Source organism: Phocoena sinus, chromosome 1, assembly GCF_008692025.1.
Source record: "Phocoena sinus isolate mPhoSin1 chromosome 1, mPhoSin1.pri, whole genome shotgun sequence".
Taxonomy (NCBI): Eukaryota; Metazoa; Chordata; class Mammalia; order Artiodactyla; family Phocoenidae; genus Phocoena; species Phocoena sinus.
The window spans coordinates 39,899,035-39,971,123 of NC_045763.1; the positions used below are offsets into that span (position 1 = coordinate 39,899,035).

General features: G+C 38.2%; 2 protein-coding genes across 2 annotated transcripts; both read right to left on the reverse strand.

Moving 5' to 3' along the window:
* Positions 1-18,463: 18,463 nt before the first annotated feature.
* Positions 18,464-20,658, reverse strand: LOC116745007 (cullin-4B-like). Its single transcript, XM_032615227.1, is given in 5 exon segments — positions 18,464-18,666; positions 18,669-19,358; positions 19,361-19,432; positions 19,622-20,434; positions 20,565-20,658. Coding segments are annotated over 5 exon segments (1,857 nt in total). The 5' UTR covers positions 20,644-20,658.
* Positions 20,659-25,326: 4,668 nt separating this feature from the next.
* LOC116756694 (putative selection and upkeep of intraepithelial T-cells protein 1 homolog) lies at positions 25,327-52,019 on the reverse strand (the record flags this gene model as incomplete). The annotated part of the gene is given in 7 exon segments (XM_032637588.1): positions 25,327-25,484; positions 41,774-41,896; positions 45,698-45,805; positions 47,442-47,543; positions 49,807-49,863; positions 49,866-50,096; positions 51,659-52,019. Coding segments are annotated over 7 exon segments (1,140 nt in total), but the record flags the coding sequence as incomplete, so codon positions are not given.
* Positions 52,020-72,089: the final 20,070 nt, after the last annotated feature.

Below are 72,089 nucleotides of genomic sequence, written 5' to 3' on the forward strand. Positions count from 1 at the left end.
AGGTTCATAGTTCCCATTGTTTTTGTTGTCAGCCCCAGTGGCTAAGGTTGGTTCTGTGGGTCGTGTAGGCTTACCTTTGGAGGGGACTAGTGCCTGTATTCTGGTGGACGAGGCTGGATGTTGTCTTTCTGGTGAGCAGGTCCACGTCTGGTGGTGTGTTTTGGGGTGTCTGTGACCGTATTATGGTTTTAGGCAGCCTCTCTGCTAATGGGTGGGGTTGTGTTCCTGTCTTGCTAGTTGTTTGGCTTAGGGTGTCCAGCACTGTAGCTTGCTGGTCGTTGAGTGGAGCTGGGTCTTGGCATTGAGATGAAGAACTCTGGAGATTTTTGCCATTTGGGTTATGTGGAACTGCGAGGTCTCTGGTGGACCAATGTCCTGAACTTGGCTCTCCACCTCAGAGGCACAGCCTGACACCTGGCTGGAGCACCAAGAACGTGTCATCCACATTGCTCAGAATAAAAGGGAGAAAAAAAAAAAAAAAAGAAAAAAGAAAGAAAAAAGAAGAAAGAAAAAGAAAGAAAAAAGAAAAAGAAAAGAAAGAAAGAAAGAAAGAAAGAAAGAAAGAAAGAAAGGAGATAAAATAAAATGAAATAAAATAAAGTTATTAAAAAAAATAATTATTAAAAAATATTTTTAAATATTAAAAAGAAAGAAGAGAGCAGCCATACCAAAAAACAACTCTACAAATGATAACAAGTGCTAACAACTATACTAAAAAAAAAAAAAAAATCTGACAGAAACTTAGGACAAATGGTAAAAGCAAAGCTATACAGACAAAATGACACACAGAAGCATACACATACACACTCACAAAAGGAGAAAAAGGGGAAAAAATATATATAGCTTTGTTCCCAAAGTCCACCTCCTCAATTTTGGATTATTCATTGTCTATTCAGGTATTCCACAGATGCAGGGTACATTAAGTTGATTGTGGAGATTTAATTCGCTGCTCCTGAGGCTGCTGGGAGAAATTTCCCTTTCTCTTCTTTGTTCGCACAGCTTCTGGGGTTCAGCTTTGGATTTTGCCCCGCCTCTGCGTGTAGGTCGCCGGAGGGCGTCTGTTCTTCGCTCAGACAGGACGGGGTTAAAGGAACAGCTGATTTGGGGGCTCTGTCTCACTCAGGGTGCGGGGAAGGAGGGGCACAATGCGGGGTGAGCCTGCAGCGGCAGAGGCCATCGTGACATTGCAACAGCCTGAGGTGCGCCATGTGTTCTTCCAGGGAAGTTGTCCCTGGATCACGGGACCCTGGCAGTGGTGGGCTGCACAGGATCCTGGGAGGGGAGGTGTGGATAGTGACCTGTGCTCGCACACAGGCTTCTTGGTGGCGTCAGCAGCAGCCTTAGCATCTCATGCCCATCTCTGGGGTCCGCACTGCTAGCTGCAGCTCGCTCCAGTCTCTGGAGCTCCTTTAAGCAGCGCTCTTAATCCCCTCTCCCCGCGCACCGGAAACAAAGAGGAAAGAAAAAGTCTCTTGCCTCGTTGGCAGCTCCAGACTTTATCCTGGACTCCCTCCTGGCTAGCTGTGGTGCACTAGCCCCTTCAGGCTGTGTTCATGCAGCCAACCCCAGTCTTCTCCCTGGGATCCGACCAAAGCCCGAGCCTCTGCTCCCAGAACCCGCCCGTCCCGGCGAGTGAGCAGACAAGCCTCTCGGGCTGGTGAGTGCCGGTTGGCCCTGATCCTTTGTGCGGGAATCTGTCCGCTTTGCCCTCCACACCCCTGTGGCTGCGCTCTCCTACGCAGCTCCGAAGATTCCCCTCTCCGCCACCTACCATCTCTGCCTGCGAAGGGGCTTCCTAGTGTGTGGAAACCTTTCCTCCTTCACAGCTCCCTCCCACTGGTTCAGGTCCCATCCCTTTTCTTTTGTCTCTGATTTTTCTTTTGCCCTACCCAGGTACGTGGGGAGTTTCTTGCCTTTTGGGAGGTCTGATGTCTTCTGCCAGCGTTCAGTAGGTGTTCTGTAGGAGTAGTTCCACGTGTAGATGTATTTCTGTTGTATTTGTGGGGAGGAGGGTGATCTCCATGTCTTACTCTTTGGCCATCTTGATGTCTGCCCCAATATATATTTTTGTTTTTCACTAATTAGTCAATGGCATTTTAAGAAAGAAAATTAAGAGAGAAGAAAATGTCTTTAAATTTATCCACATATTTACTATTTCTAGAACTTTTCTCCTCTGGTAGTTTGGAATTTACATCTGGTATAATATTCCTTCATCCTGAAAACTTCATGTTACATTTATGGTAGTGCAGAAATGCAGGCAAAAAGTTCTCTCTGCTTTTATTTTTCTGAATATTTTTGACTTACATTTTAACTTGATACAGAATATAAGGCTGACTTTTTTTCTCTTGAAGCCTGTTTCTCATTCCATATTGTTGGACCTTATTTTACTTCTACTGAGAAGTGAGTAGTGATTCTTATCATTTGTCTCCTGTATCTAACATGTCTCATTTCTCTGGCTACATTTAGTTTTAAAAAATTTAATCATGAATGCCTTGGAGTGTTTTCCTTCATATCAATATTTCTCCTGCTTCCAGAGATGTCAAGTACCTTATTTTTTCATTGTTGAAATGATTCTTACCTAGACTGCTCCCAGCCTTCTTCTTACAAATGAACTGTCAGAAACATTCTCTTTCATGTCTCCATGGGCACTTGCAAAAGAGTTTCTTTGAGGTATATAGCCAAATATGTCCTCAGTATGTCATAAATACGTAAATCCTTAATTTAATGCCAAATTAAGAGATCCCAGAAAAGATGGGTTATTTTCACTCCCACACGCCATGGATGTTAGCTCCCACTGCCCCAATCCTCATCAGTACACAGTGTTAGCCACCTTCTTAATTTTGCTCATCTGATCGGTAAGAAGTTTTATCTCTTTTTTCTTATATTTGTATCAATCTGATTACTAGCAAGATTATGAATTTCTTCATACAGGTTTAGATTTTCAGATCTACCCTTTGTAGATTCCTTACTTACACAATTTAACAAATTATTTATCACATTTTCTGTCTTTTTCTTCTGTGATTTACAGGTATCCCTGTGTAGGTATTAATCCCTTGATATCATTAGGCTTTGAAAATATTTTCCCATCATGTCAGACATCTGCTGTCTTTGTCTATAGTGCCCTTAATTTAGCATAGATACTTAAGGTTGTCAAATTAATTTTCCCCATACAGTTTATACTTTGGGGTCTTATTAAGAAATCCTTTGCACTTCAATGTCACAAAGACATTATCCTGAGTTTTTATTTGTATGTTTTTACCCATAGAGTGAGCCAGTTTTCCTCAAGAAACCCTCCTTTTCAACTAATATGTGATTCCACCCGTTTTTAGTCAGGACTTCAGCAAGGAACACAAGGCAGATTCAGATGACATTCTGAAGAAAATCAAATGAAGAAAATGTTTATTTAAGAATGATTGGTGGCTGCAGGAGAATGCGCTCCCAAGTATGGCTGCCCTGGGGCCCGGCAGCCGCCCCTCTGATTCTCTGGGAGACTATCCAACACCAGCAGGTATCCCCAGTATACCTAGAAGAATGCTCAATAAACACCTGATGATTGAATAAATGAGCACAGACCGCCAGTTTATAAAGAAGTGAATACTTTTCATACTAAAGTGATTGGAGGAGGGAGAGGGGGAAGATGATGGAAGAGTAAGACACGGAGATCACCTTCCTCCCCACAGATACATCAGAAATACATCTAAATGTGGAACAACTCCTACAGAACACCCACTGAACACTGGCAGAAGACATCAGACCTCCCCAAAGGCAAGAAACTCCCCACGTACCTGGGTAGGGCAAAAGAAAAAAGAAAAAACAGAGACAAAAGAATACGGATGGGACCTGCACCAGTGGGAGGGAGCTGTGAAGGAGAAAAGGTTTCCACACACTAGGAAGCACCTTCCTGGGCGGAGATTGTGGGTGGTGGAGGGGGGAAGCTTTGGAGCCACAGAAGAGAGCACAGCCACAGGGGTGCGGAGGGCAAAGCAGAGAGATTCCCACACAGAGGATCAGTGCCGACCAGCACTCACGAACCCGAGAGGCTTGTCTGCTCACCCGCCAGGGTGGGTGGGGCTGGGAGCTGAGGCTTGGGCTTCACTCGGACTGCAGGGAGAGGACTGGGGTTGGCAGCGTGAACACAGCCTGAAGGGGCTAGTGCACCACGGCTAGCCGGGATGGAATCCAGGGAAAACTCTTGACTTGCTGAAGAGGCAAGAGACTTTTTCTTCCCTCTTTGTTTCCTGGTGTGTGAGGAGAGGGAATTAAGAACGCTGCTTTAAGGAGCTCCAGAGACGGGTGTGAGCCGCAGCTAACAGCACGGACCACAGAGACGGGCATGAGATGCTAAGGCTGCTGCTGCCGCCACCAAGAAGCCTGTGTGTGAGCACAGGTCACTCTCCACACCTCCCTTCCAAGGACCCTGTGTAGCCCGCCACTGCCAGGGTCCTGGGATCCAGGGACAACTTACCCGGGAGAATGCACAGCGTGCCTCAGGCTGGTGCTACGTCCCGCTGGCCTCTGCCACTGCAGGCTCGCCCCACATCCGCATCCCTCCCTCCCCCTGGCCTGAGTGAGCCAGAGTTCCCGAAGCAGCTGCTCCTTTAACCCCGTCCTGTCTGAGCGAAGAACAGACGCCCTCAGGCGACCTACACGCAGAGGCGGGGCCAAATCCAAAGCTGAACCCTGGGAGCTGTGCAAACAAAGAAGAGAAAGGGAAATTTCTCCCAGCAGCCTCAGGAGCAGCGGATTAAATCTCCACAATCAACTTAATGTACCCTGCATCTGTGGAATACCTGAATAGACAACGAATCATCCCAAATTGAGGATGTGGACTTTGAGAGCAAGATTTATTATTTTTTCCTTTTTCCTCTTTTTGTGAGTGAGTATGTGTATGCTTCTGTATGGGATTTTGTCTGTATACATTTGCTTTCACCATTTGTCCTAGGGTTCTGTCCTTCCATCTTTTTTAACTTAAAAAAATTTTTTTTCTTAATAATTTTTTTTATTTTAATAACTTTGTTTTATTTTATCTTATTTATTCTATCCTTTCTTTCATGCTTGCTACTTTTTCTCCCTCTTCTTCTGAGCCGTGTGGATGAAAGGCTGTTGGTGCTATAGCCAGAGTCAGTGCTGTGCCTCTGAGGTGGGAGAGCCAACTTCAGGACACTGGTCCACAAAAGACCTCCCATCTCCATGTAATATCAAATGGCGAAAATCCCCCAGAGATCTCCATCTCAACACCAACACCCAGCTTCATTCAACAAACAGCAAGCTACAGTGCTGGACACCCTATGCCAAACAACTAGCAAGACAGGAACACAACCCCACCCATTAGTAGAGAGGCTGCCTAAAATCATAATAAGGCCATAGACACCCCAAAACACACCACCAGACGTGGACCTGACCACAAGAAAGACAAGATCCAGCCTCATCCACAAGAACACAGGCACTAGTCCCCTCCACCAGGAAGCCTACACAACCCACTGAACCAAATTTAGCCACTGGGGACAGACACCAAAAACAAGTGGAAATACGAACCTGCAGCCTGCAAAAAGGAGACCCCAAACACAGTCAGATAAGCAAAATGAGAAGACAGAAAAACACACAGCAGATGAAGGAGCAAGGTAAAAACCCACCAGACCTACCAAATGAAGAGGAAATGGGCAGTCTACATGAAAAAGAATTCAGAATAATGATAGTAAAGAGAATCCAAAATCTTGGAAATAGAATAGAGAAAATGCAAGAAACACTTAACAAGGACCTGGAAGAACTAAAGATGAAACAAGCAACAATGAACAACACAATAAATGAAATTAAAAATACTCTAGAAGGTATCAATAGCAGAATAACTGAGACAGAAGAACGGAAAAGTGACGTGGAAGATAAAATAGTAGAAATAACTACTGCAGAGCAGAATAAAGAAAAAAGAATGAAAAGAACCGAGGACAGTCTCAGAGACCACTGGGACAACATTAAACACAGCAACATTCAAATTATAGGGGTCCCAGAAGAAGAAGAGAAAAAGAAAGGGACTGAGAAAATATTTGAAGAGATTATAGTTGAAAACTTCCCTAATATGGGAAAGGAAATAGTTAATCAATTCCAGGAAACACAGAGAGTCCCATACAGGATAACTCCAAGGAGAAACACGCCAAGACACATATTAATCAAGCTGTCAAAAATTAAATACAAAGAAAACATATTAAAACCAGCAAGGGAAAACAACAAATAACACACAAGGGAATCCCCATAAGGTTAACAGCTGATCTCTCAACAGAAACTCTGCAAGCCAGAAGGGATTGGCAAGACATATTTAAAGTGATGAAGGAGAAAAACCTACAACCAAGGTTACTCTACCCAGCAAGGATCTCATTCAGATTTGATGGAGAAATTAAAACCTTTACAGACAAGCAAAAGTTGAGAGAGTTCAGCAGCACCAAACCAGCTTTACAACAAATGCTAAAGGAATTCTCTAGGCAAGAAACACAAGAGAAGGAAAAGACCTATAATAACAAACCCCCCAAAATTAAGATAATGGGAATAGGAACATACATATTGATAATTACCTTAAATGTAAATGGATTAAATGCTCCCACCAAAAGACACAGACTGGCTGAATGGATACAAAAAAAGACCCATATATATGCTTCTACAAGAGACCCACTTCAGACCTAGGGACACATGAAGACTGAAAGTGAGGGGATGGAAAAAGATATTCCATGCAAATGGAAATCAGAAGAAAGCTGGAGTAGCAATTCTCATTTCAGACAAAATAGACTTTGAAATAAAGCCTATTACGGGAGACAAAGAAGGACACTACATAATGATCAAGGGATCGATCAAAGAAGAAGATATAACAATTGTAAATATTTATAAACCCAACATAGTAGCACCTCAATACATAAGGCAAATACTAACAGCCATAAAAGGGGAAATTGACAGTAACACATTCATAGTATGGGACTTAACACCCCACTTTCACCAATGGACAGGTCATCAAAAATGAAAATAAATAAGGAAACAAGCTTTTAAATGATACATTAAACAAGATGGACTTAATTGATATTTATAGGACCATTCCATCCAAAAACAACAGAATACACATTTTTCTCAAGTGCTCTTGGAACATTCTCCAGGATAGATCATATCTTGGGACACAAATCAAGCCTTGGTAAATTTTAAGAAAATTGAAATTGTATCAACTATCTTTTCTGACCACAACGCTATGAGAGTAGATATCAATTACAGGAAAAGATCTGTAAAAATACAAAGACATGGACGCTAAACAATACACTACTTAATAATGAAGTGATCACTGAAGAAACCAAAGAGGAAATCAAAAAATACCTAGAAAACAAATCACAATGGAGGACACGACGACCCAAACCTATGAGATGCAGCAAAAGCAGTTCTAAAAGGGAGGTTTATAGCCAATAAAATCCTACCTTAAGAAACAGGAAACATCTTGTATAAACAACCTAACCTTGCACCGTAAAGCAATTAGAGAAAGAAGAACAAATAAGCCCAATGTTATCAGAAAGAAAGAAATCATAAAGATTCATATCAGAAATAAATGAAAAGAAATGAAGGAAACGATAGCAAAGATCAATAAAACTAAAAGCTGGTTCTTTAAGAAGATAAACAAAATTGACAAACCATTAGCCAGACTCATCAAGAAAAAAGGGAGAAGACTCAAATCAATTAGAATTAGAAATGAAAAAGAAGTAACAACTGACACTGCAGAAATACAAAGATCATGAGACATTACTACAAGAAACTCTATGCAATAAAATGGACAACATGGAAGAAATGTACAAATTCTTAGAAATGCACAACCTGCCAAGACTGAATCAGGAAGAAAAAGAAATATGAACAGACCAATCACAAGCAATGAAATTGAAACTGTGACTGAAAATCTTCCAACAAACAAAAGCTCAGAACCAGATTGCTTCACAGGCGGGATTCTATCAAACATTTAGAGAAGAGCTAAACACCTATCCTTCTCCAACTCTTCCAAAATATAGCAGAGGGAGGAACACTCCCAAATTCATTCTACGAGGCCACTATCACCCTGATACCAAAACCAGACAAGGATGTCACACAGAAAGAAAACTACAGACCAATATCACTGATGAACATAGATGCAAAAATCCTCAACAATATACTAGCAAACAGAATGCAACAGCACATTAAAAGGATCATACACCATGATCAAATGGGGTTTATTCCAGGAATGAAAGGATTCTTCAATATACGCAAGTCAATCAATGTGATAAGCCATAGTAACAAACTGAAGGAGCAAAAAAACCTATGATCATCTCAATAGATGCAGAGAAAGCTTTCGACAAAATTTCAACACCCATTTATGATAAAAAACCTGCAGAAAGTAGGCATAGATGGAACTTTCCTCAACATAATAAAGGCCATATATGAGAAACCCACAGCCAACATCATCACAATGGTGAAAAACTGAAAGCATTTTCCACTAAGATCAGGAACAAGACAAGGTTGCCCACTCTCACCACTCTTATTCAACATAGTTTTGGAAGTGTAGCTACAGCAATCAGAGAAGCAAAGGAAATAAAAGGAATCCAAGTCAGAAAAGAAGAAGTAAAGCTGTCACTGTTTGCAGATGACATGATACTATACATAGAGAATCCTAAAGATGCTACCAGAAATATACTAGAGCTAATCAATGAATTTGGTAAAGTAGCAGGATACAAAATTAATGCACAGAAATCTCTGGCATTTCCTATACACTAATGATGAAAAATTTGAAAGTGAATTTAAGAAAACACTCCCATTTACCATTGCAACAAAAAGAATAAAATATCTAGGAATAAACCTACCTAAGGAGACAAAAGACCTGATGCAGAAAATTATGACACTGATGAAAGAAATGATACAAATAGATGGAGAGATATAACATGTTCTGGATTGGAAGAATCAACATTGTGAAAATGACTCTACTACCCAAAGCAATCTACAGATTCAATGCAATCCCTATCAAACTACCACTGGCATTTTTCACAGAACTAGAACAAAAAATTTCACAATTTGTATGGAAGCACAAAGACCCTGAATAGCCAAAGCAACTTTGAGAATGAAAAACGGAGCTGGAGGACTCAGGCTCCCTGACTTCAGACTATACTACAAACCTACAGTAATCAAGACAGTATTGGTTACTGGCACCAAAAACAGAAAGATAGATCAATGGAATGGGATAGAAAGCCCAGAGATAAACCCATGCACATATGGTCACCTTATCTTTGATAAAGGAGGGAGGAATGTAGTGGAGAAAGGACAGCTTCTTCAATAAGTGGTGCTGGGAAAACTGGACAGGTACATGTAAAAGTATGAGATTAGATCACTCCCTAACACCATACATAAAAATAAGCTCAAAATGGATTAAAGACCTAAATGTAAGGCCAGAAACTATCAAACTCTTAGAGGAAAACATAGGCAGAACACTCTATGACATAAATCACAGCAAGATCCTTTTTGACCCACCTCCTAGAGAAATGGAAATAAAAACAAAAATAAACAAATGGGACCTAATGAAACTTCAAAGCTTTTGCACAGCAAAAGGAAACCATAAACAAGACCAAAAGACAATCCTCAGCATGGGAGAAAATATTTTGCCAATGAAGCAACTGACAAAGGATTATTCTCCAAAATTTACAAGCAGCTCATGCAGCTCAATATCAAAAAAACAACCCAATCCAAAAATAGGCAGAAGACCTAAATAGACATTTTTTCCAAAGAAGATATACAGTTTGCCAACAAACACATGAAAGAATGCTCAACATCATTAATCATTAGAGAAATGCAAATCAAAACTCCAATGAGATATCATCTCACACCGGTCAGAATGGCCATCTCTTCAAAAATCTAGAAACAATAAATGCTGGAGAGGGTGTGGAGAAAATGGAACGCTCTTGCACTGCTGGTGGGAATGTGAATTGGTACAGCCACTATGGAGAACAATGGAGGTTCCTTAAAAAACTAAAAATAGAACTACCATATGACCCAGCAATCCCACTACTGGGCATATACCCTGAGGAAAAACCATAATTCAAAAGAGTCATGTACCAAAATGTTCATTGCAACTCTATTTACAGTGGCCTGGATATGGAAACAACCTAAGTGTCCATCATCAGATGAATGATTAAAGAAGATGTGGCACGTATATACAATGGAATGTTACTCGGCCATAAAAAGAAACGAAATTGAGGTATTTTTAGCGAGGTGGATGGACCTAGAGTCTGTCATGCAGAGTGAAGTGAGTCGGAAGGAGAAGGACAGGTGCCGTCTGCTAACACATATATATGGAATGTAAGAAAAACAAATGTCATGGGGAGCCTGGGGTAAGACAGGAATGAAGACACAGACCTACTAGAGAATGGATTTGAGGATACGAGGAGGGGGAAGTGTAAGCTGTGACAAAGCGGGAGAGAGGCACGGACATATACACACTACCAAACGTGAGGTAGATAGCTAGTGGGAAGCAGCTGCATAGCACAGGGAGATCAGCTCGGTGCTTTGTGACCAGCTAGTAGGGTGGGGATAGGGAGGGTGGGAGGGAGACGCAAGAGGGAGGGGATATGGGGATGTATGTATATGTATAACCGATTCACTTGTATAAAGCAGAAGCTAACCACACCATTGTCAAGCAATTATACTCCAATAAAGATGTAAAAAACAAACAAACAAACAATAACAAGTGAGACCTAATGAAACTTCAAAACTTTGCACAGCAAAGGAAACCATAAACAAGACCAAAAGACAACCCTCAGAATGGTAGAAAATATTTGCAAATGCAGCAACTGAGAAAGGATTTAATCTCCAAATTTACAAGCAGCTCATGCAGCTCAATAACAGAAAAACAAACAACCCAATCCCAAAAAATGGGCAGAAGACCTAAATAGACATTTTTCCAAAGAAGATATAGTTTGCCAACAAAACACATGAAAGAATGCTCAACATCATTAATCATTAGAGAAATGCAAATCAAAACTCCAATGAGATATCATCTCACACGGGTCAGAATGGCCATCTTCAAAAATCTAGAAACAATAAATGATGGAAAGGGTGTGGAGAAAGTGGAATGCTCTTGCACTGCTGGTTGGGAATGTGAATTGGTACAGCCACTATGGAGAACAGTATGGAGGTTCCTTAAAAACTAAAAATAGAACTACCATATGACCCAGCAATCCCACTACTGGGCATATACCCTGAGAAAAACCATAATTCAAGAAGGGTCATGTACCAAAATGTTCATTGCAGCACTATTTGGAATAGGCAGGACATGGAAGCAACCTAAGTGTCCATCATTGGATTAATGGATAAAGAAGATGTGGCACATATATACAATGGAATATTACTCAGCCATAAAAAGAAATGAAACTGAGTTATTTGTAGTGAGATGGATGGACCTAGAGTGTGTCATACAGAGTGAAGTAAGTCAGAAAGAGAAAAACAATACTGTATGCTAATACATATATATGAAACCTAAAAAAATGTTTCTGATGAACCTAGGGGTGGGACTGGAATAAAGATGCAGATGTAGAGAATGGACTTGAGAACACGGGGAGGGGGAAGTGTAAGCTGAAGTGAGAGAGTAGCATTGACATACATACACTACCAAATGTAAAACCGATAGCTAGTGGGAATCTGCTGCATAGCACAGGGAGATCAGCTCGGTGCTTTGCGGCAACCTAGAGGGGTGGGATAAGGCGTGTAGGAGGGAGGTGCAAGAGGGAGTGTATATGGGGATATATGTAAACATATAGCTGATTCACTTTGTTATACAGCAGAAACTAACACAACAATATAGAGAAATTATATTCCAATAAAGATGTTAAAAAGAAAAAAAGAGTGATTGGAATTATGTGAGCCAACAAGATTCTCAAGGTCTGTCTACAGTGAGAACTTATCCTCAGCATTAGTGACAAAGGTTGAAAAAGAGTGTTGCCAGAGCCTTGGCAATCTAGAGCCCTGGGTGATGAGGCATGCACAAGAGCTATAATTGTAGGGAGATGAGCCCGTTGGCGAAGTGTGGCAACAAAACAGGAAGGGAGCAAGGAAAGAGATGCTTTGGCCTCTTTTTCTTCCCATCCTTCAGTCTTCCACTGATGACTCTCATAGGCCAGAAGAGAAGGGGCCCCAGGTGACAGACTTGGTAGAGGTCAGCCCTGCAAGCTGCTGAGTAAAGAAAAGGAGGAGAGAATGCATCTGAGGGGACAAATGAAGAAAGACCTACATACGCCACTTATATCAAATACCACATTTTTCTCAACTCTCTAATCTGTTCCATTTGGATTTGTCTTTTTTTGCACCAATACCACTCTGTGTTTTTGTTTTTTGTTTTTTTTTTCAGTACGCAGGCCTTTCACTGTTGTGGCCTCTCCCGTTGTGGAGCACAGGCTCCGGATGCGCAGGCTCAGCGGCCATGGCTCAGGGGCCTAGCCACTCCGTGGCATGTGGGATCTTCCCGGACTGGGGCACGAACCCGTGTCCCCTGCATCAGCAGGCAGACTCTCAACCACCGCACCACCAGGGAAGCCCCTCTGTTTTTTTTTGTTTTTTTTTTTTTAACTGGCTTTATTATATATGTTAATATCTGGCACAGTGAATTTAAAACCTTTCTCTTTATTGTTTTATAATTATCTTAGTTATTAGTAAATGTTAATTCTTCCACACAAATTTGAGATTAAACTACCCTATTGCTCCTAATATTCTGCTAGCATTGTATTAGAATTTTATGGTCTATAGAGTAATATGAAGGCAAATTTTATCTTTAAAATGTTAATATTTTTCTCCTCCATGAACATGATATTGTTATCCAGTTGCTTAAGTTTAGAAAAATCTTCTTAAAATTCCAAATAGATCTCACACTTTTTTTTTTTTTTTGTGGTACATGGGCCTCTCACTGCTGTGGCCTCTCCCGTTGTGGAGCACAGGCTCCGGATGCGCAGGCTCAGCGGCCATTGCTCACGGGTCCAGCCGCTCTGCGACATGTGGGATCCTCCCGGACCAGGGCACGAACCCGCGTCCCCTGCATCGGCAGGCAGACTCTCAACCACTGAGCCACCAGGGAAGCCCCCTCACACATTTTTTAAATTAACTTAATCTGGAGAAAAGGAGTACTATTTTTTCAAATTTATTTGTATTTTTCTATTTTCTTATTACTTTCCATGTAAATTATGTCATCCACGTTTGTTCATTTTTCTCCTTCCTTTCTCATACTTGTGCTACACTGACAGCTTTATTTTCTTATTGTGTTAGATAAAAAACCTTTAATTATTTAGATTTAAAGAGAAAAATTACAAAGATTTTTTTCTCATTAAAATGTTTATGGAGATTTTTATTGATAGCCTTTATCAAGATAAGGAAGATCCTTCCTATTTCCATTTTCAAAGACTATAATCACAATATTCCTTGATATAATATTCTTAAAGCATTACAATGTAATTTCTCCTTCATAGATAGTTTAAATTGATCCAGATTATATGATACATAACAAATACTGTTTCATGCTTTACTTTCAAGGAGAGGCAAGTCAAGTTGAAACCTATTCTTGCTTGGAAATTGTTGATTCCTGATGGTAAAAATGAGTTTGAACAAGCAGTCCTACATTACTGGGTGAAGTTGCCCCTTCACATTCCTCTTGTGAGGGGAAATCATATTAGGCTTGAAAAATAAGCAGTTGCACGCAGGCATCCACTGGGGTTCTTACAGAAGGTCCTGCTGGTTGCTATGTGATGATAGCACATCTGCTAATGGTTTCTGTGGCAGCAGGAACCCAGCTGATCCGTGCATAGATCTACAAGGCATTTGGATGAGGTTCTTTCTGAAGGGCCTGGAGTCCCTCTTAGACCCGTGCTCTGTTCTCTGGGAACAAGTAAATGGGAAAATTTGAGATGCATTTATTCGTTCCATCTCTTTCATTACTCCTTTTCTTTGAGCTGCATAGAATGCTATCCAATGCTCTTGCCCTTAGGTTCTTTTTATTCTGTCTGTGTTTTGTTTTGTTTTGTCTTTTTTGGGGGAGGAAGGGTGGGTTTTGCTCCTTTTTCACTTCTTTCCTTACAGAGCAGTTAGCTTTAGAAGTTAAGAAAAGTAATATGTAATATGTATGGTAGGTCTCTATTACTTTAAAGAGTAGACTTCCTTCAACTTTCATTAGAAAGGAGGTAATAAACAGATATACGTGTGCTAAGTAGCAACAGGTATATGCTACTCATTCCTTTTGATTGATGATAATAGTAAAAAATATTGCCTATGTTCAAGATATCCCTAAAATAGAGTAAACTAATTGTTCCATTTCTAGATAGAGTAGAAGCCAAGATTATGCCCTAAGTAACTAAAATAACTCTGAGAATTTAAACAAAAATTTAATGAGTTGATTCATTTTATATATACATATGTGTATATATGTTTGTGTATACATATTAATATAAGTTTCATTACTTTATAAACCATGAATATAAATCTCCCACACATATAAGATATAATTTCAGTGATTTTTAGCCCATATGTGTATGTTTAAAGGTGGGTGAGATACATTCAAATTACTGTATCTGGAAGGAACCTAGGTCTTTAAACAATTTTGGGAAGCTGGCTTACCATTCTTGAGATGCTTGCCTTTGGCCTTTCATCTTGTTTAAGAAAACTTTAAAGATAAATATTGAATTAGTATAAATATTATGTATAATATATTTGTATTATAAAGAATAACAAAAAACTGAACAACCATGTAACTGCAACCCAGTTAAGAAAAAAAGACATGTAAATTAAACGAGGTCAAAGAAGACCAAAGTTGGTTTCCAAGGCTGGTGGGACAGCTTCATAAAGTTAAGGAACCAAGCTTCTTCTACTTTACTTGCTGCTCCATCTTCAGCCTCTTCCACTTCAAGGTCCGAGTTCTATCTGAGGTATAGCCATAGGATGGCCTTCAGTCTGGCTCTAAGGAGGAAGGGAAGGTGTGCCTCCTGAATTAAGGGATTGAAGAAAATTCTTTACAGTTCTGTTTATATCGCATTTACCAGAAATCAGTCCTATAGTCTCACCTGACCGCAAGGAATCTGAAAATTGTCATCTTTGAGTTGTCCAAGTTACTCCATAAACACTGGATGTTCTTTCTGAAGTAAGGAAGAGAGACAGAATTGTCTCTGTTAAGAGACAACTAGCAATTTGTATGGCAAGGAGTAATTAATATATTTTAGATATTGAGCCTTTTGAGCTCTAGTTGTTGTAAATGTCTTCTTCTTTATCAGGGCTTATCATTTTACTTTCTTTATAATGTCTTTAGATATAAACACTATTTAATGGAATTGAATTTAACATTTGCCACTGACATTTTATTCATAGGAATAAAAGGAATTTGTTCATATTTCAATTTCATGAAAAGTTTGCTGTTATAAAATGGTCTAACATTTGCATAGCTTTGGCTTTCAAAAAGGATTAATCTTTGTTAATTTGATCCATTCGGGACACATTTGTGTGTGGTGTGAAGTGGAGATTCTAAGGCTCTGCTTTTCCTGTGAAGTCGTTTCAGCACCATTCACAGAACAGTAATTCTTTCTTCATTAATTTGCAATCCTAATCCTGTCATGGATCAGGTTTCCATGTGTTTGGGTATGATATTGGGATCTCCATTTTGTTGATTTATCTATTTGTCTATATCAACACTAACTTCACGATTCTTTCAATTAGAGTAGCTTTATAATTAAGTCTTGATATCCTTTAATTTAGGTTTTCTCACATTATTTTTCTTCTTCAGAAGAATCTTTGCTCTTTTTGGCCCATTACTGTTCTATGTATGTTTTAGGGTCATCCTTTTAAGATTCATAATATAAAACAAAACAAAACAACAAAAAAATAAAGTCAACATTATGATTGAAAGAGCATTGACTCTACAGAATATTTTGAATAGACTTGACTTTTTAATTTAAAAAATTAAGTATTATTCAGAAAATATGATTTTTGTATTAAAAACTCAAAAGAACATATGGCTAAATTATTATGAATTATAAGCAATTTAAACAAATTGATTAATAAAAAAATCAGTTATTATGTTTGTGAAATTGTTTGCTGGATGTTGATATTATTTGGGCTTGTATGTTTTGTTTGTTTGTTTTTAATAAAAGTTTTATTGGAGAAAAATATAATCACCACATACACAGGGAAAAGAGCACAAAAATTCAACTGATACAGAACTGAAAGTCACAATTATCCAATGTTGTTTGTGATTATTTTTCAATTTCTTAAACAGCTCCCCTCAACTTGTTTAATAGTCTCACCAATTTTTTCAGCTGAAATAGCATCAAGTTTTCAAAAAATTAAGAGCCTCAGGGAAGGGACCGGCTTTCAAGGTAACAAAGGTGACACCAAGAGTCTCCTAATAGTACCAGTTCTACCTAAAAATTCCTTAAGAGTAATTATCGAGTCTGGTGGAATAGTCTACGTATCTCACAGACCATCAGGGATGAGTTAGAACATTGACTTAGATGGTCCAGTACGGAGAGAGGGCAAACAAAATGGCTGCATTTCCTTGTCAGATAAGTTCATGTAAGGAAACCAGGGAGGCGCTAAGAAAATACGGGCAATGGCTGCTCAAAAATAGGAAGGCATTCTAAATACCACATATTGTTGGACAACAGTGTGTAAGTTGATGCAATTATAAAGAAAACAGGCAACTTCTTAAAAAAAATAGCTGGTTACAGTTCTTTGAGAACTCAAGAAAACAATCAATAGCAAACACAAGAGCCAAAAGTCTCAGTTGAGGGTTAGGACCGAGGTATTCTTCCTAATGGTTCCAAATAGTCAAGGAATTACACTGTTGCAAAAAGCATTAAAGCAGTTCTGATTTTTAAAAAAATTAACACAGGGCTTCCCTGGTGTCGCAGTGGTTGGGAGTCCGCCTGCCGATGCAGGGGATACGGGTTCGTGCCCCAGTCTGTGCATGCGCGGAGCAGCTGGGCCCGTGACCCATGGCCGTTGGGCCTACGCGTCCGGAGCCTGTGCTCCACAACGGGAGAGGCGACAGCAGTGAGAGGCCCGCGTACCGCAAAAAATAAAAAATTAAAACAAAATTTCTGCTTCTCCTCCAAGATCAATTCCCTTCAAAGCTTCATGGAAAAACAAACAAGGAAGCAAAACAAAAGACCACTGATGGTGAAAGAGAAGTCTTCTACTCACATTATCAATTTGAAAAACAATACTTTTGCTATTTTCTATGTATGAACAATCCTAGGACATTCCCCTGAAAGGTAGGTGTCCAGTGGCTATGAGAACTCTTTATCTTCAAGCAAGTTTGAAAGGAATAATGTCAGCATAATACAGAATTTGAAATTCGCAACTAGGGGGTGTGTGGGGGAAATGAGGAAGGATCTAGTTCTATCTAGGGCTTTAGGAAGTTAAAATAAGGATGATAGGAAATGCTTATATGTCAACAAAAAGGAGAGTTGAGGTGCTTCCAAAAAAAACTTTGGTAGAGAAAATAGGAATGCTAAATCCCAGGAAGCCTGTAAGAATCTGCAACTGGTCCAAGTTAAAGACAAAACTGTCCAAACAACATTAACGTCTAAAGGAAGTTGAAAACTAGTTTATGAATTTTTGCTCTTGTAAAAAGTTACAAAACACGTGGGTTTTGTTCTCTTTTGTGATGTTCATATTATATTCATTTTTAATATGAAGAAAGAGTTGGATTTTTCTCTCCTACCATGTTCTTCTAGTACAACTGACCAGCACTTTTCTATTTCAGCTATTTTTATAAGTACCTGTTAATCAGCACAGTAAACTCAGGGCTGAACCATATACACACATCCCATGGGAACATTTTAGGTTGTGTGTATACAAGACCACGTAAGCAACTGTCCCTCTGCTTGAAAACTTGTTTCCAAATAAAGTTTTTAAAAACATCCCTTTCAGTGTTACAGAACATTACTTAGTAAAATATCAATAGCTATGACAACTTATTTTTCTCTTCAAGGGAAATCACAAAACAGGTGAACAACCAAGTCCAGGGTGGTTTTTCTATTTGATAAATACATCCAGTACTCTGTACAGTAAATAAAGTTTGCATGCAGTTTAAGTATCTTTAAATGACATTTTAAGCAAATAAACCTTTTGCTTCATAATTAATGGTACATAAGAACATTCCTCCTCTTTTTTTAAAATAGCCATAGGGACCTCTTCCCCAGTTCCAAATAGTAATCATGAAGACCAGGTACTTTTAGTTTTCTGCACATCATACTAAATAACATGCAAAGTGTTCAACAACATTCTTCTTAAAGGTAAGTATTACTCTTTAAATGGGCATGTTAACCGCTGAAAAGCCACTCAACTATTTCCATTACACTGCTTCATCTGGTCATTGGTAGTATAAAAGAAGTCAAGTAATGACAGGTTAGTTTATCCACTGGCTACTGCTTATGACACCAAATGCTCCAAGGCCAACATTTTATGCAATATAGTTGTACTGGTTTGGATTTTCTTTATCTCTTTCCATGTAGTCCAGGTCAGTTAAGGATTCTCTTCTCTTCTTAAGATCAGCAGGCTTTACGGGAAATTTCAACTGGTTGTACACTTCCGAAACAAGAAGATTGTGGCTAAGTGTCTTTCTTATCTTCATAATTTGAACAATTGCAGCATCCATTTCATACTGTCCCGATATACTCTTTCTGTAGTGCTTGCTAGTTCCTCAACCATTTCTTTCATCTGAATTTGATTGACCTTTATCCTGAAAAGTCTGTGCTTGAAATCGTCATTACAAATGAACTTGTCACCATCTTCTATAGCTTTACCCTTTGGATTTGTCATCAGAACTCTAGCTTTGCCACAGGCCAATGACTGCAGGGTTCTCCCTAACTCTCCAGCCTCTATTCCCGTAGCCTGCCTGATCTCTTCCAAACTTAACTCCTCTCCCTCATTGAACATCAGCAGCACCGGTGTTTGAAAAAGAGAGAACTGGAGTTCCATTTTACCCTCTTTAAATTCTGCCTTTAGCACACAGCGTCCTAGGGTTGACTGCCACTGAGGTTTCCTGCCACTATGTTTGCCTAGGTAAAAGGTCTTGAAAATCTCTGGAAATTTTACCATCTCTGGTGGTAAATGAACTTCCATAGGCACATATGTTGGCCAATGACCCACCGTCAGGATATTCACAGTTAATTCAATATTCCCAGGTACATTCTGGTTCTGCATATACTGTTTGAATTGAATCATGATGTCTTTAGAAAGTTCCACGTCTTTAAACGTTCCTTCAAGTTTGCTGGTGAAAGCAGCTCCACATTCATGTTTAAGTTTGGACAGCATTGATTTTTCAGCATCCACAGATGCACTCTTCCCAACAGGCACTTGGCTAAATCTTTCTTATAGAAGGCCTCAAAAACATCCTTGCCATAGATGAATCTAAATATAATCATAGGGGCTTCCCTGGTGGCGCAGTGGTTGAGAGTCCACCTGCCGATGCAGGGGACACAGGTTCGTGCCCCGGTCCGGGAAGATCCCACATGCCGCGGAGCGGCTAGGCCCGTGAGCCATGGCCGCTGAGCCTGAGCGTCCGGAGCCTGTGCTCCGCAACGGGAGAGGCCACAACAGTGAGAGGCCCGCATACCACAAAAATAAATAAATATAATAATCTTATCCAACATTTTCTCAAGTTCTTCATCTGTAGCTTCTTTGTTGCCTGCGAGAAGCTTTGAATCTGCATACTTAGCTATAAGTTCAGCAGGTTTGTTTGGTCTTTTGTTAATGAATGTTTCAAATGCTTCTTTCATGGCATTGATATGTTTTTCATTCTTCAGGAAACAGATATCAATTATATGGTCAACCTTATCTTTAAAAGCCAGCAATTCTTGAACCATGGTTTTATCCTTTTCAGGATTAACTACAATAGTGCTACCAAATGCCTTAATGTATTCAATCCATTGCTGCAAGAGAACCTGAATGCCACCTCGAACTTTACTGAAGAGCTGATACAGGTGAGATAAATCTTGAATTCGGTTTTTATCAAGGAGTTTATTTAAATCTTTCTGAAGAATCTCTGTTAAGTGTTCACCTAGAAGTTGTTTTTCCACAGTAGCAATTAATGACTTTTGGGTGGTCTGATCTAAGTAAGTAATAAGTCTATCTGCTTCTTCTTCTAGACGTTTGTTAACATGATGAAGATATTCAGGAACCTCTCTTTCCTGCATTAATTTTTGGCCTTCAGCTGCGTAGAATCGGTTAGTTCCTTCCAAAAATCGTTGTTCAAAATAATCCTGATAAATTTGCAAATCAGAGAGCATGCTTAAAAGGCTTCGGAGTAAACTTCTATCAATTGCTTCACTATTCCTTTTCCAAATGGAAGGTAGCATTGAATTTTTTTTTTTTTTTTTTTGCAGTACGCGGGCCTCCCACTGCTGTGGCCTCTCCCGTTGCGGAGCACAGGCTCCAGACACGCAGGCTCAGCGGCCGTGGCTCACGGGCCCAGCCGCTCCGTGGCATGTGGGATCCTCCCGGACCGGGGCACGAACCCGTGTCCCCTGCATCGGCAGGCGGACCCCCAACCACTGCGCCACCAGGGAAGCCCGGCAGCATTGAATTTTGAAGAACGTAAGTCCTATCCAGAAACAAAAAACTGCTACTGATCATGATCATTTGTCTGCAATGGTTTTGCTAACATCTATCGATCTTCTTTAGAAAAAAGAACTCTATCCAATGAATCCTCTCTGAACTGATGAATTTGTGCTTTCATGTGATCTTCACAAATCTGTCTCAGCTGTTTGCACAAGTTTGCAGAAATCTTGTAAGAACAGAGGTTTTCCATAGACTGATAGAGTTCTTCTAAATTGTTCTTAATTGAAGTACTATCCTGGATAGGCTTCCACTGCTTTTTTCAGTTTCTGCCATGTTTCATCTGTGTAGCTTTCTGGTAATTTAGGCTTATCTTTAAAGTTCTTGATCACTAACTTCTTAGCAGAGCCAGGCTTGCTGTTAGCAAAACTAGAGACGGTGGTAGAAGATTTGGCTAGGCCGTTTGTGTGATGCACCGAAGCCACAGAAGAGATTAATATACTCTTATTTTTAAGTTGCTGCTGCTGAGATGTTGCAGCAGTTGGTGAAGGTGAAGAGGAGGAGGAGGATTCCTCAGCCATCTTCGCATCAAACCCTACACACCCCAGGGTGTCTTCAAAATGCAGCTTCTTCTGTATCCATACGTGGCTGGGAGCAGCCACTGAAACCCCCAGGCAGGAGAAGGACGAGGTTGAAGGGGATGCCGAATCCCTGGGTTGTAAAGGAGTGGAAGAGGAGGGAGAGGTGGAATCAAAGTCTTCTCTGTCGTTACTACTGTTACTGCCGCTACTGCTGCTGTTTAACTTTCTCTTCTTGGCAGAGGTGAGTGGTGGTGCTGGTATTACACCAGGGCGGGGTGGTGCTGGTACTACCATCAGTGGCAGATCTGACCTCCTGAGCAGCAGGGGCAGCAGCGGAGGGATTGGGGGAAGAAAAACCTGTTGGAAACATGAAAATAGCGGGGTCAACAGGCAGACAGCTTCAAAAACCTACGTTTATATGCCTGCGTGCCTGTAGGAGAGAAGGTGGCAATGCTAGAGGGGGAAGGGAAGAAAGAGAGGAGAAACACAGAGGACGAGAAGGAAAGTGAAGGGGGCGCTCCAGCGGGGGAATGGGAGGGTTTGGGAAGGAGGATAGGCTGACACCAGGAGTGAGCAGAACAAGGGGGGAGAGCGAATGAGGAGACAGACAGATAAACGGCCGTGCCATCCCCGTCCCCTGCTTTTCCCTCTCTCTCCCCACTTTCTGCAGGAGCAACTCAGTAAGTCTGTGAGGCTGCAGCTCCTCCTCCTTTTCTCCCTCTTGGCTTGTATGTTTAGTTATTACCTCTTGGCTTGTTCCAGTTTAGTTATTACCATTAATGTTATCTGGAAATGTATTGCATATGTCTTTTGTGCATTTGTGCATACATTTCTATTGATTATGTTCCTGAAGTAGAATTGCTGGATCATAGGCTATGTTTATTTTCAACTCTAGTAGAAGATGCTAAAGTGCTTTCAAATATCATCCTACCACTGTACTCTCACCAGCCATGAACATGAGAAATGCCCTGTGCACTGCATCACACCGCAGCCTCATCAAAACTTGGTATTGTCAGCCTTTTTTATGGTACCCATTCTAGTGAGTGTGACATTGCATTGTGGTTTTAATATGCATTTTCCTGATTCTTAACGAGTGTCTCTACCTTTTCTTATCTTTACTGCTATTTGGGTATTTTCTATGCTGAGATTGTTCAGGTCCTTTAACTATTTTTCTTTCAGCGTATCTACCTTAAAAATAATTTTTAAAATTAAAATTTTGATATGAGCCCTTAATCAGTTGATGTTTTGCAAATATCTACCCCTACTCTTTGACACTGCTTTCATCTATCACACTCTTTCCAATTCCACTTATTTTTTAAATGGATATATTAAATCACTGCAAGAGACACCTTACCTGTAACTTTTCTCTCCTTTAATACATTATTTTATATTCTTGTATTGTAACACACGCATCTCAAAACAGATTTACACAGCTTATATTTTGCATTTATGCACTCCGTTTTCCAGCAGGTAAAATCTAGCATTTTATTTATTGACATATTTGAGATTCTTCGTGAACCAGATGTTGCTTAACTGTTGAGTATATGAAACCAAATACATGTTCCTAATTCCAGCATGCTAATATGTAACTCCATACTTAAGCAGCGTTTGTTTGTTTGTTTGTTTTTTCTCTGTTTAGGATCCCTAGAAAAAAGAGCCCGTGTCCAAATTATTACTAAATGTTTATTGGAGTAGGGTAGCAATTTAGGCAGCAAGAGTGAGGGGGGAAATTAGGAGATAAAGCAAGAAAGGACAGGCATTTATCTTCTTACTTCTTCTAATTTCTTGTATCTGACTGATCCAAGTTTATCTGGCAGGCAGTTAACACAGCATTCTGTCTGATACTTTTTACACACCGTTCTACCTGATTTTTTTTTACACAGACCTTCTGGGCAGCTGCTGGGGAATCTAGATCCCACCTCCCTGATGTGTCATTTCCTTTGAATGTAGAAGTAGTGGGTGGAGCCAGAAGGTCCATGGATCCAGGCAGGTCAGACCGTGCCAATAACAGTGGGATTATGAATGTTTTGCTAAAGCTGGCTTGTCGCCCAGAGGAGAGGGCACACAAGTGTTCCCATTAAGAAATGAGGTAACCTCAGAGGCAGTAGCCAGGTCTCTGAACTGAGCAAGTAGCTTAAGCCAAGATGCAGATGAGGCCAAGTGAGTGTGGCATATGCATATCTGGGTTCTGTACACCATTTATGCTCTCGTCTACCACAGATGCCCTTCACAATAGTAATCTAATGAAGACAATGAGCCACAGTAAAGGCACAAGAAGGAGAGAGGAAAAGACATAATCTCAGTGGGTCCGACACCTGTGGTTTGACTAAATCGTTTAGTTGCACATCAAAGGGAATTCTCTCAAAAGACAGGATTTCAAAATTCTGTTTTTTTTTCTGAGTTACCATGATTCTTGTTGCCTGATCCCACAATTGCTCTTTCATTTTCCAGGTGTGATGGAGCCGGCATTTTCTTACGTAGCTGGATACTCAGTGGTCATTCTCCTCTTACACAGATGATAGTAATCACCTCAGGTAGGGATATCTACTTCTTTTTCATAGTGTGTCACATCTATAATTAAAAATAGTGAAGGTAAATGACAGTGAAGAAAATGAGGAGGCTTTTTCACTGCTGTTCCTCAGATTCTACCCTTTCTGTTCTAGTTCTGAGGATAGAAATTAGTGTTAAAACAACCTATGATTATAAAATGTTATTTCAGTTTCTGTGTCTTTCTGAGCCCCAGCTCCATGCTGCAATGCTGTGCCAAGGAGAAGAGACAGATACCTGGCTAATATCTACTCTCGGGAGACTCAAGTTCTCACCGACAAGTAGTCATAATGAATAGATCCCTTATATTTAAGAACAAACCACGATCATTTATGTGATGATATGAATTATAAGTTTAGTAGGACCTCAGATAAAGGAGACGTTGGCGTGAGCTGGAGCTGTCCACAAATTTCTCTTAGAGCAATAGGCCTTAAGTCTGATAATTTGGATACCTTACAGTGAAAAGGATAAACACTCTTGACAGAGACAGGAATGAATCTGGCATAATCAAAAAGAGGAAAAACTAAGATTATGGGAGGAGCTTGTTATAGTTACCTATAGCTTCATAGAAAATTATCCCCCAAATTAGTGATTTAAAGCAACCATTTTATTATATCTCACATCTTGTTGGGTAGGAATTCTGGCCAGTGCTCAGCTGCGTGACTCTTCTGTTCCACATGACATAGACTGAGGTCTCTTGGTATATTCAGCTAGTGGGTGGAGTGTTCCAAAGGGCTCAAGGTGGCTTCATTCACATGTCTAGCCCTTCGGTGGAGTAGGCTGGAAGGTTGGGATCCCCTGGGATTGTCAACTGACATGTTAACCCATGGCCTTTCTGTCATGATGGTCTCAGGGTTGTCAGACTTTGTACATGGCTGCTGACGGCTTCCAGAAAGAATGGTACAAAAACAACAACAACAACAAAAAGACAAATGAGACCAGCTCATTTCTTAAGACAGACCCAGAAACTATTGCAGGTTGTCTTCTGCCATATTCTGTTGAGCAAAGCAATATCAGAACACAGTTTTAAGAGGAGGGGACATAGGCACTTTCTCTTCATGGATGGAGCATCAAAATATTTGTGGCCATTTTTAACTCGCCAAAAACTGATACTGAAAAAAGCAGCTGGTGTATCTGATAAGTAAAGGCTGTTGTTCAGCAATAGCGGTCCACCTCCCACCTCTCAATATTGGGGACTATCCACATTCCTTTATTAAATATTTACGGAGTGCCTACCACGTTCAGGCAATGCTTTATGGACTGGGGATAATAAAGAGAATTTTTTAAAAAGATAGAGACTCTGTTGTTGTGTGGCTTACATATTAGTTGGTTATGAGAGAAAATAAAGACAGGAATTAAAAGTATCAGGTAATGATATGTGCTACTGAAGATATGATTAGGGGAAATGTTAAGTGGATGGTGATAAAATTTTTCTCTAAGGAGTTGACATTTAAGCTGGGACCTGAGAGGTAAGAAGGAGGCAGTGATGGGAGGGTCTGAGAGAAAAGCACTGCTGTCAGAGCAAAGATATCTCTGAGAGCAAAGTTCTGAAGTCAGAAAGGACTTGGCATCAAGAATCAGGAAGAAGACCCATGTGTCCAGAGCAGAGGGACCTAGGTGATGCATTCTCCTGTGGCCTTCAGAATAAATCCGGTCTCGGAATTCTTCCGCAGAGCACTTCACTGTGAGCAGCTCCAGGAGCCACCAGGTGGTCCTGGCGGGCGAAAGTGCTGAGCTCTGCTGCCAGCTGTCCCTGCCACAGTGTGGTTTCACGAGTACTCTTCCCATCTGGTTTACCTGTACAAGGATGGGGAAGAACTCTCTGGAAAAAGCACTACAGCTATATGAATCGCACAGTGCTTCTGAAGGGCACCCTGGGAGAGGGCAAAGTGACCCTCAGGATCCACAATCAGTGTTCTTGATGGGGGGCAGTACCACTCTTTCTTTAAAGACGGTGACACCTATGAGGAGGCCATCATGGATCTGAGGGTAGCAGGTAAGGACAGAAAAGAGTCATCTCCACATTTCCTTGGCAATGCTACCCTGGACCACTTCCTGATATAGTTTGCATGTTTATATATGTGCATAATATACATAAACACACACATGTAGGGACCTCCCTTGTGGTCCAGTGGCTAAGACTCCATGCTCCCAATGCATGGGCCCCAAGTTCAATCCCTGGTCACGCAACTAGCTCCCACACGCTGCAACTAAGAGTTCACATGCCGCAACTAAGAGAGCTCGCATGCCACAACTAAGACTTGGTGCAGCCAAATAAATAAATAAATATTTTAAAAGATACACATGTACATATATACAGATATAAAAGTATTATATACATCAATATATAAATATTTATATATCCATATCTTCTTTTTAAATGCTAATATGGTATATACTTTGCTTTGCAACTTACTTTTTTTTTAACATAATTGTGTAAACAGGAAGAAACTTCATATCAGTGTATGATTTTTTTTCCTATTTCTTCTATGGTTGCAAAGTTTTCCATTGTTTGGATGATGCAGAATTATTTTACACATATCCTACTTTTTTTTTCCTCAGGTCATCACCACTTTATTTTATTATTTATTTTTTAACATCTTTATTGGAGTACAATTGCTTTACAATGGTGTGTTAGTTTCTGCTTTATAACAAAGTGAATCAGCTATACATATACATATGTCCCCATAACTCTTCCCTCTTGCATCACACTCCCTCCCACCCTCCTTATCCCACCCCTCTAGGTGGTCACAAAGCGCCAAGATGATCTCCCTTTGCTATGTGGCTGCTTCCCACTAGCTATCGATTTTATATTTGGTAGTGTATATATGTCCATGCCACTCTCTCACTTTGTCCCAGCTTACCCTTCCCCATCCCCGTGTCCTCAAGGCCATTCTCTAGTAGGTCTGCGTCTTTATTCCTGTCTTGCCTCTAGGTTCTTCAGAACCATGTCTTTTTTTTTTTTTTAGATTCCATATATATGTGTTAACATACAGTATTTATTTTTCTCTTTCTGACTTACTTCACTCTGTATGACAGACTCTAGGTCCATCCACCTCACTACGAATAACTAAATTTCGTTTCTTTTTATGGCTGAGTAATATTCCTTTGTATATATGTGCCACATCTTCTTTATCCATTCATCTGTCAATGGACACTTAGGTTGCTTCCATGACCTGGCTATTGGAAATAGAGCTGCAATGAACATTGTGGTACATGACTCTTTTTGAATTAGGATTTCTCAGGGTATATGCCCAGTAGTGGGATTGCTGGGTCGTATGGTAGTTCCATTCTTAGTTTTTTTTTTTTTTTTTATGCGTTACGCGGGCCTCTCACTGTTGTGGCCTCTCCCGTTGCGGAGGACAGGCTCCGGACGCGCAGGCTCAGCGGCCATGGCTCACGGGCCCAGCCGCTCCGCGGCATGTGGGATCCTCCCAGACCGGGGCACGAACCCGTGTCCCCTGCATCGGCAGGCGGACTCTCAACCACTGCGCCACCAGGGAAGCCCCATTCTTAGTTTTTTAAGGAAACTCCATACTGCTCTCATACAGCTGTATCAATTTACATTCCCACCAACAGTGCAAGAGGGTTCCCTTTTCTCCACACCCTCTCCAGCATTTACTGTTTGTAGATTTTTTGATGATGGCCATTCTGACCCGTGTGAGATGATACCTCATTGTAGTTTTGATTTGCATTTCTCTAATGATGAGTGATGTTGAGCATTCTTTCATGTGTTTGTTGGCAATCTGTATATCTTCTTTGGAGAAATGTCAATTTTTTTTGGATTGGGTTTTTGTTTTTTTGATATTGAGCTGCATGAGCTGCTTGTAAATTTTGGAAATTAATCCTTTGTCAGTTGTTTCATTTACAAATATTTTCTCCCATTCTGAGGTTGTCTTTTCGTCTTGTTTATGGTTTCCTTTGCTATGCAAAAGCTTTTAAATTTCATTAGGTCCCATTTGTTTACTTTTGTTTTTATTTCCATTTCTCTAGGAGGTGGGTCAAAAAGGATCTTGCTGTGATTTATGTCATAGAGTGTTCTGCCTATGTTTTCCTCTAAGAGTTTTCTAGTGTCTGGCCTTATATTTAGGTCTTTAATCCATTTTGAGTTTATTTTTGTGTCTGGTGTTAGGGAGTGTTCTAATTTCTTTCTTTTATATGTAGCTGTCCAGTTTCCCCAGCACCACTTATTGAAGAGGCTGTCTTTTCTTTTTTTTTCTTTTTTTTGCGGTACACGGGCCTCTCACTGTTGTGGCCTCTCCCGTTGTGGAGCACAGGCTCAGTGGCCATGGCTCACGGGCCCAGGCACTCCGTGGCATGTGGGATCTTCCTGGACCAGGGCACGAACCCATGTCCCAGGCATCGGCAGGCAGACTCTCAACCACTGCGCCACCAGGGAAGCCCCCTGTCTTTTCTCCACTGTATATTCTTGCCTCCTTTATCAAAGATAAGGTGATCATATGTGTGTGGGTTTATCTCTGGGCTTTCTATCCTGTTCCATTGACCTACATTCCTGTTTTTGTGCCAGTATCATACTCTCTTGATTACTGTAGCTTTGTAGTATAGTCTGAAGTCAGGGAGCCTGATTCCGCCATCTCCATTTTTCTTTCTGAAGATTGCTTTGGCTATTCGGGGACTTTTGTGTTTCCATACAAATTGTGAAATTTTTTGTTCCAGTTCTGTGAAAAATGGCATTGAAAGTTGGATAGGGATAGCACTGAATCTGTAGATTGCTTTGGGAAATATAGTCACTTTCACAATGTTGATTCTTCCAATCCAAGAACATGGTATATCTCTCCATCTGTTTGTATCAGCTTTAATTTCTTTCATCAGTGTCTTATAGTTTTCTGCATCAAGGTCTGTCTCCATAGGTAGGTTTATTCCTAGGTATTTTATTCTTTTTGTTGTAATGATAAACGGGAGTGTTTCCTTAATTTCTCTTTCAGATTTTTCATCATTAGTGTATAGGAATGCAAGAGATTTCTGTGCATTAATTTTGTATCCTGCTGCTTTACCAAATTCATTGATTAACTGTAGTAGTTTTCTGGTAGCATCTTTAGGATTCTCTATGTATAGTATCATGTCATCTGCAAACAGTGACAGCTTTACTTCTTCTTATCTGATTTGGATTAAAATTAACTTCTAGCTCATCCAAGTAGAGGATCAGAAGGATCTTTACTATTAGGAAACTTATTAGCATAATATAATGCATCAATTATTCCAATGAGAAATATGATAATGTTAATACAGTTGATGCCATTAGAGATATTACATTTCAAATAAGTTCCTAACTCAAGAATTAATCAAAAGTAAAATGTCTATTTAACATTACATATATTAATTTCAAATAGAGAGTATTGGAAATATCAAGTAGCTTCCCTGGTACAGACTGAATGTTTGTGGTCCACGCCCTTGCCCAAAATTCATATTTTGACACCCTAACCCCTAATGTAACTTATTTGGAGATAGGGCCTTTACAGAAATAATTAAGGTTAAATTAGGTGCTAAGTACCTTCTACATCATGCCAATGAAAGGAATCAGCAGATCATCAGCAACATATACAAGCTACAAAAAATGGCTGCTGCTTCCTTTCCACCCTCAGTCTCCCAGGAATTTTCCTTATGGCCTACACTAACTGGAAACATAAATGAAAGGGCATTCTGGAAAGTGTAGTCAAGTTGACACACATTTAAGGACACAATCACACATTTAAGGACACAATCACAATGTCCTTAGATCATTTTTTTATTTTTACATATGAGAAAGGACAGAAACCTCTGAATTTAAACTAAGGGGAAAAATGGATAATAGAAACAGACCTAACAGACTGAAGTTGACTAAGATAGTGAAATTATCTGATAAGTTTAAAATAACTAATTGATTTGTTCAAGCATGCTGAGGAAGAGATAGATAACATCTATCTCTGGAATCTATGGTAGGAAAATATTGGGGATTCCCAGGAGGAGAAAATATAACTTCTGAAATTAAAAAAATCATTAAAAAGAGCTTAGCAGCATATTCAGCAGAAAGAACATGGGATTAGGGAATTGGGAGACTATTTAATTGTAAATATCCAAACTGAAGAACAGAGAGGAAAAAGAATATAAAATAAAGAAAAATGCATAGGGATATAAGAGAAACAGTGAAAGGAACTAACAGATATGTAACTAGACACCCAACAGCAGAAGATGTATTTGAAGAAATAATGACTGGAATGCTATTTTTAAACCCCTGTATTCATCGAGGTATGTGAACCTCAAGCAGGATAAACCATATCAAACACATCATAGTCAGACTATGGAAATCAAATTGAAACAAATCTGTTTAAAGCAGTCTGAGAATAAAAGGCATATTGTTTTCAAAGGAGCAACAATAGGACAGATAGCTGACTTTTCAACAGATAATACAAAAGGAAGAAAATAATGGAATTATCTATTTGATACATTGGAAGGAATTAAGTTCCAACCAGGATTTTGTTCCAGATGACACTATCATTTAAAAATGTAGGTTAAGGCTTCCCTGGTGGCATGATGGTTGAGAGTCTGCCTGCTGATGCAGGGGATGTTGGTTCGTGCCCTGGTCCGGGAAGATCCCATATGCTGTGGAGTGGCTGGGCCCATGAGCCATGGCCGCTGAGCCTGCGCGTCCGGAGCCTGTGCTCCGCAGTGGGAGAGGCCACAACAGTGAGAGGCCCGTGTACTGCCAAAATAAAAAATGTAGGTTAAATAAAGATTATTCCATAGTGGCTTTAGAGAATTAATTCTACTTTAGTTTAAGGAGAAATTTACAGACAACCAAATCTCCTGGTTCTTGAATCAAATTAAACAACTTTATATGCCTTTATCCTGGCATAAAAAGCTCATTCAATCACTGTATTTCTGTAAGTCAGTATTTTTGCTTCAAGACTTCTAGCTTTTTAGGAAGACTATCTCCCTGATATCTACTATGTAGATCTCCCTCTGAATGTAAACTTCTTCCAAGTTTCTTCTAGATTATAGTTGGAACTTGTTTCTGCCCTTGGCCTTTGTTACAACTTCAGTCATTATGAAAGCCAACCCTGAAATAAATTTATATACTAAAATTTTCCCTTGTGTCACTTATCAGAGTAAGAAACTTTATGCCTCCTACACTTATTTTACAAAATCATTCTTTTAATTCAATGCACAAAAGACCTGTTATCTGTTTATTTAATTTTTAACTGTGGACTTTCATGCTCATAGCCTTCTGATGCATTTCCCTGATTGATGTCAGATTTCCTCTGATAGATATGTAATTTATGAACTCCAAAACTACCAATAAACCCTAATTGAAGGATGTAGAGAATTGTCTTTTAGAGTTCTCTGCTTAGAAATTTTTGTCTGATTTTCTTCTCCAAAATGATTATTTACTGTAATTTGCCTTAAAGTTTACTCTCCTTTCCCCTTTACATGGATGTAGATTTTAACACATCCTAGAAAGAAAATTCTAACATTCAGAATTCTCCAGCCAGGAAGAAGTCTGTCTCAAGATAATCGTGAGTTCACCATACTTGGAAGTATTCAAGCAAATAATTGACAACCTAATTAAAAGATAAAAGAAATTAACGGAATTTCTTCCCTATGCTAGGTAACTTGATGTTTGAAGTCCTTTGTCTATGTGTTATTATGGGACTCCAATTACTTTGTTTTCTTAGCATCCTCAGAAATCCTTAAGCCACAGCTGTGATTTTCCCATATCTTTCAGTACATCTGTATGCAGGGAGTGATGTCTAATTACAGCCATATGCTGGCTCTACTCAAAATCACTTGAAACTCTAAGCTCTGCCACATCTCTGGATCTTGCTCTTCTTCCTTACTGATCCTAATTTCTAAATAACTCCATATAGAACTAAAAGTAAACAAGAACTTAGAGACGAGAGTTAATACTGCTTTTTCAACATGTTCCTATTAGAAAATCCTGGTTTCCTAATTTTTACATTTCCTTTCTCTTTCTTCCATATTTCCAATTCCCACCAAATGCTTATTGGATAAAAAGTGTGCTATAAAGCATATTTATACTCATGATTAGCATAGCCATGCTAATTTTATTACTGTATTATTTTGGACCGATAAATGTGCATGGCAGATAGTGTGGGTGCTCTGAGGTATTCTTTCTTTGCCTCATTTTAAAGTCCTCTGAGATTTGTTTGTCATTGATATATGATTCCCTGTCTCAGATAAGTTCAGATAGGAAAAACATTGATCTGGGTTACATTTCCAAGATCTTCTACTTCAGTAGTCTTGGTTGAGTTCTAGGTACCCAGGTTCTCATGCTATTTGGGGTTGCTTTCAGTAACAACTTTATTGCTTCAACACCCTTATCAGCATTAAGCAGGAATTAAGGTTCATCTTTACTGTGAATTTATAAGTGTGTGTGTATATTTTATAACATGTGTGCATATGTCTATTTAAAATTTCATTTTAAGGCACTTTTCTCAGCATTCTTTTGCATTGGCATGTAACACTTTATGTGTCATTCTCCTATTTCCAATTTTTGGTACTAAATGCAATGCTGCTAAGAAAATTATTCAATGTGTCTCCTTGTATAGGAGCTTCGATGAGATGTATACCAATATGTGGAATTTCAGAATTAAAGGCTATTTGAATTTTCAGCTTTACTTGATATAGCTGCCATTTATAAAACATACCTGCCAAGTATCTTGATGAATGGGTCAAATAATGAAGGAAAATGACAGGAGGCACAATACATGCAATCTCAGAGTAAAAGGGGAAATTGAAAATTCACTTGTATTAAGCATTATAATCCTGAAATATTTTCAAATGACTATTTAGATTGATGATATTTATGTAAAGATAAAAATATATCTGTAAGATGCAATTTAAGAAATATATTATAAGCCACTAATATCTCTTCTCATTGGTTAAACTTGACAGATGAAAACTAATGTAGTAGGGGAAAAAAGCATAAAAATTGCTAGAATATGGACAAAGTTAAAATGCTCAGGAAACTTTTTGTTTTTGAGAAAAATGATTAATAGACTGATAAATTGTATACCTTTTTAACTTAATTTTAAATTCCCAAATCTCTAATGGGGTCTCTAATATTGCACAAGTAGAATTAAAATATTTGAACAAAGAGAAGAAAAATATATACCGAGAAAAATCCAATCTATCCCAAACAGAACATTAAGGAAAATAAATAACAAAGCATAGAAAAGATGAGGCAAATATTAAACACAAAATAAGATAGTGGAAGTAAATTTAGCTAACTATCTTCATCATCACAATAAGTTTAAATGGACTAGGAACTCTAGTAAAACTTCAAAAATGAGTTAAAAAAATCCAGCAGTATGCTATTTAAATTAAATCTAATTAAAACTTAAGACTACAGAAGGTTTAATTATAAAAGGCTAGGGAAAAAATAATCCCTAAGTAATAATCAAAAGAAATCTGATATAGTTGGGTAATATACAAAATAAGATGAAAGAAGTACCGAGTTTCAATATCTAACAATAAAAATTTCATTCTTTCCAACCATAAATAAAACATTAACAAACAGTAATCACATATTATAATTACAGAAGTCCAAAAACTTTAATAATAAGTACCATACAGGCCACATTCTCTGATGACACTGAAATTTAGTTGGATGTCAATTTAAAAAAATATTTAAAACAATTTAAAGTCTTTTAGAAATTCAAAAATATTCTAAATAATTATAGGTATAAAGAAAATTATATGTAAAAATTCACACACAAAGGAAATCCTGGAAAGATAAAAAATGTGACCTAGAACATAAATCTTCCTCTTTCCCCACATAATAATAAACAGAGAAACTTTTGGGCCAACCCAATGGATAGCTAAAACAAAATCCACTGGGAAACATTACCAACAAAAACTAAGTGCCAATGTATATTCATGAATAAAGATATACAAAAGATTGGAGAAAATGTGAAAAATAAGTGAATACAGGCAAAGAAGATTCAAAATATGTATAATAGCAGACATTGGAATGCAAAGCCAAATCAAAAGAACAAAACAAATACTAAAAACTATAATTCAAGAAAATCTTCCAGAAAAAAAAAAACAACCCAGATTTGATGCTACATATTAACTAAGCACATCACATGCAGAAGAATTCAGACTCAAAACAATCAATAGCAAGACATGTTCTATTAAAATTCCTGGACATTTAAAGTAAAAGAAAAATATCCCTCTGGTCACCTAGCCAAACAACAAGTAACATGAAAGGAAAATAAAATCAGACTATGATCAGATATTTTAATAGTAATACTTCAGGCTAGAAGACAGTAGTGTAACAGATTTAAGATATTCAGGAAAGTAAATAAAAACCAAAGATTTATAAACAGAAGAAATGAGTTTGGAAAATAAAAGTTACTGCCAAAAGTTACTGCTATTAGATGTAGTAGTTACTTTTAGAACTAATATGAAATGAAGGTTAAGAACATGAAAAATGTTTAATATCATAGCTTTTAAGGAAAGACAAATTAAAACCACAGTGAGTTACCATTATGCACACATTAGAATGGCTAAAAATGCAAAGACTGGCCTTAGTGTTGACTAGAATGTGGAGCAATTGAAACTCTCATTCACTGCTGGTACGACTTTCAAATGGTATAACCACTTTTAAAATAATTGGCAGTTCTGTAAACAGTGAAGCTTAGACATATAATATGACCTAGCCATTCTACTACTAAATATTTAACCAAAGAAAATGAAGACATATACAATCATGCAAAAACTTACATGCAAATGTTCATAGCAGCTCTATTTGTCAGAGCAAAAAAACTGGAAACAATCCAAAAGTCCATCAACAGTTGAATGATTAAACAAAGAGTTTCATGTCCATACAATAGAACACTATTCAGCTGTACATTTAACAACCAGGACAAATCTGAAAACAATTAATCTGGATAAAAGAAGTGTGATAAAAATGAATATGCCCTTTATAACTCCATTTAAATGAAATTCTAAAAGATACATACTAGGGACCTCCCTGGTGGTGCAATGGTTAAGAATCCGCCTGACAAGGCAGGGAGCACGGGTTCGAGCCCTGGTCCAGGAAGATCCCACCTGCCGCAGAGCAACTAAACCTGTGCGCCACAGCTACTGAGCCTGCACTCTAGAGCCTGCGAGCCACAACTACTGAGCCCACGTGCCACAACTACTGAAGCCTGCACACCTAGAGCCCATGCTCTGCAACAAGAGAAGCCACCACAATGAGAAGCCCGCACACCGCAACAGAGTAGCCCTCGCTCACCGCAACCTAGAGAAAGACTGTGCACAGCAACGAAGAGGCAACGCAGCCAAAAATAAATAAATAAATGTATTTTTTTAAAAAGATACATACTAATATCTGTTGACAGAAAACATATCAGTGTTTGCCTGAGGATAGTGGTGGGGAGAGAGTAAAGAATGGATTATCAAGAAGTATGAAGAAAATTTTGAAATTAATGGATATTAATTATATAGTTTAAAGGGTGTATGGATATGTCAAAATTTGTCATATTGTACACTTTAAATGTGTGTGATATAATGTACATCATTATACCTGGATAAAGTTTTAAAAAAGAGAATAAATGGGCTGACTCTCTCGATATAAAAACAGGGAGAATTAAAGGAGCATATGCAAATTCTTTGAAATTTTAACAGCACTTTGAATATGTCCTCTCATTACCTTACATCCTCCACTGATTTTGATAAGTCAACCATGAATGGTGTGGTTCCCTTGTACATGATGAGTCTTATGCAGATATATATACCATAACTTCTTTAACCTTTCATCTGTTGATGGACACTTAGGTTGTTTCCATGTCTTAGCTATTGTAGATAGTGGTGCTATGAACATTGGGGTGAATGTATCTTTCCAAACTAGAGTTTTTGTCTTTTCTGGATATTTGCCCAGGAGTGGGATTGCTGGATCATATGATAACTCTATTTTTAGTTTTTAAAGGAGCCTCCATACTGTTCTCCATAGTGGTTGCACCAGTTTACATTCCCACCAACAGTGTAGGAAGGTTAAGAGTGCATTATTAGTGTTTATGTACTATGCACTAATTTTTAGAAAGTTTTGGTTCATGGTTCTTATCTTTATTTTGTGGATGACCATTTTATTCCTGCTTGTTTCTTTTTAATTATTTTTTACAGAATATTAATATATCTTTCAACATATATTTTTGTAAAAGTTGCATAGTTTTGGTCTTTGCATCCCTGTATTTTCAACTTTTGTGTCATTGAGCATTAGTTAAGTCTCTTGTAAACATCATAGATTTGAAAATAGTTTTCTTTCAATGGACATGTTTAATTATGGATAGATATGACATTTAATTACTGATGGGTATAGATTTATTTCTATTTTCAGAGTTACTTCCATTTTGCCCTGTAGATTATTTGTTTTTATTCCAGTCATTCCCCTAATTTGCTGTCTTCTGATTACTTTCTATCCTATTTTTTTTAAGTTAACATAGTTTGCACAAGAGCTACAAGCGAAATGCAAACTTGAGTGTACAAACATATTTTACTTGCCCTCCACCTGACAATTATTTGGCTTTATATAAAATTGTAAAGCCACAGTTACTTTATTTGGAAATCTTAGCATATTGTTCCTCTGTTGTCTCTTTATCCACTGTCCCAGATGACACATTTGATGCTTGTTTAATCCCTTAATTTTACAGGAAACCTGTCAAGGAAATAAAATGTACTTGAGGTATTGTAAATTCAAATTTACTAAAGGCAAGTAGCTGAAATAAAAACATGTGTGAGAACAAATTGATTTCCTCTGAGATGCCAAAAACATCTTTGGAAAAGCCATAAGAAAGAACTTTTATGTAGAAGTCATTAACTTGAATTCCCTGGCTTAAATCAATGAGAGGGAAACCTCTGCTGGGAGAAAGTGTACAAGGAATAAAGGCATTCTAGAAAGGAGTCTGATTTAATTTGCACAGTATCTCTTTGCAACTGAAGTAAATGAATACCCCGGTGAAAATATAATCAATAATATATATTCACTCTCTCTCTTTCTTTCTCTCTGTCTTCTCACTCTCTTCCTGTACCCTCATAACTCAGATAACAGTAAATCACTATATGTTGTGTTTGTTTGCTTGGAAAAGGCTATTGCACAATAATAGTGATGCTTACATCATAAGACACATCAGAAACTGCAGTGGATTTGTGGATTTGCTTTTACAATTTTTCTAAACATTCTTATGCATCCCCTTACCCTTCTGGAACTTGAAAAATTGTGAAACATAAGAGACATCAAAATGGAATAATCAACTTATCAACACAGGAGAAGAGCTAAACTCATTCAATGAAAGGGTGCAGAGAAAGCAGTTATTGAAAAAACAATGAGATTCATACAAAAACCCTAACACAAACTTGATAGAAACAGAGAAAACATTAAGAAAAATTGTAGAAAATGAATTTAGGGAAATTATTTTTTCTTTGTAAAACAAAATTGACTTGATTATGGGAAGTGGTTGATTTTTTTAAATTGAAAAATCTCATAGCTAATTTAGAGCATTTCAATTTATGGTCAAGTTTGACCATTTTCAATTTTGGCCTGTCATGAGGTTGCTGCTATAAACTCTATAATATTAGCAATGTGAGATATATTAATAGAGTGTAAATGGTGATAAGTAGAGTGAACTTGGTCTTTTCAGTTGACTACATTGTATAATCTCTCTTTCAAATCAATTAATGTATTGTCTTAGTTTTTTTTAAGTAGAAATCTGGGAAAACCAAAAAGATAATTGGCAAAATCTTTGAGCGGCTAACACAACTCTTTCGTTGGTCTCCATGGGACACAGAGGAGCAGTGCTGAGAAATGGCCTTAGGGAACCAAGTGGATGAAAACAGGATTCGGTTTTAAAAATTCTGGTCCCCTCCGCTGTGAATGACAGTAAAATTTCTCCTTGATTCTAACTCTTCTTTTAATCCCACTGGGTCAGCAGGTAAACCTGATTTTTTTTTAACATCTTTATTGAAGTATAATTGCTTTACAATGGTGTGCTAGTTTCTGCTTTACAACAAAGTGAATCAGCTATACATATACATATATCCCCATATGTCTTCCCTCTTGTGTCTCCCTCCCACCCCTCTAGGTGGACACAAAGCACCGAGCTGATCTCCCTATGCCACGCAGCTGCTTCCCACTAGCTAGCTATTTTACATTTGGTAGTGTATATATGTCCATGCCACTCTCTCACTTCGTCCCAGATTACCCTTCCCCCTCCCTGTGTCCATTCTCCCCTCAAGTCCATTGAGGGGAGATGATGTAGAGCGTCTTTTCAAGTGCCTCTTGGCCATCTGTATGTCTTCTTTGGAAACATGTCTATTTAGGTCTTCTGCTCATTTTTTGATTGGGTTGTTTGTCTTTTTGATATTGAGCTGCATGAGCTGTTTGTATATTCTGGAGATTAATCCCTTGTCAGTTGCTTCATTTACAAATATTTTCTCCCATTCTGAGGTTGTCTTTTCATCTTGTTTATGGTTTCCTTTGCTGTGCAAAAGCCTTTACGTTTCGTTAAGTCCCATTTGTTTATTTTTGTTTTTATTTCCCTTTCTCTAGGAGGTGGGTCAAAAGGATCTTGCTGTGATTTATGTCATAGAGTGTTCTGCCTCTGTTTTCCTCTAAGAGTTTTATAGTGTCTGACCTTACATTTAGGTCTTTAATCCATTTTGAGTTTATCTTTGTGTATGGTGTTAATGCACAGAGATCTCTTGCATTCGTATACACTAATGATGAAAAATCTGAAAGAGAAATTAAGGAAACACTCCCATTTACCATTGCAATCAAAAGAATAAAATACCTAGGAATAAACATACCTAAGGAGACAAAAGACCTGTATGCAGAAAACTATAAGACACTGATGAAAGAAATTAAAGATGGTACAAACAGATAGAGAGATATACCATGTTCTTGGATTGGAAGTATCAACATTGTGAAAATGACTATACTACCCAAAGCAATCTACAGATTCAGTGCAATCCCTATCAAACTACCAATGGCATTTTTCACAGAATTAGAAGAAAATACTGCACAATTTGTATGGAAATACAAAAGACCCCGAATAGCCAAAGCAATCTTGAGAAAGGAAAACAGAGTTGGCGGAATCAGGCTCTTGGACTTCAGACTATACTTCAAAGCTACAGTAATCAAGACAGTATGGTACTGACACAAAAACAGAAATATAGATCAATGGAACAGGATAGAAATCCCAGAGATAAACCTACACACATATGGTCACCTTATCTTTGATAAATGAGGCAAGAATATACAATGGAGACAAGACAGCCTCTTCAATAAGTGGTATTGGGAAAACTGGACAGCTACATGTAAAAGAATGAAATTAAAACCTTACTTTTGAGTGGATGAATACTGCGTATAGGCTCCTTTCTGCTTCCCTGTATCATTAACCTGTGCCTTTGGATGCAAAGATATTGATTGGGTTGTTTTCCTTAGTGGCAGAAACTAGGCATGAGAAGCATAAATCTGTACTGTAGGAATCATGGACTTGTCCTTGCCTTTGTTTAATCTCAAAGGGTGGAATGTTTCTCCACATTGGAGAGGTAATGAGGGTCTGACTCCAGGCCAGATTCCCATGTGTAATTCCTTATGTCCGATCATAGGAAATTACAAAGGCTTTGCGTAGCAGGTCCCATGAGGGAAAGCTGTCCTCCCCACACCAGACTTGGTGCACAGTCAACTCCTTGCACTCTCTGGAGGAAACTGCAGTCAAGGACTAGGTCTCCGGCCCCCAGCAGCCATGCTCATATGCATACCTGCGTTCCCAGCCCAGGTACTTCCTTTTGGAGGCCTCGTTATTGGGGTCCTCAGCTGAGATGCTTTTTAGTTGCCTCTTCTGAGACCTTCTTTTATTGGGAGATGGTGTCTTGACTAAAAGCTTCTTCTCTGCTCTATTTTTCCATTCCAGCCCTTCTCTGTCTCTCCTCCCCATCCGCTCTCCCCTGCATCCATAAAATGGCAGGAGCCTTTTGTTCAGTGTTCTTTATAGTGAGACACAATTTCCCCCACCTGTGCTGCATGTCACCTGACCCTTACCCAGTGCTATTCTGTGGGGGAAATGGAACTGTAAGGAGCCACCACAGCTTTCCTTTTTTGGCCTCTTATATGCCCACAATAAGGGGATAAAAGCTTGACTGTTACTTTTAGTTTTGCTCGTTGTCCTAACTGGCCATGTCAACATCTAGCAGCTCTCAACAGGTAGTACAGAGAAAGCCAAGAGTCAGTGGATGTAAAGATGAAAAAACAAATACCCATTTTTGTGGTTATAGGTCTTTTTTTCTTTGGTTTAAGTAAAAATAATTTCTCTGTATTGTCCATAATAACTTATCATGGATTTGCATTGTATTCGGGGGAAAAAGTCTGCTAGTAATTAAGAGTACATGTTTTTGTAACCTTGCATACATTTTTTAATGGAACGTTTTAGGATCGTAGATTGCTGGTGGAACACGAGAATTAAAATTTTTCTTCCTGTGTGACTAATTCTACATTTCCTTCCATTTTCATAAGAAGATTGTATCTGCACAACAAAGCCAGGACTTTCATCGTTGGGCATTAGTTAGGGGATTTCAAATTAGTTAGGGGATTTCATTAGTTCACATGCCTTACTGTGGACATAGGCTCATAAATGTTCCTGTCCAGCCTTTGTGGACATCTACAAGTTTCTATAATATTAAATTGTTATTATTAACTATGATATTAAATTTTTAATTCTGCCTTTGAGATCAAAATAGAAGAAAACATCTAAACTTCACAAAGAGCTCAGTATTGAATGTTTCTGGATGAAGCACTTGGGCCTTCCAATTTTACTTGAGAGAACTATCAAAGTGTGAAGTCAGAAATGAGACTGTCACTGGAGTTTGAGGCACTAATACTGCACTTGTAGAAACCCCGGAGCCTCAAGGCAGCTACAATCAGAAAGCCCTTATAAGGCATAAGTCTTCCTCCTTTCCCTCCCTTCTCCCTCCCTCCCTTCCTCCCTCCCTCCTCCCTCCCTCCCTCTCTCCTCCCTCCCTCCCTTCCTTCCTTCCTTCCTTCCTTCCTTCCTTCCTTCCTTCCTTGTTTCCTTCCTTCCTTCCTTCCCTCCTTCCTTTCTTTCCTTCTTTCTTTCTCTCTTCCTTTCCTTTTTTAGGAAGGGACTATACTGTGTACATTTCTTTCAGTGATATCAGCTGATACCTCTGTGAGATTTTGAGAGAACAGGTAGAGGCAGTGAGAGGCAGTAGAGGTAGATGTTTCAAGAGATATAGAAGCAGAGAGGAAGAGATAGACAGATTTCACTGGGGTAGAATCTGACCACTTCTGGTCTTCTCCCCCTCTGATTGCCTCCCTGATGTGTGTGTATGTGCAGGTATATGCATGCATGTGTGTGCATGTGATATTTGTTGTTTATCAGGCACAATTTTAGACGTTTTACATCAAAATTTCTAATCTTCACAATCTCATAATTATATTCTGCATTTCGTGGAGGAAATAAAAGTAGATCAGAAGGGATAAGCCATTAACCCAAGGTCCATCAGCATGGTTAAGTCAGGATAAAAACCCAACTCTCTGGATTCAAAAACTATGTTCTTTTCATGAAGCAACCTTTCTTCTCTAGCCTGAGTAAAACCTGGTCTCAAAATCACCTTATTTTTTCTCTTGTTTTTTTTTTTTTTAATAAACAGGGTACTCCCCTCACTTCTTTTTTCTTTCCTCCATATCATATTTAGTTGAATTTAGAGTTATCCTGAAAATATTATCATCCTGGCTTGGGCAACTTCATTACATGTGTAGTTTCATTACATGTGCCAAAGATATCGTTAGAAAAGTAACATTCTGGCAAGAAAATCTCTAGTGTATTATTCTCACATCAAATCCACCAAGAGCTTTGCACATTAACAGATCAAGAGAAAATCTACAAGTCTTTGTTGCTTTCCCCAGTTATTAAGGCACAAAGACTGGAAAGGTCACTTTTGTAGAAACCCCAGGAGCCTCAAGAAGGCTACAATCTGAGATTGTATCTGGAGACCAGTTGGAAGAAAGATGCCTTCTGAGTTACCACCCTTCCCATTCCATTTACCTCTGAATATAAAGTAAATAAAGGAAATGACCATGGTGATAAAGTCCATCAGAACACACAGGATCAGAGTCATATCTTTCAACTACACGACATCCAACTGGAAATGTGGATCTGAAATGGGGACTGGAAAGAGATGCAAGAATTAAAAGGGTCACAGAGGGAAAGGAGAACTGAATTACAGACAAATAAATTTACTTTTCACATTCCTATTGCTCCATACTTCTGGGCTTATGTGTGGGTGAAGGAGAAATAGGCTGGGTTATATGGATGACCCTGAAGATGAGTACATTTGGCCTAAGTCTGGAAGAAGGCTGCAAAGGGCAGATACCCATTCTTCCACCCAAGCATCATGACACTTGCTCTGGTTGGCCAGAGTCTGAAGGACAGATAGACACATTATACCTTTATCTTCTTTATGTGGCGCTGTTGCCCCTCAAGGATTCTAGACCTCTTGAGGAGTATGGTGAAATAGAATAGTCTAAGATTAACAGAATCTCTGAGATGAAAGAGATCTTACAATTCTCAAAAGTCATCCTCTTATCTGGAGCAGAAGTCTTCTGTAAAGTATGTTTTCTGGGTGATTATAAAGGTGGAAAACACCCCTAACTCATAATATTGATTAATATGTCTTGTGATGGGAACACCATTGCCAACAGTTAGGGTATCTGCTTCATTACTGGACAGCTATGTCTATTAAGAATTACTTTCTTATATCAACCCTAGTTTGTTTCACTGACATGATTGTTCACTGATTCATACTACCTTGTAGAGAAAGACAACCAAGATGGTGAGGATGAGGAAGCCGAAGTCAGGAGTCTTAAATCCACGTCCTTGAAATAACAGTTGAAATAATTGACAATATTCTTGTTGGAGAAGCGAAAACTCTGAAGTCACCAAGGTTGTTGCCCATATGATATATTCCATACGGTCTTAGACTGTACAAATGGAGGGTAAAGCGTTCACCTAATTAATATCTACTTTCTCCTATAATTTGATATAAATTCTCTGCCCTTAACTAGATCAGAGATCCCTTTTATAAGGGTAATAGCATAATTTTTTTAAAAATAGGAAAATTGCCCTGGGAGTGTGTGCATAAGGATCAGAGAGTGGAGAGTCTGTAAGTCTCTCTCTTGGTCACATACCTCTATTTTTCTCACATTAACATTTAGGAGAACTTCAAACCTCTTCTCATAAAAGATAGAAAATAATTTAAAACAAAATTGAAAGAAAAACTTGGAAGATAGTACAAAGATGCTAAGAGTATTTATTCAGAGGATTGTGTGTGTGTGTGTGTTTAAATCTAAGCTGAGTTTTTAATTTTCTTTCCCTCCTACATGGCTAGGAAGCATAGCTTCTAAGCATGGCTAGAGCTGTCCATGCTTAGAAGGAAAGTTAAGATGATGGTGGGGTGCGAGTGAAGAAAGACATGCCATAAGCTTAGGAGAAAAGGGGAGAAGAATGATGGCAAACACATGTAGCAGATAAGACACCAGAGAGGGAATTGAGACAGAATCCCTAGATTATGCTAATAGTAATGATAGTAACAATAATATCATACATTAGTGTTGTTTGTACTATGTGCGAAGCCAGGCCAAATGACTTTGATATACTGACTAATTTAACCTAAAATAACCTTATGAAGTAGGCATCATCATCAATATTTTAAAGATGAGGAAACTGCAGTTCAGAGACTTAAAATAACTTTCCCAAGTTCACACAGGTAATAGTATTGCCAAGAAGTCTGACTCTAGCCTGGCACTGGCTCTTGGAAATAAACGGTATACATCTCTTGCAGATTGAGTGTCTTCTGCATCTCTTGCAGAATTAAAATGTACAATGCTTGTGGAATTTCCTGGCAATTCATATTTGTTAAATGAATTGATAAGAGATTTCTGAATTGATAAGCCTCAAGAAGGAAAATCAGTCCAGAAAGGCACAGCAAACAGCAAGCTGCCTAAATACGGAAGAAGGTTGCTAAATGAGATAGCTGTAGAGGAAGCAGTACCTTCAGGGGAAAGTCCATTTTAGGTAAAGAGAAGAAAGTTCAGTAGCAATTATAAAAGAGGTTAGTGGATGTGTGTTACCTGCGTAATTACCAGGAGTTGTGAGCAGTGTGGGTGGAGGCTTCCGTGATCAATGACTCAGTTTTAGGTCCTCAAGGTAGAGCAAGCAAAAATAAAATTTTAATTCGTAGATTCATTCTTTTTTTTTTTGGTACGCGGGCCTCTCACTGCTGTGGCCTCTCCCGTTGCGGAGCACAGGCTCCGAAAGCACAGGCTCAGCGGCCATGGCTCACGGGCCCAGCCGTTCCACGGCATGTGGGATCTTCCCGGACCGGGGCACGGGGTCTCAATCACTGCGCCACCAGGGAAGCCCCCGAGATTCTTAAGGATTCCGGGTCTGCTTCAACAATGACAGTGACCTGCAGCCTATTCTTGGGGCTTTCAGTTATATCCAATGGAAGCCTCATAAATCGCTAAATGCCCAGGCTGTATTTCCCTGTAATGATAAATTCCTTTTCACAAGGCTGCTATGACTAAATATCTCTTTCTTTTTTACTTTATTTTTAGTCTTTTCATAGAGGAACAGTACACTACAGCTGTTGAAACAGAGGGCTAAGGAGTCTAAGTGCCTGGTTGGGGTCCTGGCACCACCACCATTTAACAGTGTGAACAGCTATTCAACTTCTTTGTGTACCAGATTTTATCACAGATAAAATCTAATTCACTGAAAATTAAATATATTAATCTTATAAAATGCATACTGCACATAATAAATATTTAATATATACTAGCTATTATCATAACATCTTGCTCCTTTCCTCCAGCACTGATGGATACGGCATTTAGTCTGCTAACATGGTTAATAAGCAAGACTCAGGTATGGACTTTCTTAGAGTAAAATACAAAAGCACTTTCAGTCGGTCTGGTTTAGGGTATTTTGTCTTTATTTCATAGGAAAAAATTAATAAATAAAATCCTCAGAATTGTTCAGCGCTACTTTGTGACTTCTGCATTGTGATTTTTGGCTATAGCTACAGCTCCAGCTATAATAAAAAAATTACCTTACCTTGCTGATCATTGACATGTATACATAATTTCCATGGGGACCTCAAAGATAAAGCTGATGACACATTTTAAAATATGTTGGGTTCAGCTATCCTCAAACTTTCACAATTGCCTTTTCAATTTCACCCTCAAAGAGAGTCAGAGAGTCCGCCTGCCGATGCAGGGGACACGGGTTCGTGACCCAGTCCAGGAAGATCCCACATGCCGTGGAGCGGCTGGGCCCGTAAGCCATGGCCTCTGAGCCTGCGCTTCCAGAGCCTGTGCTCTGCAACGGGAGAGGCCACAACAGTGAGAGGCCCGCGTAACGCAAAAAAAAAAAAAAAAAAAAGAGAGAGTCAAAGAGGACAGGGATCAGTTTCAGTTGTCCATACAGACCATAAACTTAAGCGAAATATCTGTGGACATATGAATTATTTTGAGAAGAGGACTTTTTTACTTTGCATCAGTCTCTAAAATAGTCTATGACCCCAAAAGTTTAAGATATACTGAATTATTATCTCCTCTAAGATTAAAGTACAGGAAGAATTGGCATATTTTATTAAGTGAAATGATGGCTGGATTTTTGGCAAAGATACAGCTATTACACTGAAAGAAATATGTTCTTTTGCTATGGAGGAGAAGCATCGTCAGTTTGTATCATTAAGCCCATAAATTTGGAGGCTGGAATCCAAACTCAATGACATGAGATCCAAAAGTTTATTGTTCATGTAATTCAAACAAATATTTGAGGTACAAGAAGCCCAGGCTTTCTGATAAATAGCCTGTTACTCTTCTTCAGCTAAATGTTTTGCCAGCTACTAAACACTTGGGAAAGGAGATACTTTCATCAAGTTCTCATCTTTCTGGCCCCACATGCCTCTTTTTTTGTGATGCAAATAGATAATGAGGAAGACACTCACACATATTGAAGTCAAGACTACCGGTGTGCCCACTGACCAAGGAGGTATCACATTGCAGGAGCAATCTGAAGGAAAAAAGAGATAATCATCAGTTATTGGTGTGGAGACACTTTGCACTGGGGGAAATGCACCAAGAAAGCAAGAGTTATATTTTAATGCCATCCCTTTGTATTTATTTAGAATAGGACCAAGGGAAAAAAATATGGCTAAGGCTTAGGACTAGAGGATCCCAAGGATCTAAAGGCTTAGGTCTAAAGCTGTTTGTCACTGGGACAATAAGCAGAGCTGTTTCTAGGATGGGACCAATTTGGGGCTGAGCCTAAACAGACCCAGAGAAAAGCAACTTATCTTTCTTTTTCTCTATCTAGTCCATCAATCAACGTGTCTCATTTGGAGGATGAGACAAAGTTATGCACTAGTCCTTGTATTGTCTGGGTTCAAAATAGGCTGGAGTAGGATAGGTCTGGAGACGTCTGAACTGCCTAAGAGATCATAAGAGCTCTGAAAGTAAGAATTTCATCAATGGAAGGCTGGTTAGACAGCATTTTGTTTAAAATCTTATTTAGCACACGTCGTGGTGTCACTTGGCTATATAGTCTTTCCATGAAAATAGTCTATGACGGGGGTGCTTACTACCACAGGTCGTGCCCAGTCCTCTGCTGGGGAGTACTATACACAGTCTAACTTAGTGTTTAAAATATGGGATACAAAGACTCATGAGCATCATGGTGGCATAAGATAGCCCTCATTTTTATCTCCCCATCAACAACAAAAATGTGACATCCATGCATAAACAGAAGTACCTCTATAGGATTTGTGGGACACAGCACCATACACCAAGGGACCCGGGAGGGGTCTTGCTCACCTGTGTGTCAGGTAATAAGCAGACAGTATTTGGTACCTGCTCTGGAACATGCAAGAGACTGTGAACTGTGGCTCCTCTCAGCTGTGCTCCTGGAGAATATGCAGAACATTGACCTACCAAAGAGAGAGTCTTTGTGGAAGTCCAGGTTTTCAGGCAGAAAGAGACCTCAGAATAATGTAGTCTTGAAAGATAGAGCTATACCAGAAAGGATCTGTGCATTTGAAGCTTTTAAAAGTGAGCACACTCTCAAATCAAACAGCTATTTTATTGTGTCTTAAAATTTTCCCCCAAATCCTCCAAGTCGATTTCCCCCAATACAACGTAGTTGAGATGGATGAAAACTTTCTCCCTAGGAAGGGTAGGCCACCTGGTGTAACTCTCCCTGCATGTTCTATTTTCCTGATGCCGTGGACTATTAAGTGACCTCCACTCCGCTGTTTCTGCCCTGTGTAATTAGCACTTTATTTCCTGCCCCTGACGGGGTCACTGGACCATTTAAGGAGTCAAGTAAGAAATATGTGTAAACTGTGTTACATGTTAAATGCTGAATGTTAAAAAGATCTCCCAGTTTGTTGGGAAAGCTATCACCATACCAGAAAAAAAAGGATTTCAATTTGACTGAGGTACATGAAAGCCCAGGCTTTCAGATAAACAGCATTGTCAGAAGCTCCACGGCTAAAGAATATCTAGGACCAAGGAATGATGAAGGGCGTATGTCTAGCATTTGTCCCGAGAGTTTAGAACTTCCTGAGGTAGATGGGCTTGGGAATCAAGGGTCAGGCAGCTTTAGCTCTCCCACCCCCACTTTATATCTCCTGCCCTTCAAACCCACTTACCTTGTAATCTGTAATATAAATCGACAGTGGGCACCACGATAAATGTCAGCAGCAGAACCAGAATTATGACCAGAATCTGTATCCAAATTGTATACCATGGAATACAATGTATACATTGTATCAGAATACAATGTTTCCGATAAATACAGTTTATCGGAAATAGGTTCATCTAAAGCATTCAAGACCTCATGACAGTGGGATATTAGACCTAAGCCAGTTTGGGGAGGCAGTTATAATTGGGTGAGTGAAAAGTGACAAAGGGTCCAGAGTGGGACTGAGCCCAGTGTGATTAGTTTGAGACTGGAGCAAAGGTGAATGAAGGCTTCTCACCCCAATTCTTCCCATCCATTCTGTCTCATGTTCTCCCTAAGGCAGAGCTGGGTTCTTCCTACTAAGCCTCAGACCAACTCAGTCCTTCAGTCCTTTTGTCTAAGCAACCAATATATGCGCAGTTCTGAATTCTCCAATGTATTCACTGGGTCTGGCATTCTTCTTCTTGAATACATTGAGACATACGTTTACATAAGCTTTCCTCCTTTCCTATTCGTGTGAACAAGAACCTGCTTTGGCTTGCTGGTTTGCACATACTGGGCAAAGACACCTATCATTTTGTTTGGGAATCTGATGTCTTTCTTCCCAGAGAAATAAACACAAAAATGTTCTAAAAGTAGTAAACTGCTAAACCTGTTGGGAACTTATTTCTATTATAATAATGTTGAATTGGGATACCCCTCTCAGCATCTGTCCAACATGAATTTTACAGACATTTACAAATGCTAATACATGTACATTTACTCAGCAGTTTCCAAGGCACTCATTTCATTTTATTTCAATCGTTCAAGTATTGATTACTTATTGCTTACCTACTATGTGCCATGCAATATTTGAAGAAACTGGGGTATATTACAACAAAGATCTCTATCTTCATGTTTTAGAAAGGGAGATAGCTAAGTGACAATAAACATAATAAATAAGTTACGTAGCAGGTTAAGAGGTGATACTACGGGCTTCCCTGGTGGCGCAGTGGTTGAGAGTCCGCCTGCCGATGCAGGAGACATGGGTTCGTGCCCCGGTCCGGGAAGATCCCACATGCTGTGGAGTGGCTGGGCCCGTGAGCCATGGCCACTGAGCCTACGCGTCCGGAGCCTGTTCTCCGCAACGGGAGAGGCCACAACAGTGAGAGGCCCGCGTACCGCAAAAAAAAAAAAAAAAAAAAAAAAAAAAAAAAAAAAAAAGTGATACTACTATATAAAAAAGAAAAATTAAAAGAGGGTAAGGTGATAGAAAATGCCCGGTGGAGGGGGTGGTAAAGGTTGCATTTTTTCCAAGTTGGTTTGTCAAAGTGGTCCTTACTTATAAGGTGAGACTTGAGTATAGATTTGAAGGAGATAGGTAATTTATTGGAATTATAGCATTCTGGGAAGGGGGAACAACTAGAGCAAAGACCCCAGGCAGGAGCAGTTCTGTCATGGTTGGGGAACAGCAAGGAGTTCTGTGTGACTAGACTAGAGGAGACACAGAGAACATTAGGGGATGAGGTCAGATAGGTAACAGGGGCAGAGATAGTGCAGGACATTGGTGGGGCATTTAACTTTGAATAAAATGGGGAACAATTGCAGGGTCTTGAATAGAGGGTGACATATATCTCATGTTTTAAATGGATCCTCCTATCCATGTGTTGAGAATATACCATAGTGGACAAGAGAAGTAGTAGGGAGAACTTTTCAGCTGCTATTGCCAATGTTCAGACCATGGGTGATGGTGTCTCAGACTTGGAGGGCAGCAAAGGTGGTAAGAAGTGGTGAGACTCTGGGTATATTTTAAAGGTAAAGCTAGTATTATCTCTCAACACGTGTGATGTAGGAAATAAGAGAAAGATGGGAGTCAAGGATGACTTCAAGGATTTTTTTCTGAGAAAATAAAAATAAGAAGTGTGACTGGGAAGGCAGTAAATCACACAAGTTGACAGCTGATTAAGAGTTTAGTGTTTGATTGAGGATATTTACTAGACTTCCACACTGAGATGTTGAGTTTAGAGATGAGACTAGAGTTTGGGAGAGAGGTCTGGGTAGAAGATAACATTCGAGGAATTCTTATCATATTGATTTTATGTAAAGCCTTGAGATAGAATTAAGTCACAATAGAGAAAAAAGACTCAAAGACTATGCCCTGGGAAACTCATTTATCAAGAAGGCGGAGCAAAAAAGATGAAGTAGCAGAAGAGAATAAGAAAGAAGACAAGCAAGATGGTGAACAAAGCCAAGAGAATATAATATCCTGAAAACCAAGTGAAGAAAGTATATTAATTTTTCTCTTTAGTTTATAAATTTGATGACAATGGCCATCATTTGAAGAACAAACACACAGATCTCACCTGATAGGACAATACTTGTTCCTTCCTCTTGATCAGTTACAGGGTTCGAAGGTAGCAAGTGACATTCCCATAGGAGCTCCATCTTAGAAGAAGGGTCATCTTCAGATTGAACGATTTGTCAGTATCCTGTGAGTGAAATTTTGATGAAGGTAGAATGATCTCTCCTCTGCTGTCTCTCCATTCCATTTGAGGTTGTGGGAACCAGCCTCTTGAATTGCACTCCATTAAAAGACCTTTGGTATTAGGAGGATGTGCAAGAATCTGCGTTTCCAGACTTGTAGCTGGTTGGAAAGAAAGGGGAAAACGATATTTAGGTGAAGGGAAGCCCCCTTCTTCTACTTTAAACCTATGCCCTTAGATACACTGATAGTCAAGCGCTGTGGGGCTCTGATTGCTTCTACAAGCTAATCAAAAGGGAAAAAGGCTAAGCCAGACTGAAGGGTTATGATATCCAAATTAACAACCTGGTCCTAAAAAGTCAGGAGAGGAAATGCCTGTTTGTTTCATTTATTCACTTAGTCAAAAATATTTATTGATTATTTACTAAATCTAGGAGACTGGGCTAGGTCCATGGACGTAATGATGAACAAAAACAATCAAGATCTCAGTCCTCATAGAATTTATAGTGTAACATTTTTTCTTGTATCTTCATCGTTCGTCACATATGAGCTACCATAATTTATTAATAAGCAGTAAATAGCATAAAGGCAAGTTTGCAACTTTAATTGAAACTTTAATTTAGGTGCTCTTTGAATGAAACAGGTAACACACTACTATTATCAAAATAAAGCAGTAGATATCAGTTTAGAGAAAATAAACAAGTTTTTGAAAATTTTCAGGACATTGCTGGGGATGTTAAGAATTGCCTAATGCATGGGCAAAGAAAGAATGAGTAGAGATTTAAAGAGTTCCTCTAGAGCAGCTCTGTCTGATAAAAGTTTCTGCAGTGATGGAAATATTCCATATCTGTGCTGTCCATTTAGTAGCTTTTTGCAACGTGAGACTTTAGCACCTAATATGTGGTCAGTGATCCCTTATTGGCCTTTTGGCTAAGATCAAGATGTGGTCAGTGAGACTAAAGAACTAAATTTTCAATTTTACTTAATTTTTTTACTTTAAATTTTGCCTAATTTTAATTTTATTTAATTTAAATATAAATGTAAGTAGCCACATGTGGCTAGTGGCTATCATATTGAATAGCTTAGCTCTAGGCAATACAGATGAATGTCACAATAACTAATGAAAATGTTAAATGTGAATGGGCCTAGGTCCCTACCCTTGTGCCCTCACATTTGGAAGCCTTTCAGTTTACTCCAAGTCCTCCATCTTGCCACCATTTCTTTGTTATTCAGAAAACTAAGACTGAGGTGATATTGGAGAACACAGAAGATTACAGATGAAGGCTTTCTGAACTAGATTTAAGAACTAGTAGTCAGCAAATTGAGTCAGGGAGAAATGGGAATAAGAATGATCATTAAGGAGACAGTTGTAAAGATTTAGGTGGTTTATAGAGTCAAGTTTTACTAAAGTGTTGTCAAAAATAATTGAAAAAAATAGTAACAAATCCTGAAAGGATTCTGTTGATACTTTAAAGATCTAACAGTGCACATGGACCTGGGAAAACAGACAGTTCTTGCCGATAAAGGTAATATGCGCACAGACACAATTTGCATTCTTAATCCTACACTCTTCCCCATTTAAAGACTAAATGCATGAATTTGAACTTGCTAACCAAACCCTGTAATACGAAATGGTCAGAAACACTAAGAATATTCCTAATACTCAGCCTCAGATGGATTGAGAATCATGGATGCATAGAAGCCTCAGAGGGATCCATCCTTACCTGTGACCTTCACTTCTCTGATGGCCTCATCACAGAAATCACCATCTTTGAAGAAACAGTGGTACCACCCATCAGCAGCAGCATTCACATTAAGGATCCTGAGGGTCACCTTACCCTCTCCAGTGGCTTCTTTCAGGAGCTCTGTCCACTCCACATACTTGGAGATGGTTTCTCCATACAAGTTTTTACCATTCCAGTACAGGTGAACAGGTTTTGTGTAGTGGTTCTAGGACCAGCATATTTCCATGTGTTCTGCACTCTGTGGTGGGGACAGCTGGCTCCTGAACTCAGCTTTTCCACCTAGTGGAGCCAAGATTGGCCCCTGAATGCCATTCACTGTGAACTGCTCTGTGAAGGAAGACAGTAACCAAAAGGTGAGAGTATGAACCAGGAGTCACTGTGTATTGGATTCATATATGTACATGATGAGTTCCTAACTTTCTAGGTATCAATGGGTTCTTAACATTCCTTCCAAATACCACCTATAGGACTGCCTTACCTTTTTAGTATCTTTCTAGAGACTCGCAAAATTTCCCTTTTATTTAATTCTCTTTAAATAGGATTAAGATAGAAATTTCAAGAAAATAAAGAGACCAATTAAAAAAGGGATATTCCATCAGGCTCAGTCCTTAATAAAGATCTCTGCACTCACTAAGTGCCTAATCAAATAATGTAGACTGACTGATTTGCACAGGCAAATAAAGTTTTCTCTAAAAAATATGTGTGATCATTACTCTTGCCTTTTCTCTTAACCTCAGGCCAACCACCAACCATTTTTATTTCGACTGAAAAAATCCATACTGACCCTGACATCTGATATATTTCTCTTTTCATCCCTTTAAAACTCAAAAATTTATTCCTGGGTAAGGCTTTTTTATTTTTTAAAATTTTATTGGAGTATAGTTGATTTATGATTTTGTATTAGTTTCAGGTGTACAGCAAAGTGAATCAGTTATACATATACTTGTATCCACTCTTTTTTAGATTCTTTTCTCGTATAGGTCATTATAGAGTATTGAGTAGAGTTCCCTGTGCTATACAGTAGGTCCTTATTACTTATCTATTTTATACATAGCAGTGTGTATATGTCAATCCCAATCTCCCAATTTATCCCTAACCCCTCTTTCCCCCTGGTAACCATAAGTTTGTTTTCTACATCTGTGACTCTATTTCTGTTTTGTAAATAAGTTCATTTGTACCATTTTTTTTAGATTCCATATATAAGCGACATCATAGGATATTTGTCTTTCTGTCTGACTTATTTCACTCAGTATGACAATCTCCAGGTCCATCCAAGTTGCTGATAAAGGCATTATTTCATATTTTTTTATGGCTGAGTAATATTCCATTGTATATATGTACCACATCTTCTTTATCCACTTTTCTGTCGATAGACATTTAGGTTGCTTCCATGTCTTGGCTATTGTAAATAGTGCTGCCATGACCTTCGGGTGCATGTGGTTTTTCAAATTATGGTTTTCTCTGGATATAATCCCAGGAGTGGGACTGCTGGATCATATGGTAGTTCTATATTTAGTTTTTTAAGGAATCTCCATACTGTTCTCCATAGTGGTTTTACCAATTTACCTTCCCACCAACAGTATAGGAGGGCCCCGCTTTCTCCACACCCTCTCCAGCATTAATTGTTTGTAGATTTTTTGATGACGCCCATTCTGACTTGTGTGAGGTGATACTCCATTATAATTTTGATTTACATTTCTCTAACGATTAGTGACATTAAGCATTTTTTCATGTGTCTTTTGACCGTCTGTATGGGTAGGGCTTTTTTTAAAAAAAGATGTTTTCTCTGTATCCCTTAAAGGATTATATTTCACTTTAACAGATTATGTAGGATCTCATTGTGGGGAATTCTGCTCCATCTAGACTATGCTCTCTCACACTTTTGGTGGGGGATTGTAATCTATGGACTCAGAGAAAAATAAAAGTTTACTAAGTTATTAATTTATTTCTTCCAAATGAGTTTCTTAGATTTTTTTCCCCAGAGTAGAAATCCACATACCATACAACTCATTGAAGGAGAAAATATGACTTGGATGTATGGTAAACCTTTATGTGATAAGGAACAAAATATATTTATTCATGTAAACATTTTAAATTTATTTCTTTGTAATTATGCAGTATTACAGATTCATACTGAAATACTTTAAAATACAGAATTATTTAAATGAGGAAAGTAAAAGTGTCCGCAATTTGCATGATAGAGGAATAGTGCTCACATTTGGACACACGTCATCCAATAACAGAGTAGGGAGGAAAGTAAAGACAAGTTCAGATACCGCTAAGATTGCAATAATTGCTAAAACACAAGGAGCACTTACAATGTGCATGGCAATATTCTAAGCGTGAAAATTTTAAGTAAATGAAAAATGATATACCATGTTCGTAAATGGGAAGAATCATTTCTTTAAAAGTTTCAAATCTTTCTCCCCCGATAAATTATAATTTCAGGATAGTTCCAATATCCCAATAGTTTTTTTTTTCCCATAAATTGACAAATTGACACAAATCAATGTCAATGTGCAAAGGCTGAAGAATTGCCAAGACACAACTGAGGGAGAGGGAGAGAAGGAGGATGCATAAGAATAAGGAATATGGAAGCAGAATGAACAAGGGGAAGAAGAAGAGAAAATATAATGGAGGCTGAATACATAAAAAATCTTTAATATAAATTGAACCTTTTAGGGGCTTCCCTGGTGGCACAGTGGTTGAGAGTCCACCTGACGATGCAGGGGACACGGGTTCATGCCCCGGTCCGGGAAGATCCCACATGCCGCGGAGTGGCTGGGCCCGTGAGCCATGGCCGCTGAGCCTGCGCGTTCGGAGCCTGTGCTCTGCAACGGGAGAGGCCACAACAGGGAGAGGCCCGCGTACTGCAAAAAAAAAAAAAAAAAATTGAACCTTTTTTTTCTAATTAGGATTGTTAATATAAGGTATTAAATCAATTTTTTTAGCAGTGAAGTTTAGCAGTTTGAAGATTAGTGTAATGTAGTAATTGTTAAATATTACTTTAAACAAGTTTTTGAATTTGGTTTAATAATATTTTATTTAATAGCTTTAATTTTATACCCGTAGTGAAATTTATCTTTCTTAAGAATTCATTTGTCAGATTGTGATATCAGAATTATATAGTCAATGTGATATCGTCTAAAATCCTTCCTACTTTTATTTATACTCTTGAGATCCTCACAAAGCATGAAAACTGTAAAATTTTGAAAAGTGCAACTATAAATCTAGATTCTGAGTTGTTTTGGGATAGTTATTCAACAAGTATTTTTCCCTTTTACAAACTCAATTGGACATTGACATTAAATGGTTTTCTGTATTTTCTTGAGCAAAATTTGGTAAATATCCTTTTTTGTTTTTACATAAAACTGTCCAATTTACTAACATTACCTCATTTAATAAAACACTTTTTTACTGATCAGTCATGATTAACTTTTTGAGAATATATCAATCTTAAGCTTCCTTTATTGAGGGTGAATTCTCTTATTTTTCCTGAAGATGCCTTAATTTTGTACTTTACCAGAATTGTAGTTCATCAGTCTGTTTCCCTTAAGAAATATGATATATGGTTTCCATTGCTGCTGTTAAGAAAACTGCTACCACTCTGATAGCTGTTCCTTCATTGATAAACATTCTTCCTCTCAGACAGCTTTTAAGATTTATTGCACTTTCGTTGTAATGAATCTATGTATGAATTTATGTTTCTTTTTCTAGCTTAAGCTTGATAGTGCTTTTTGAATTGGATAATTCTCATCTTTCTTCAAGTATAGAAAATTCTCACCAAATAAATGTTTAATTTTATTACTTCTCTTATTCACTATATGCTCTTATAAAATGTTTATGTTCCACACAACAGCTCTCAGCTCTCTTGGGTATTACCAGCAGATGTCTTAAACCACCACCGCCTGCTCCTACGGGTGTCCCCATGTTAAAATAATTCATTTATTGTTTTGCCTTTCTGATACAACTGGGCTACCACAGATGTTCTTTCAGTTTAGAGAGTCAGAAATTCTCAAAGTTGACAGTTAGTTCCTGATTAGAATAAGGTGTGGGAATAGGACACATGCCAGACCTTCACATTTTTGTCCCCGCCTCACTCATTGAGGGGAGGATGCAGACATAGTTGAAACTCTAGGACTCCCTGTTTCCCCCACATTAAGGCCTTCTTGTCTCTCCCAATGCCTCCTGTTATATCGCCACTTGAAAAAGACCACCAAATAAATTTAGGTTTTCTCATCTTTGAGGCCAGAAGAGTCTCAGTACCAATGTGTCAACTAATTAATTGATTGATTAATCAATTAACATATAAAATATTAAAAATTATTTTGTATGTGGAAAGGAATACTATTTTAGGTGTAAACTGTAATCTGCTGGTAATACCCAAGAGAGCTGAGAGCTGTTGTGTGGAACATAAACATTTTATAAGAGCATATAGTGAATAAGAGAAGTAATAAAATTAAACATTTATTTGGTGAGAATTTTCTATACTTGAAGAAAGATGAGAATTATCCAATTCAAAAAGCACTATCAAGCTTAAGCTAGAAAAAGAAACATAATCCCCATTTTATGATATGTTTGTATAATAATATTTGAAAATAATTTGAGCTATTTGAACACTGCCAATGAAGTTCATTTTATTCCCTTAAACAATTAAACTTTAATATGGCAAAACACTGATTATTTTGAATGTGTTTTAAGTGCATTATGTAACAAATAAAATAGAATGATTACAAGCTAATTACCACAGTTACCTTTATATCTATTATAAAATAATAATAATTTCATCATTATTTTCTACTCATTTTTATATCTAGCTGGATATATAATTTGATACATTTTAAGGTTACATAATACATATTTTCATAAATTTTCAGGTTTATAACAATCTTACAGGAAACAAAGAAAAAAATGAAAAATTATTCTCAAAGATATAATGGAAAATATTAGAGCATTTTCTGTTAAGAACAACTGTAAAGCAAGGGTAACTCAGTGTGGAAATTTGAGGTCATCAAATAAAAATATCTTTGAACTATTTCATAAGACAAAACATGTTTTGTTTGTTTTGTTTTCTATAGACTTTTATAGAAAAAATATTTTTTAAAAAAAGTTACTGAGCATGGAATAGTTCTATGAGATAGAAAAATGTATAAATATTATCATTTTTGAAAAATCTGAATTTGGCTCATGAGAAAAGAGCTCAATGAAACAGTTTGTAATTTCAAATACATAGAGGAATTTAGTTTATGACAAAGATGAAATTTGGTATCAGTACAGAAAGATAGATTATTTAATAAATGGAAGGACAACTGGGTATTTTTTGGAAAAAAAAAGTTAGATTTCTGTCTAAATCCTTATAATAGAAATCATTTTGCATAGATTAATTTGCAAATATAAAATAAATAGAAAAAGTAGCTGTATAACTTGGAACATGGCCTAGAAAACTCTTTCTAAGCAAACACACCAGCTGGAAGCCATGAATAGAAGAAATATTGAATTATGCAACAGAAAAATAAGTAAATAAATTAAATTATAAAGGCCAATAAAGGGTATAACAGGTCAAGCATTAATTCATTAAATTAAAATTTTAATTCATAAAAATAAAAAAAGTCTGGTCTGGAAAAGCTTTTTTTTTAAATCTGCAAAAGCTTTTGTTATGAGAAAGGAAAGATAAGTTACAGGCTGAGAAAAAATATTTACAAAAGATATATCAGATAAAGGATTTGTATCCAAAATACAGTAGTCCCCCCTTATCTGCAAGGGATACATTCCAGGAACCCAGTGAATTCCTGAATCCACAGATAGTACTGAACCCTATATATACTATGTTTTCTCCTGTACATACATACCTATGACAGAGTTTAATTTATAAATTAGCCACAGTAAGGGAACGTCCAAATTGCCAACATTTCTACTTTTTTGCTTTGGGGTCATTATTAAGTAAAATAAGGGTTACTTGAACACAAGCAGTGAGATACTGTGACAGTCATTCTGATAACCAAGATGTCTACTAAGTAACTAAGGAGTGGGATACCCTGGATGAAGGAATGATTCACATCCTGGGTGGGACAGAGCAGGACAGCATGAGAGTTCATCAACCTACTCAGAATGGCTCCCAATTTAAAAATTATGAATTATTTCTGGAATTTTCCATTTAATTTTTTCAGACAATGATTGATCTTGGGTAACTGACACTGCAGAAAGCAAAACCACGGTTGGGGGTGGGGACTACTAAATACAAAGTTTCTCAGAACTTAACAATAAAAAAACCCCAATATAAAAATGGATAGAACATCTGAGCAGACACTTCACCACAGAAGATATATGGATGGCAAACAAACACAGGAAACGGAACTCAACATCACGTGTCATTAGGAATTGCAAACTAAAGCAATGAGATATTACCAAAAGCCTATTAGAATGGCTGAAATTCAAAACACTGACAACATCAAATGCCGACAAAGATGTGGAGCAAAAGAAACGCTCATTCATTGCTGGTGAGAATGCGAAATGCTAAGCCACGTAGGAAAACAGTTTGGCAGTTTCTTACAAAGCTAAATATGTGCTTACTCTATGTTCTAGCGATCAGGCTTCTAGGTATAACACAAATGAGTTGAAAACTACATCCACACAAAAACCTGAACATAAATGTTCCCAGCATCTTTATTCATAATTGCTCCCAAATTGGAAGCAACCAATATGTCCTGTGGTACATTTAGACAATGGAATATTATTCAGTGATAGAAAGAAATGAGCCATCAAGCCACGAAGAGACATGCAGGAACGTTAAATGCATATTGCTAAGTAAAGAGGCCAGTCTGAAGAGGTTATGTACTATATGATCCCAATTATATGACATTCTGGAAAAGGCAAAATTATGGAAACAGTGAAAAGAGCAGTGGTTGCTAGGGGTTTAGGAAGAGGGAGGGAGGAATACGTGGAGCATAGGGTATTGTTAAAGTGGTAAAGTGGTTCTGTATGATTCAGAAATGGTAGAAACATGGCATTATGCATGTATTAATGTAGTAAATTTGAGGATTTCAGGGCTGATCAAGGAAAAAGATATGACCACGAGGTGGTGGTAACACACAAGAAGCCTTTATTTGAGCAGCACTTTGACAGGGTTTTGCGGGTGGCAGTCCCTACAGTATGAGACCATTTGGAGGCACAGGGAACACCATGCAGAAGGGGAGGAGGGCAAGGGAACTCCAGGGGAGAGATGGGTTAGAGAGAGGGCTTATGTGTCTAGTAATGTCACTTCACAGAACAGTGAAGAGTTGAGGGCTTTGCAGGGCAGCAGTGGCTTGGGGTCTCTGTAGCTACAGAGTTTATCTTACCTATGGCTAGCAGATGTTGGGTGCAGTTTCACAGAACACACAAAGCAGACAGGCATTACATAGCTAAAAGTATGTTTATCAGGGATATATTTAAAACAATTGGATGTGTAAAAATTTGAGTTTGGCACTGACAGACTTTGGAGCTAATGGGTCTCAGCCTGATTTAAAGAAGTAAGTAGCACAGGGACAATATACAGAGGCTACTTGTGCACATTTATATAACAATTTGTTAAAACCCAGAGAACTTTACAACACAAAGCATGAACTCTAATGTAGACTTTATTCAATAATAATCTATCAATATTGGTTCATCAGTTGTAATAAACATACCACACTATGGAAGATGTTAGTAGTCGGGGAACCTTTGGAGGGGCTGGGTGAGGAAGGGAGAATGGGGTTGGTTATATGGAAACTCTATGTACTTTCTGCACATTTTTTCTGTAAATCTAAAATTGCTCTAGAAAATAAAGTAGTAAAATTTAAAAAGTCAATGAGGATAAAAAGGAGGAAAAAATAAAGGGGGGCTTGGGAAATTTCATAATTTACAAAATAAAATAAAAAGTAAAAAAAAACCCTCTGGATGTTCACAATATAATTAATATGTGAACAGACTGAATTATAAACTAGTCAGAAACATGTGGAATAGGTATAAGAGATAAAAATTCCTAAAAATTTAAGAGTTCTTAAAAAGCAATGAGGGAGGGACTTGTCTGGCAGTCCAGTGGTTAAGACCCTGCACTTCAAATGCAGGAGCTGTGGGTTCAATCCCTGGTCAGGGAACTAAGATACCATGTGCTGCATGGCGTGACCAAAAAAAATAAAAGGTGATTCTTTCATAATTAAAAAAAAAAAAAAGCAATGAGGGAAAAACCAGCAATGCAAAGGAGACATGGAGTAAAGACCTACACAGGCAGTTCAGAGAAAAGAAATACAAAATTTCTCTGAATGATAGTCTTGTTAATAAAAAGGGTAAAATACAATCACTATGAAAATTTATTTTTCATCTGTAAGTTTGGAAGAGATAAAACTCTGAAACCTGTAATATCTGAGATAGTGATACCATGAGTTGGTGGAAATGTAGATTAGTAACTATTTCAGAATGATATTTTCAATATATAACAAAATGGTACATAGTCTTTGAGCAGTATTTCTACTCACTGGAATGTTTCCTACCTACGTACTCACAGGCATGCTCAAAACATGTGTGCCAGGATTGGTGGCAGCATTATTTTATTAGCCAAAGGCTGGATACCACCTAAATGTTCATCACTAAGATTTCTGTCATTTAATAAGCGGCTTTTGTTAGAAACATTAAAATCTTATATTCCATTTGTTGTCTCAGGCTTTCTTTTACCTATCTCTAAATACGTTATCTTTATTTCTTCTCTGCATAGATATCTTTACAAATGCGAATTTTCATCACCTGTCAAGCTTCCACTAGCCCATTCCATCCTTCCTCATCTGACACCTTACTTTACTGATAACTCACATGGATTCCAGTATGGATCTGCAGCTTAGACCACTTTCTCACAGTATAAGTGGTACATAAATCATGTCTCCTAAATATGAATATTGGTTCTCAAGGGCAAGTATTAGGTCTTCTTTATTTGTTTCTTCTCGCTGGAACCTAACACAAATCTGGGTACATGATAAAGAAGACTTGCTGATTAGAGATAATTAATTATTCCTAACCATTAACTGGATCTGATACCACAATGAGGTATCACCTCACAGCGGTCAGAATAACCATCATCAAAAAATCTACAAATAGGACTTCCCTGGTGGCGCAGTGGTTGAGAGTCTGCCTGCCGATGCAGGGGACACGGGTTCGTGCCCCGGTCCGGGAATATCCCACATGCCACGGAGCGGCTGGGCCCGTGAGCCATGGCCGCTGAGCCTGCGCGTCCGGAGACTGTGCTCCGCAACGGGAGAGGCCACAACAGTGAGAGGCCCGTGTATTGCAAAAAAAAAAAAAAAAAAGCATCAAACTATAATTTAAATGGGCATATTTTACTGTATGTAAATAATATTTCAATAAAGGTTTTTTAAATTGAGAAATGAAGTAGCAAATGAAGTCCTAATGGATCCTCTTGGTGCCAAACTATGTAAATTATACACTAAGAACTTTAAGTATTTGTTGAAATGACTCAGAAGACTTAGTTTACACTCAAAAAACAGCTTTATTACAAAGGACATAATACAATAACAACAGATGAAGGATGTGCATTGAAAGGGCTTTGGGGTTCCCAGAAGCAGGCTTCTAGGTCTACCCATGGGGTAACATCACACAGGATATGCGTCGTCTCCAGATCTCAGCCCATCTCTGTGTTTTGTGAAGGCCTCCAGTGCTAGGAAGCCCCAAATCTGCCTGTGGTAGGGATCTCATGTTGAATTGTTCACATAAATCTATTCCAGCTATGTGACCAGGCTTAGCCTTTGAACCCTGACATCCCCTACTCCCTGCCCCCACCAAAATCTGGTGCTAATCTTAAATAAAATTAACATTCCTAAGTAATGAAGACAGGCTGCTGCTTCTTGCTCTGTAACAACTCACAGATCCCTGGTTTCAGAACATCATATATCTTTAGTTGATAGATTTTACATTATTTACCAAGAGTCAATAGCTCTGGAGATAAGCACTCAGTCAATCTAGACCAGCTGAGATTAACTGATGCTGTAAACAAATATATTCTTCCCTACCTCCTTTGTGTAACATTAGCTCTACATCTTCCTGGTGATAAGCATAAATTACCCCTGCCAAGATAGTGGCAACTTTCCTCACCTGTTATTTTCTAGGTAAGAGAAACCCAAACATTGGACAGAACTTCTGATTCTAGCTAGGATGAAGTAACAAAGATAGGACCTAACATTAATAAACAATGAAAAACAAGAAAAGTATGTGAAATAACATTGTTTTAAATTTTAGGAGACAGACACAATAAAATCAATGAGGCAAGTTCTACAATCACCTAGGCTTCTGGTTGGCAAATTTTTCATTGTAGGCAGAGGAAAAGAGAATGCAAACAAAACCCCAAAAGGCCTGGCTGAGTTGAGAAGACATAATAGATTTCAGGAGGGTAAGGTGAAAAAGTAAGGCTGAGGTCCAGAAAGAAAGGAGCTATGAAGAAAAAGAGCTACAGAAATCTTCAAATAAAGCACCCTGAAAATTTTCTATTAAATAGTGCATGTGCAAAGTGAAACTCTGCAGAACTGAGGAAAGAATGATTAATATTGTTTTAATACCAACACCAGACAAAGACACTACAAGAAAAAAACAACAATAACTGCAGACCAATATCCCCTATGAAGATTGATGCAAAAATTCTCAATGCAATACTAGTAAACAGAATTCAGTAGCATATTAAAAGGATTATATAATATGATCAACTGGGATTTATTCCTGGATTAAAAGGATGGTTCAATACAAAAAATTGGTCAAAATAGTATATCATATTGACAAAATGAAAGGAGAAAAACCAAATGATCACCTCAACTGATGCAGAAAAATTATACGACAAAATTCAAAATACTTGCATGATAAAAACACTCAACAACTAGGAATAGAGGAAAACTACTTCAACATAAAATATATGAAAACCCACGGTGAACATCATACTCAGTGGTGAAAGATGGAAAACCTTTCCTCTAACATCAGGAACAAGGTAAGGATGTCCACTTTTGGAACTTCTATTAAATATAGAACTGAAGGTTTGAACCAGAGGAATTAGGCAAGAAAAATAAATAAAAAGCATCAGTATTGGAAAGGAAGAAATAAAATTTTCTCTGTTCACAGATCATATAATCTTATATCATAGAAAACCCTAAAGATTCTACCAAAAAAAAAAAACCTGTTTGAACTAATAAATAAATTCAGCAAAGTAGCAGAAGGCAAAATCAACACAAAAATAAGTTACATTTTATGCACTAACAATGAACAATCTGAAAAGGAATTTAAAAAAAATATTCCATTTACAATAACATCAAAAAATATAAAATATCAAGAATTAACCACAATGAGATATCATCTCACACCAGTCAGAATGGCCATCATCAAAAAATCTACAAACAATAAATGCTGGAGAGGGTGTGGAGAAAAGGGAACACTCTTGCACTGCTGGTGGGAATGTGAATTGGTTCAGCCACTATGGAGAACAGTATGGAGGTTCCTTAAAAAACTACAAATATAACTACCATATGACCCAGCAATCCCACTACTGGGCATATACCCTGAGAAAACCAAAATCCAAAAAGAGTCATGTACCAAAATGTTCATTGCAGCCCTATTTGCAATAGCCTGGAGATGGAAACAACCTAAGTGCCCATCATCGGATGAATGGATAAAGAAGATGTGGCACATATATACAATGGAATATTACTCAGCCATAGAAAGAAACGAAATTGAGCTATTTGTAATGAGGTGGATAGACCTAGAGTCTGTCATACAGAGTGAAGTAAGTCAGAAAGAAAAAGACAAATACCGTATGCTAACACATATATATGGAATTTAAGAAGAAAAAAAAATGTCATGAAGAACCCAGGGGTAAGACAGGGATAAAGACACAGACCTACTGGAGAACGGACTTGAGGATATGGGGAGGGGGAAGGGTGAGCTGTGACAGGACGAGAGAGAGTCATGGACATATACACACTAACAAACGTAAGGTAGATAGCTAGTGGGAAGCAGCCGCATGGCACAGGGATATCGGCTCGGTGCTTTGTGACCGCCTGGGGGGGTGGGATAGGGAGGGTGGGAGGGAGGGAGACGCAAGAGGGAAGAGATATGGGAACATATGTATATGTATAAGTGATTCACTTTGTTATAAAGCAGAAACTAACACACCATTGTAAAGCAATTATACCCCAATAAAGATGTTAAAAAAAAAAAGAAATTACACACTTAAAAAAAAAAAAAGAATTAATGAATGAAATGAGTGACTTGTTCATTGAAAACCACAAAACATTCCTGAAAGAAATTAAAGAAGACATAGATAATTGGAAACATACCTTGTGTTCATGGACTGGAAGACTTCATATTGTTAAGATGTCAATACTACCCAAGGTAAGCTACAGATTCAATGAAATTCCTATCAAAATCCCAATGATATTTAAAAAACCCATTAAAATTCAAATGGGACCTCAAGGTATTTTGAATAGCCAAAAAAAAAAAAAAATTGGAAAAGAAGAATTAAAATTGGAAGGCTCATACTTCATGATTTCAAAACTTACTACAAAACTATAATAATCAAAACAGTGTGATACTGGCATAAAGATAGACCAATGGAATAGAATAGAAAGCCTGGAAATAAACCCTCATATATATGGTAAAATGATCTTAGAAAGGACTGCCAAGACCACTCAATGGAAAAAGAGTCCTTTGAACAATATTGCTGGGAAAACCGTATACCCACAAGCAGAAAGATGAAGTTGGACCCTTACTTTATATCACATACAAAAGTTAACTTAAAATGGATCAAAGACCTAAATATGAGAGCTGAAAATAGAAAACTCTTAGAGGAAAAAATGGGGAAATTTTTCATGATATTGGACTTGGCAATGATTTCTTGGATAGGAAATGAAAAGCAAAGGCAAAAAAAAGAAAAATAGATAAATTTGACTACATCAAAATTAAACTTCTTTGCATCAAAGGACACAATTAACAGAATGAAAAGGTAACCATAGAATGGGAGAAAATATTTGCAAATCATATACTGATAAGGATTAATATCCAGATTATGTAAAGAACTCTTAAAACTCAGTAGCAAAAATAAAAAGTACACTATTCAAAAATGGGCAAAAGTTGAATGGGCATTTCTTCACAGAAGATATACAAATAGCCAGTAAGCTCATGAAATGATGCTCACCATCACTAATCATTAAGATGCAAATCAAAAAACAATGACATACCACCTCATACCCATTAAGATAGCTACTGTAAAAATTTCAGAAAGTAATTTTAAAAAAAAGGAAATGAATGTTGGCAAGGAAGTAGAGATACTGAAATGCTTGGGCACTGTTGGTAAGAATGTAAAATGGTACAGCTTCTGTGGAAAACAGTATGGTGGCTCCCCCCAAAATTAAAAATAGAATTACCATAAGATCCAGCAATTTCACTTCTGGGAATATATCTGAATGAATTGAAAGCAGAATCTTGAAGAAATGTTTGAACACCTGTGTTCAAAACTGTATTATTCATAGTAGCTAAAATATAGAAGCCACCCAAACGTCCACTGATGGAACAGTTAGGCAGAATATGGCATAGACATACAAAGCAATATTTTTCAGCCTTAAAAAAGAAGAAAATTCTGATATATGCTACAACATGGAGGAATCTTGAGGATTCTATGCTAAGTGAAATAAGCCAGTGGTTAAAAGATAAGTACTATATGATTCCACTTATATGAGGTACCTAGAGTAGTCAAATTGAAGGACATAGAACATGGAATGGTGATTGCCAGGGGCTGGTGGGAGGAGGAAATGGGATTTATTGCTTAACGGGTATAAAGTTTCAGTTTCACAAGATGAAAGGAGTTCTGGAGATGGATCGTGTTGATGGCTGCACAATAACATGAATGTACTGTAACTTAGAAATGATTAAGGTAATATATTTTATGTTACAGTATTTTATCACAATTTTAAAAATTAGAGAAAAAGACTAAAGACTTTAGTCTAGCCTAAGTTAATTCAGTGTGTGGAATGATATGACAATTTCAAAGTTCACCTAACAAAAAGTTACTTTGTTTTTCATGGTAAAATTAAAATTCTAGTTGAATAAATAAAACTGTATGATGGAGAGGTCTCAAATTACAAAAATTATGCTCAGATAAATGTAATTCTCCCATTCATTTTATGCTTTCATCTTGTTATCAACCTCATTAGTCCCTTATTTGCAATTTATCTCATAAATTCTGGTATGATTATTAATAGTCTTTTAATAGTTTGTATTTCTATTTTTTTAATTGATTGATTTTCTGTTTGGACTAAGATTGGAATAAGAAAGGCTTTGAGGTATTTTTTGTTTTCCAATTTTCCAAGTTTTTACAATTTGTATGTTTGTGTAGCAGTTTCTTTTTTATGACTTTTTATCAGACAATTTTTTCTCCCTTTCTTCTTCAGAGAATTTAGCAAGACTTTTATTTCAGGATTTACACAGAATCAAAAATGTAGCCAATACTCAATAAATGGTAGCTATAATCATTATGAATTTTAGACAAGCTCACTTGTCACTCTGTAGGTGTTGGATTAGATGATGAGGTTGGCAAATATTTAGCTAGAGAGACTATTTACTATATAAATAGTAGGTGACTGTTACTGTAATATAGTTGAGAAGTTGTGGTACACTCAAATGCATACATGACTCCATGATATACTCATTTTGTAAGTATTCCACAAGGTCTTTAAAAGAATAAAAATAACAACATCCAAAAATACTCAGTGCCTCTTGTTTGCCAGGTATTGTGTCCAAGGTCACACATCCAGGACACAGTAGAACTAGGATTAAAATTCAAGATATGTATGCCTCAGTTCTGTGCTCTTTCCATAGTACCTGGCTCCCTCTTTTTAAAAAATCATACTTAAAAAAATCTTTCCCCCATTTCCCCATAAAATTTTCCACAAGGTATACATACCTTTTTATCTTCTGTCCACCAACAATTAGTAAGTAACCATGGATAACACACACACACACACACACACACACACATGAATGCACACATACCATTCAACACACATTTTCCCACAATATGTACAACTTCTGTGTAGAAGTTTTCTTTGAAATCAAGACCTCAGACAATTTATTTACTAAGGAGAAGGGGAATTTACCAAGCAACTGAAAAAATGTATCCTACTAAACAGGATATAAAACCACACTTGCAAAACCTATTGACACAAAACTATAGAAATTGTCATTCACAATGAAAGCATTAACAAACAGATGTTAGGGTAAATCCAAGGTCTATAACAGAATAAGAGACAGTACAGAGCTTAGAGTCTGAGAATCTGTTTTTGGAATCTCATCATGTGATCAGAGATAACATATTCTATCTTTAAGTCTGTTTCCTTATTTTTGTAGTAGGGATATAGATATCTACCTTACAGCCAAGTCTCTGTGTGCATGAAAGTACAGATCCTCAGGTCCTTTTCCAGACTTACTGAACTGGACCTCCTGAAATGGAGATGAAGGAAAGTCAAATATTTTCTTAGGAAATGAGATTCCTTAGGACAATGGATAAAGATACAACAATCCCTGGTAATATAAAAACATGGCAAGAGGAGTGGAGGAGTAAGACATGGAGGAGTAAGACATGGAGATGGTGGAGGAGTAAGACATGGAGATCATCTTCCTCCCCACAAGTACATCAGAAGTACATCTACATGTGGAACTACTCGTACAGAACACTTACTGAACACTGGCAGAAGACATCAGACTTCCCAAAAGGCAAGAAACTCCCAACATACCTGGGTAGGGAAAAAGGAAAAACAGAGACAAAAGAATAGGGACGGGACTTGCACCTCTGGGAGGGAGCTGTGAGGGAGGAAAACTTCCACACACTAGGAAGCCCTTTCACTGGTGGAGAGAGGGGTGGGTAGGGGGGAATCTTCGAGCCATGGAGAAGAGGGCAGCAACAGGGGTGCAGAGGGCAAAGTGGAGAGATTCCTGCACAGAGGATCGGTGCAGACCAACACTCACCAGCCCGAGAGGCTTCTCTGCTCACCCACCGGGATGGGCGGGGTCTGAGAGCTGAGGCTCGGCCTTCAGAGGTCAGACCCCAGGGAGAGGACTGGGGTTGGCTGCGTGAACACAGCCTGAAGAGGGCTAGTGCGCCACAGCTAGCTGGGAGGGAGTCTGGGAAAAAGTCTGGAACTGCCTAAGAGTCAAGAGACCATTGTTTAGGGGTGCGGGAGCAGAAGAGATTCAGAGCACTGCCTAAACGAGCTCCAGAAAAGGGCGTGAGCCGCAGCTATCAGTGCAGACACCGGAGACGCGCATGAAATGCTAAGGCTGCTACTGCAGCCACCACGAATCTTGTGTGCGAGCATAGGTCACGATCCACACCTCCCCTCCCGGGATCCTGTGCAGCCCACCACTGCCAATGTACCATGATCCAGGGATAACTTCCCCGGGGGGAACACCCGGCGCACCTCAGGCCTTTGCAACCTCACACTGGTCTCTGCCAGCAAGCTCGCCCCGCATTCCATACTCCTCCCTCCCCACAGGCCTGAGTGAGCCAGAGCCCCATAATCAGCTGCTCCTTTAACCCCCTCCTGTCTGGGTGAAGAACAGACACCAGAGGGCGACCTACATACCCAGGCAGGGCCAAATCCAAAGCTGGACCCCAGGAGCTGTGCGAACAAAGAAGAGAAAGTAAAGTTCTTTGTGCAGACTCAGAAGCAGTGGATTAAATCTCCACAAAAAACTTGATGTACCCTGCATCTGTGGAATACCTGAATAGACAACGAATCATCCCAAAATACAGATGGTGGACATTGGGAGCAACTAGACTTGGGGTTTGCTTTCTGTATCTTATTTGTTTCTGGTTTTATGTTTATCTTAGTTTAGTATTTAGAGTTATTAACAATGGTAATTTGTTTATTGATTTGGGTGCTCTCTTCCTTTTTTTTAATATACATATATATTTTTTTCTTTTTTTCTTTTTCTGAGTGTGTGGGTGTATGCTTCTTTGTGTGATTTTGTCTGTATATGTTTACTTTTACCATTTGTCCTAGTGTTCTGTCTGTTCAGTTTTTTTTTTAGTATAATTTTTAGCACTTGTTATCATTGGTGGATTTGTTTATTCGTTTGGTTGCTGTCTTCTTTTTTTAATTACTGTTTTTTTTTTTACTTTAATAATATATATTTTTATTTTAAAAACTTTATTTTATTTTTTTCTCTCTTTCTATTTTTTCTCCCTCCTCTTCTGAGCTGTGTGGCTGACAGGGTCTTGGTGTTCCAGCTGGGTATCAGGCCAGTGCCTCTGAGGTGAGAGAGCCGAGTTTAGGACTGGCACACCAGAGACCTCCTGGCCCCATGTAAAATCAGCAAGAGCTCTCCCAGAGATCTCCATCTCAATGTTAAGACCCAACTCTACTAAACGACCAGCAACCTACAGGGCTGTACAACCCAAGCCAAACGACTAGCAAGACAGGAACACAACCCCACACATTAGCAGAGAGGCCACCTAAAATCATAATAAGGTCACAGACACTGGACATGGTCCTGCCCACCAGAAAGACAAGATCCAATGTCATTCACCAGAGCAGAGGCACAAGTCCCCTCAACCAGGAAGCTTACACAATCCACTGAACCAACTTTACCCACTGGGAGCAGACACCAAAAGCAACTGGAACTACGAACATGCAGCCTGTGAAAAGAAGACCCCAAACACAGTAAGTTAAGCAAAATGAGAAGACAGAGAAATACACAGCAGATGAACGAGCAAGGAAAAGACCACCAGACCAAACAAATGAAGAGGAAATAGGTAATCTACCTGAAAAAGAATTCAGAGTAATGATAGTAAAGATGATCCAAAATGTTGGAAACAGAATGGAGAAAATACAAGAAACATTTTAAAAGAAACCAAAAGAACTAAAGACCAAACAAACAATGATGAACAACACAATAAATGAAATTAAAAATTTTCTAGAAGGAAAAAATAGCAGAATAACTGAGGCAGAAGAATGGATAAGTGACCTGGAAGATAAAATAGTGGAAAAAACTACCACAGAGCAGAATAAAGAAAAAAGAATGAAAAGAATTGAGGACAGCCTCAGAGCCCTCTGGGACAACATTAAATGCACCAACATTCGAATTATAGGGGTCACGGAAAAAGAAGAGTAAAAGAAAGGGACATTGAAAATATTTGAAGAGATTATAGTTGAAAACTTCTCTAGTATGGGAAAGGAAATAGTTAATCAAGTCCAGGAAGCACTGAGAGTCCCATACAGGATAAATCCAAGGAGAAACTCACCAAGACACAAATCAATCAAAGTACCAAAAATTAAATACAAAGAAAAAATATTAAAAGCAGCAAGGGAAAAGCAACAAATAACACACAAGGGAAACACCATAAGGTTAAAAGTTGATCTTTCAGCAGAAACTCTGCAAGCCAGAAGGATGTGGCAGGACACATTTAAAGTGATGAAAGGGTAAAACCTACAATCATGATTACTCTGTGCAGCAAGGATCTCATTCAGGTTTGATGGAGAAATTAAAACCTTTGCAGAAAAGCAAAAGCTAAGAGAATTCAGCACCATGAAACCAGCTTTACAACAACTGTTAAAGGAACTTCTCTAGGAGGAAACACAAGAGAAGGAAAAGACCTACAATAACAAACCCAAAACAGTTAAGAAAATGGTAATAGGAATATACAAATTGATAATTACCTTAAATGTAAATGGATTAAATGCTCCAACCAAAAGACATAGACTGTCTGAATGGATAAAAAAACAAGACCCATATATATGCTGTCTACAAGAGACCCACTTCAGACCTAGGGTCGCATACAGACTGAAAGTGATGGGACGGAAAAAAATATTCCATGCAAATGGAAATCAAAAGAAAGCTGGAGTAACAATTCTCATTTCAGACAAAATGACTTTAAAATAAAGACTATTATAAGAGACAAAGAAGGACACTACATAATGATCAAGGGATCAATCCAAGAAGAGGATATAGCAATTGTAAATATTTATGCACCCAACATAGGAGTACCTCAGTACATAAGGCATATGCTAACAGCCATTAAAGGGGAAATCGAGAGTAACACAATCATAGTAGGGGACGTTAACACCCCACTTTCATCAATGGACAGATCATTCAAAATGAAAATTAAGGAAGCACAAGTTAAAATGACACAATAAACAAGATGGACTTAAATGATAATTATAGGACATACCAACCAAAAACAACAGAATACACTTTCTTCTCAAGTGCTCATGGAACATTCTCCAGGATACCTCATATCTTGGGACACAAATCAAGCATTGCTAAATTTAAGAAAATTGAAATCGTATCAAGTATCTTTTCCAACCACCACACTATGAGACAAGATATCAATTACAGGAAAAAATCTGTAAAAAATACAAACACATGGAGACTAAACAATACACTACTAAATAACCAGAGATCACTGAAGAAACCAGAGGAAATCAAAAATATCTAGAAAGAAATGAAATTGAAAACATGATGACTCAAAGCCTGTGGGATGCAGCAAAAGCAGTTCTAAGAGTGAAGTTTATAGCAATACAATCCTAACACAAGAAACAAGAAACATCTCAAATAAACAACCTAACCTTACACCTAAACCAATTAGAGAAAGAAGAACAAAAAAACCTGCCAAAGATAGCAGAAGGAAAGAAATCATAAAGATCAGATCAGAAATAAATGAAAAAGAAATGAAGGAAACAAAAGCAAAGTTCAATAAAACTTAAAGCTGGTTCTTTGAGAAGATAAACAAAATTGATAAACCATTAGCCAGACTCATCAAGAAAAAAAGGGAGAAGACTCAAATAAACAGAATTAGAAATGAAAAATGAGAAGTAACAACTGACACTGCAGAAAAACAGAGGATCATGAGAGATTACAAAAGGATTATGTACCAATAAAATTGATAACCTGGAAGAAATGGACAAATTCTTAGAAAAGCACACCCTTACGAGACTGAAAAAGGAAGAAATAAAAAAAAAAAAAGACCAATCACAAGCACTGAAATTGAAACTGTGATTAAAAATCTTCCAACAAACAAAAGCCCAGAGCAGATGGCTTTACAGGCAAATTCAATCAAACATTTAGAGAAAAGCAAACACCTATCATTCTTAAACTCTTCCAAAATATAGAAGAGGGAGGAACACTCCAAAACTCATTCTATGAAGTCACCATCAACCTGACACCAAAACCAGACAAATATGTCTCAAAAAGAGTAAACTATAGGCCAATATCACTTATGAACATAGAGGCAAAAATCCTCAAACAAACGCTAGCAAACAGAATCCAATAGCACATTAAAAGGATCATACACCATGATCAAGTGGGGTTTATCCCAGGAATGCAGGGTCTCTTCAATATACACAGATTAATC